The 72,089-nt window shown below is 34.2% G+C and overlaps 1 protein-coding gene across 1 annotated transcript; it reads left to right on the top strand.

The window, feature by feature from the left end:
* Positions 1-15,828: 15,828 nt before the first annotated feature.
* On the top strand, positions 15,829-19,875 carry LOC120092132 (IQ domain-containing protein IQM3-like). The gene is made up of 9 exons (XM_039050345.2): positions 15,829-16,382; positions 16,491-16,605; positions 16,697-16,762; positions 16,840-16,928; positions 18,206-18,293; positions 18,453-18,599; positions 18,730-18,822; positions 18,949-19,050; positions 19,170-19,875. The coding sequence occupies exons 1-9, from the start codon at positions 16,051-16,053 to the stop codon at positions 19,674-19,676; spliced, it is 1,539 nt and encodes a 512-aa protein (XP_038906273.1). The 5' UTR covers positions 15,829-16,050; the 3' UTR covers positions 19,677-19,875.
* The last annotated feature ends 52,214 nt before the right edge of the window (positions 19,876-72,089 follow it).

Raw genomic sequence — 72,089 nt, 5'->3', positions numbered from 1 at the left:
CCTGCTCTGATTTTGACATTCGCGGCGTGATGGTCCTTTTCTGAATCTCGGCTGCTAACAACGTGGTAGGTGAAATGTCAACGTCATCTTTTGATTTTCCCGAGATATGCATTGATGCTTCCATTCCACCAACCTTGCGGTAATCCTGCTATTATGGTTATCATCGTGTAGCCGCAATCTTGAAATGACCACATTCACTTGATTACCGCAACTTCTACACGATGACCGCAATCGCTTGACGATTGCAACTCCTATGCGATGGAGGCATGCAGTCGATTACCGCAACACCCATGCGTTGAACGTATGCGTTCGCATTTGCAATGGAGAATATCTCCGCATGCAGTCGTCTATGCGATAGCCCGGCTTTCGCATATGCGTCTGATTCCTGCGTTAGCTACAAAGATAGACAACTGAATGCATAATAACGCATAATAGTGGGTTAGCTGAGATTCTTGATGCTGAACAACACAAACTCATTTTTTCATGAATTCCTAACATAATTGCTGCATATTATGCTTAACAGCCCTCATAATTCTAAATAAAAGGCCTAAGATGACGTGCATTTCTGCATGTCATCAACAGGCTCAGGAACTAGACCTCTCGGTCCCCTGACCATCCCGTGAGGTTCCACTCTGGCTCAGGAACTAGGTCTATTGACCCCCTGACCATCCTGATCAGATAATCTCATTCTCATGCTTATTACTTATTCATAACATAAGCATATACACTTTACTCTGAAAGATATGCTTTAAGACTTAAAGGAAAGTACCACTCACCTTGTAAGGTAGAAATCTTCCTCTTTAGAAGTTCCTTGATCACCTCGGGCTCCCTTTTGAACCCTAAGATTCAGATTCAAATTTAAACTCAGATTACTTATAGTTATAATCCTTATCTCGAGATACTTTCTTCTACAAACATGCTCTAAAATGTCTCAGGAAGCGTGCCTTAAAATATTAGCTCAGAACATCTCGTGGCTAGAATTATCAAAACATCAAGACTGGCCCAAGCTTACCAGACAGCTCGCTATTCTATCCTTTCCTCACTCTCCAAACTGATTCCTTGAAGCTTCTTCTCCGACAGCCCTACCCTGAAAACTAGACTCTCAGAGCTTTCAATTGGCTTTAGAATCACTCCAATCGCACGAGTATTCTGAGAGAAATCCTGGTTCCAAGTTGATGCTACTTCCAGAATTCACTGTTCGATAACATCTCCTCCTCTTGGAACTTCATGGTCAATGCATGGTCTTACTATCAACGCATAGTCTCCTTAAACTCTATCTTCTGACACTCTTCCTTACGTTCTTTGAAGAGGATTTGGCTTATAAATGGAAGAGATAATCTGTGATGGTATTTATAGGCCAAAAGAAACGATCCTTATCATCGTTACCAAGTCTCAATGCAAGACACCTTCTACTTTGGGGTGTTTGCACCATGTTTTGCCACCACTTACTCCCTTGACATTCACCTACTCTCATGCCACATACCTACTTGTGTTGTCTTCCTCATGCATAAGACTTTCTTTGCATGAAACTTTATTCGTCCAGCTTCTACTAACTCAAGCTTCGGCATAGCCATTTGTCTGAGTGAGCTCATCATCCTTGCGTAACGCAAGCCTCAGCACCGTTCCATCGTTTAATCGATCGTGAAGCTGTTGCACAACATCGCTTAGCTCCATCGTCTAATGAATCTCTCGCTGTCGCTTAACATTTAGCTATCTCGCTGTCTCTCACTATAATCATTTAGTGCATGCGTCCATCGTATAGCACCAACGCCCCATCGTGTAGCTCAATCGTTTGGCAAATGATCTTGCTCTCAGCGATCTCACGCATAGCCTATCGCTTAGCTGCCGTGCTCATCATTTAGCTCTATCATGTAGTGTTGATGCCTATCACCTAACACATCACATCCATCATCTAGCGTCATCGCCCAGCGTCTGTGTCTACGACGTCCATCGTTTAGTATTCTGCCTATCGTGTAGCGCTCATGCTCATTGTGTAGTCCAGCGTCTGTGCATCGTCTAACATCTACGTTCATCGTCTAGTGCCCGCTCATTGCTTAACACTATTTGTCTAGTGCTATCGTCTAGCGCTTACATGATCATTTAGTGCTTAACGCCTATCGTATAGCCTGATCGTCTAGCGTGTCACTTCACATCGCTTAGTGTCCACGCAGTTACACGATTGCCTACCTCATCGCTAAGCTCCGCGCATTTGCTACACGATCGCCTACCTCATCGCGTAGCACCACGCATTTGCTACAGGATCGCCTACCTCATTGTGTAGCGTTACTCATTTGCTACACGATCGTCTACTTAGTGCCTTGCACTCAACATCTTGCTCTCTCCGCTCTCGCTCATGCATTCTCAACGCATGAGCAACTTTTGGCAACACCACTTGCCAATGCTTCGGCCAATCATGCATTCAACCTCACAAATTCACTCATGGTTGCCTTCAGCTTCATACTATACTTTAGCCTCATCTCATGCATTAACACTAAACGCATGGTTCCTTTTGACTTTACACTTAGCAAAATCTTCACTAGTTAAGGCTTATCTTCAAGCTACTCAAGGTAATCTATTCAATACTTAGTAATTTCCTTCTCTCCAACATAAGATTTAACTTTCACTTAGTTAATTCCCTTAATTACCCGCTTAAGTAAGGAAAATGGAAATCCTATATGGTCTGTAGTAGATGGATAAGGCTAGATACCTTATCCTGGTGACACTGCGAGTATGACCCTTTTGTAAGTGTTACAATTGTTGTAAAGTGCTACAAATGATATGATCCTGATCATTCATGTGGAGACATGTGAGCGGGGATATTCTATACAAAGGAGTTTGTATAATACTGGACCACAAAATGTTTAGTATCATTATATAATCGTTCATAATAGAGACTTACATTTAACCAAGATGATCATAGATAACATGACCTTAATCTTGAGTGAGTTATGAACTCCTCCTGCCTATGAGCGCGGTCCTTTAATTTGTATGGGTGAGAGTGGCCAGATCCCAACTCAATAAGCCTACCATTTTGGAGATTCGTCTGATTGAGGTGTTGGGAACACAACTACACAAGAAGGAATTCACTCATTCCCCGAGGTCGAGGTAAGTAGATAAATTGTTCCCTTAAGGGCTGATTCCAAGGCTTGAACAATGTGGCGTCACACTCTCTCATGGTTTGAGAGGGGTTCAATCATAGTTAGACTATAATTTATTGTTTATTAGAGGGACCAATGGTACTTAAGGAATTAGATGTAACTATAAGGGTAAAACGGTAATTTTGGCCTAGCTATACTTACGAGCAATTTGTAAATGGTTATCATACTGTTGATTGGTTATCCAATGGACACATAAGTATATCTGTAGTAGGAAGAATGTAGTTGTCGGTCTTTAGTGGAGTACCCGACAGTTAACGGATGGTGAATAATTTTATTAAAAAATTTAATTAATTATATATGTACGATTGTAGCTTCAAGCTACAAGTCCATGAGGTCCCCTTGGTTGCTCAATAGGATTAAATGAGAATCAGTATCTGGATTAACTTGAATTGATCAAATTAATTGAGAGAATTGATTATAAATGATATAATTAAGTTATTTTAATTATATGTGATATAATTATTATAATGTATTTGATATATTATATTATTTATGAGAGTAAGCAAATATTTGAATATGATTCAAATGCTGATTATATGAATTGGATTCATATTTTTTAAATCTAATATAAATGCGATCTATATTAAATGGGATATGTGAGAGAAAAGAAACTATAGGTTATGTTGTATATAATACAATATTAAAACTATAGGTTATATGTAATATTTGATATAATATATAGTTTAATATATATATATATATATATATATATATATATATATGATAGGTTATATATATATATAATGATAACTTAAATAAATTAATTTTATTTTTTAAATTAATTTAATTTGAATGAGGGCGGGAATTACAACTCCTTCATCCTCTTTTCTCTCTACCTACATAAGTGGGTGGTTTTTGGATTTTGATAATCTTTTACCTATGAGAGAAAAGAGATAGAAGAAGAATGTTGTTTGACAGAGAAAGGTTCTCTGAATTCCTCTCCTCTCTCTTCATCTAAAACTTTTATTCTCCTCCCTTCCCTCAATTCAAATTAGCCAGAGTTCACCACTCCTGGGTTCTCTACCTGAAAATACCAAGTTCTCCAATTGGTGATGTCCCAATTGACCTTTTTGGCTTTGTTCGTGATTTGTAGACCGAGAGATTTCTTGAATTTCTTGGAAAAGGTCTTCAAAGGTAAAGTTTCATGAACCTCTAAACTTTTTGTTGTTGAGCATGCTATCGTTAACTTTATAATTGCGTAATCTATTTTGTTTATTCTGTAAAAATGGGATTTGGGACGTTCCTACTTCCGCTCAAGGGTCATTCAATATGGGACCCTTCACTTTTGATATGTTATTTGGACCTAAATTGTAACACTTAAAAAGTTTTTGGTTGTGCTTGTTATCCTTTGTTAGAACCACAAAATAAACATAAACGGGAACCTAAAACTTCTCCGCATGTTTTCTTAAGATACACTCTTGATTATAAAGGGTACATTTGTCACAATATTCAAACCAAAAAATTCATTGTCTCTCGTCATGTTATTTTTCATGAAACTATTTTTCCTTTTGCTCCTTCTACATCCACATATTCTTTTGTGTCCTCTTCTAAGTCTCCTGTCATTTTTCAAAAACTTCTAAATTTCTCCCACTCTTCTTCTTTCAATCTATCTTCTAACTCTTCTCACACTATTTTTGCTAACACTTTTATACCACATGTCGTTGAGTTTAATATTTAAGGATCATCTACTAGGACTACATCGACATCAATTGTTTCCTCTTTGTTATTTTCCCCTTCCTTAACTACCTGTTCATCTCTCTCTACACCACAACTTCTTTCCCCCCAAATGCTAAATATGGCCATCTCTCTAGTGCTTATGAATCCTTCTCCCAACCCCCTTCCCCTGAATCCATTCCACCTATCCCGATTATTCCTACCAATACTCACACTATGCAAACTCAGTCTAAGTCTAGAATCTTTAAACCTCATATACTCAATTTCACTACTATTGCCACCACACCAACTGATCCAATTTCTTACACTGAAACCTCTAAATTTTCATATTAGCGTTCTACTATGGCTAATGATTTCATTACTCTTCAGGGATAAGGCATGTGGTCCCTTATTCCTCGGTCTTCTGATATGAATGTGGTTGGATGTAAGTGCATTTTCTCCACACAAAATTTAATGCTGATAGTTTTGTTGCTTGTTACAAAGCTCGTCTAGTAGTAAAGGGTATCATTAGATTGAAGGTTTTGATTTCTCTAAGACTTTTAGCCTTGTAGTTAAGAAACCAACTATTAGGGTCATTTTACACTTGTTGCGACCCATAATTGGCCTTTGCATTAGATAGATGTGAAGAGTGCATTTTTGCATGGTTAGTTACAAGAAGATATTTATATGTCTTAGCCTGTGGGTTTTATTGACAAATCTCGCCCAAATCATGTATGTTTACTTTCCAAAAGTCTTTATGATCTCAAATAGGCACTTTGGGCATGGTATGATTTTTTTGCTTCGTATTTACTCACCTTGGGGTTCATCATGTCTGCTTCTGATAATTCTTTGTTTGTTCAATCTATTAGTTCTTCTTTGACATATCTTCAGCTCTGTGTTGACGACATTGTCACTATTGGCTCTGATTCTGATTAGTGAACCGTTTAAAACATTAACTTTATTCAGAATGTTAGATTTCTGATCTTGGCAAGCTTAGTAACTTTCTGAGTCTTGAAGTTCAGTTTGTTCCTGGTGGTATTTTTGTTAATCAAGCAAGATATCTTATTGACTTTCTCTGTCCCTCTGAAATGTCTGCAGCCAAATCCTATCTCTGTTGGAAGTAGCAAGCATCCAATGAAAGAATTCAAGATCATTAAGCACTCTAGTTCATTAATTTTAGCAGCAAATTAAGAGTGTTCATACAGTATGAAGAAGATTTCAGAAATACCTTTGAAGAACACCTTCGATCTTCAAATTTAGCTCCAATCCCCACAAATACTTAGTGTAGACCACTAGAAGATCTTCACTACTATTCTCTAGGGCCTTAGATTGAGTTGTAAGACTCAAAATAAGTTGATATTAGATGAAATTTTGGAGATGAACACACTATTTTTCCAGGAGTTGAAGAACTCTTCTTCAACCAAAGATCTCAACAAAAAAAAAAAAAAAAAAAAAAAAAACACAGTTTGCATGCTCAATTCTCAACTCAATCTTGTGTGTGTGTGTGTGTTTTTTTTTCATATTTAGCATGCTGAGAGTCCTCATCAAATGAAGACACCACCTACTTCACCAATTAGGTGGATTTGAGGGGAATGCAAGGTGTTTTTTAAGTGGGAAAATTCCACTTTTAGTGGGTTTCACTAAAATCCATTTTCCTATTTTAATTTTGAAATTCATTTTAAAATTAAAACCAATTTCAGTTTTAATTCTTTTAAATTAAATTGAAATTCTATTAATTTTACAAAATTAATTTAATAATTATTTTCTAATAAAAGTAGTAATTAATTGAACAATTTAATTAATTATATTAATTTAATATTAAATATTAAATTAATTAAACACTAATTCCACTACCATGAATCCATATTCATGTAATTTGATATTTAAATCAAATTTAAATATCAACCAGTTCTCTAATTTTGTTTAATTTGATAATTAAACGTGTAATTATATCGCATATAATTACTAATTCCCTTCATTCAAATTTGAATGTTTCAAATTCACTCATCATGCTATTATAAGGTTTTTTTTTCCATTTGTGAGCTAGTAGGGGGACCCTATGGACCTACAGATCATGGGTTCCAACGATCCGAGATTAACCGGTCAAAATCGTTAAGCTAATTAACCACCATTCGTTAACTACCGGGTCACTCAACTAAATCCCAGTAGTTGCACTCCCCTCACTATAGATATATTATGTCCACTTGATATAACCATCATCAGTAAGTTAACCCTTCACAGATTGTTCATAATAACGGTTGGGTCAATAGCTGTTTTACCCCCGAGATTATCTTTTGTTCCTTAAGTCTCATTGATCCTCTAATGAACAATTAGTTTGAGATCCAATCATAAAACCGAGTCTCTCTCAAGCCAATGAGAGGGTGTGGCCCCTTGTTCAAGACCCTGAGTCAGCACTTAAGGGAACAACCTCTCTACTATCCCTAAAAGCAGGTAGGAGTGAATTCCATCTTGCACCCTATGTCCCCAGCTATCTACTCGGTCTTACCCCTAAAATGGGAGGCTTATTGAGTCGGTACTGTTGAGCCAACCCTCACCCATGAAAATATAAGAATAATCCCGAATAAATAGGAGTTCATAGTTAACTTAGGATTAAGGTTAAGTTACCTAGGTCATCGCTTTGAAATAGTCAATCTTAAACAGTAAACAGTGTTATAAAGTAAGAGTGACTTATTTCTTGGTTCGATCTTATGCAAACTCTTTACATAGGATGCCCCCACTCCTCATGTTTCCACATGAACTAATCAGGATCATTTTGTTTATAGCTCTTTACAACATTCGTAACATCTACAAAGTGGGTCACATCCGATAGTGTTCCCAGAATAAGATACCCAACCTTATTCGTATACTATAGATAATTTTGGCTATCTACTCGAACTTAATCCACTCTTATGTCTTCACATAAAGTTCAAGTATTCATGTAATAACTATATTAAGTTTATTGGCTTTATTTCTAAAACGAAATGAGCAATTCATATATTCACTAACTACTTTATTGAATCAAACTTCAATAACATCTTTATTGATTAACAAAATAAGTTTATTGTTTACAAATCATGGGTTTTATGACAAAAAACGTAACAGTCTCACACCCACATCCGCCATTGTTGATCTTCATGCACTCCGCCTTTTCTGATGTCACTCTTTATCAGAAGCTTATGGGATCATTATAGTATCTCACATTCACTCATCTAGACATTACTTTTGTTGTTAACCATGTGAATCAATTCATGCAGAAGCTCCCTGTTGTTCATTATTCTGCTGTCAAACGAACTTTTTCGATATCTTTGTGGTACACCAAGCCTTGGTATTTTGTTCAAACCTGGAAAGCTTTCTCTTCAAGCTTTTTGTGATGTTGATTGGGCTGGTGATTCTTCTGATCATCGCTCAACATCAGGTTATGTTATTCTTCTTGGCTCAACTCCTATTTCCTGGTCTGCTAAGAAGAAATCTACTATTTCTTGGTCATCCCCTGAATCTGAGTATCGAGCTCTTACCAATATCGCTTCTGATGTTTATTGGTTTTGACAGTTATTGCGTGATCTTTATGTTTTTCTCTCTGATCCTCCTACATTATGGTGTGATAATGTGTCTGTTATTTTTCTTGCCAACAATCCTATTTTTCATGCTCGTACCAAGCATATTGAACTTGACTATCAATTTGTTTGTGAAAAATTAATTCGCAAAAATCTTACTATTCAATTTGTCTCTCTCAGGACGAGATTGCTAACCTGTTCACTAAGCCTCTTTCATCATGCTCCTTTCAATCTTGTTCTGTCAAACTCATGACTACTTCCTCGTCTTGAGTTTGAAGGGGTGTATCAGATTTATTAGATTCACTTAGTTTGTTTAGATTACTCTCTTTCAATCTTTTATATATTCTCCTAATTTTTAGGTATATTTGTATATTTTATTGTATATCTTTACCTGAGGGAGGTAGGAAAGAATGGATGAATGATTGCAAACTGTTCAACTTTATTTTTATAGCTTTTGTAATGAATGTAGAAGAAGTATGTTTATATTTGTTATTACGTATAACTATTGACTATTTCATATATATATATATATATATATATATATATATTTTGTTGTTGTGAACAAAGTGATTGTGGGAGGAGGAGAGGATAATTGATGTTTGTTGTTTTGGATGAAGGGTGGTAAGGGAGAAAAGAAGAATTTTTGCAAAGTATGTGTAATTTTGTACTTGTTATTTTTGTAATGAATGTGGAAGAGCATGTTTTTATTTGTTATTAAGTATTGCGACTATTGAGTACTATATATTTGATGTTGTGAAATAGATGGGGATGGGGGAGTGAATAATAATCTATGTTTGTTGTGACTTGAGTTTTATGATAATTATGTTTAAAATTGTGTGAGCAAGGGATGTGATAATTATGTTTAAGAGTAACTTGTGATTGATAATAAAAATAGTGATTAATCTTTTACGTACGTCGATGGTGAATATGTTTGAGTTTAATATTCAACCTTCCATATTTTTGATGATATATGACTTCTATTTAAAAATAATTTAATATGTGTATATTTATGTGTGCAAGACTAAAAACTCGTTTGTTGATGGCTATCTAACCCTTTTTAGAAGATTGTATTTTGGTATAATACATTTTAGATTAAGCTAAACTTGTTGATGATAATATTCAAAGCTTATAAACTTATTTTTGTTGTAGTGTAGATATTAAAGATTTTATAAACATACATATTAATCTAGTATATTATTTGGTTCATATTTGTTTAATTTCATAATTTGTATATATAGAGTTGCACCACCATGGTTTCCTATCAGGAGATAATGTATGCAACAAAAAATAATTATCTTTAAAAATCTATAACGAATGTAAAACATCACAAGATATTATTGAATCCAGAAATGTCGCATAATGTAACGAATAATCAAATATTGCAATTTGCAACATTTTGCTAAATGTCACCTGTTGCAATTTTTATTGATTTTTTGCAAAGAAAATGTGACATTTTATAATTTATCGCATATTACGAATTTTTTTTTTGAAATTATTGTATAAAACTTTCACTGAATTGACTTTAGAGATGAATGCTTGTGACGAAATATTTTCGTTGTTAAATATTATTTATTACGAAAAAATAGATTTTGTAACAAAATATATTCCACTAAAAGTCATATTTTTTTTTTTTTGTAGTGAATGACATAGTCCCAAGGTTTAGAGACGTATAACTTCATTTCTTTTTTTTTTTTTTTTTTTTAACCTATGAAATGTGAAATATATTGCATATTCTAAGAGCCACATTAATTTTATGTCATGAGAGCCACGAGAATGCTAGTTTAGTTTCAAATGAGAGCAAATAATTGAGGGCCGCTTGTACTTTTTGTCTAAAAATTTTCATTTGTGGTTTAAAAGATGTGGGACTCATAATAATAATAATAATAATAATAATAATCTTTTTCCGAAAAAACTTAATTATTTGACAAAAAGAAAAAGACAAATTTTCTTTAGTGGTATTAATTTGCACTTGAGACTTATATAAATATTACAATTTTTTCTTTCCTTTTTTAAAATATGTAATTTTTACGCATTAAACTGTAATAAGTGTTAGTAGTTTTAACTCTCTAACAAGTTTTTCTCCAAACATTATTAAAATAATTTGTTGGTTTGCCTTTAATGATTATAAAACATATATACAAAATGAAGTTGAAAAGTTTTTTTTAAGAGAAAAATAACGCTAAAACGAATTTTGACGTGGTATAAGATTCCAACATTTATGTAGGATGAGAAAATCGAACTTCTAATTAGATAGTACAAATTTTATGGTATTGAATTATACTTATTTTAGTGAATGAAAATTTGAATTTATAGTCCTTAAAATCAAATTATTAATATTTTTTTATTTGTTGAAATAGGTTCAAACCAACTCAAATAAATACTATTATTGTACTACTCTCCAATTTTCTTATTCCAATCTCTTGGAAGGTCAATAAATTATATTTTAGAGGTCAACTTTTTCAATTTGATGTTATATTCCTCCAACCTTTTGATTGAACAAATAAGAAACAAATGAAGTGGATAACTATGAAAGGGAAGAAGTTTAGAGCTCGACTGACATAAAATATATGTTAAAGATTGAGAAGTATTTGATTATATTGTACTAAAAAAATGTGGATAGAAAGTAGATAATAAAACAAGAAATTTAGGGGTGTAAGAGGTATTTCTAAGCTTAATTTTCAAAAACCAAAAATAAAAAACCAAATGGTTATCAAATAGAACCTAAATATCTCTTTAAACCATTTTAAAAGAGAAGATATGTAAAGTTGGATAATTAGTTAGGCCCTGTTTGGTAACTATTTGATTTTTAGTTTTTTTTTTAAATTAAACATATTTCATCCATATTTTTTACAATGATTAGCATATTTCTTAAGTACAATAGTTGAATTCTTAGCCAAATTTTTTTTTAAAAAAAAAAAACTTTTTGAAAGCCACTTTTTTTAGTTCTCAACTTTTGGCTTGGTTTTTTAAACCATTGATGAAGGTAGATAACAAAGGAAAAATTTAGATATGAAAGTAATATCTATAGGCTTAATTTTCAAAACAAAAACAAAAAACAAAATAGTTACAATGGGACCTTATTTCTTTGTTTTTGGTTTTTGACATTAAACCTATTAAACTCAATGTCTATTTATTTATTCTTAATTTTATGTTATCCATTCTTTTTAAGAGTTTTCAAAACTTAAGCCAAGTTTTAAAAAAAATTTGTACTTTGTAAGTTATGGTTTTTTAAATTTGTTTAAAAATTAAAATATTTAATTACAAAATATTAAAATCATAGTAAAGAAGTAAAAAACAAACCAACATCATTTTTGAAAACCAAATAAGAATATCAAACGAAGTCTTAATCTTTATATTTTTTAAATATTTAGATTTAGTTTATATATTTTCGATAAATATTAAAAATAGTCATTTAAGAAAAAATCGAAATTTATAAAATAAAATTAATAATATTCATCCATGTAAGAACATAACTCAATGTCTAAAATAAAACAAATTTTGAAATACCCATATCAAAATAGAATTTAAACATTTTTGTTTTTCCTTTTTTTTCCTTCTTTGGGCTCGCGGGAAAGTCATAAAGGGACGTTTAATGGCTACATAACTTTTTTACTTTTAATAACAGAAAAGAATTGCAATTCTATTCTGCAACTTCTTATTAATTTTGGCATGTGATTTGTCCATGAATACTTATATCGTGTTAGAAAATTCTAGCTTGAATTATACCTTTTTGGATAGAGCATGGAAATATATGTTCATCATTCTTGAGACCACTAAGGAGACTAACTTTATTTTAGCTTCAATCTACTTTCTAAAATCAATGTTGTCTCTTAATAAAATATTTGACTGGATTTTTCTAATCTTTAACTTTGTTTAAGTTTTTCTCCTGTTCAAATATTAATATTGACTTATATTTTTTAAAAAAAAAATTGGAAGTTTAAATTTCCATACTCCATGTTTATTGTACTTAAAAGAAAATGAAAATAAATCACGATCAACTTAGGAATGATAAAAGTGTGAATATAATGTTATTTTAAAAAATGGACTACAAACTTAATTAGAAAAAAACAAATTACCAGATTTTTTCAAAAAAGAGAAAATGGCTAGTGGTTTAATTTTAGTTCATATACTTCTAATAAATTTTAAATTTAGTTTCTCAAATTTATTTTTTTTAAAATTAAATAAATAATAATAATAAATTTCAGGACAGAAATTACAATATGTGAATATCTTTTCAAAATTGATATTGAAAATGTTAATATACAACCACAAATTTTTAAATAGAATGAATTTTTAATATAGTTTGTACTTAAGGAAATTGAAATTAAAGAGAGAGAGAGAAAAAAAAAAAAAGAAAAGAAAAGAAAAAGGAATTTAACGTTTTCAATACTATTTCAACTTTGTTGAACAAAAGGAAAAGAGGAAGACTTTCCCAATGCAAAATTTGGTCAACAGTCCACCCCCACGTGATCCTTCCACCTCATTTCCTAAATCCAAGTCCTACCTAATCCTAATCAAATACAATATAAAAATATTATCAATAAAAATTATTTTAAAAGATAAAATTACTGAAAATATTTATAAATAATAGTAAAATATGAATATATACCTATAATAGATCGTTATAGACTACTATATGTATCTATCATGACATAGATAGACATAAATAGTAACCTATCGTGATTTATTCTAGATAGACAGTGAAATTTTACTATATTTATGAATATTTTAATTCATTTTTCTATATTTGAAAACAATCCAATAAAGTGATCGAGGAAAAACGATTAGGGTCATATTCTATTCTTTCTACAATGTTCATAGACGAAGTGTTTCATTTCAGATCAATTCTTCGTTGTAATCGCTTCGATTTATCCCTAAATATTTTGATTGTCGTATTTGTGAGAATAATAGACAAACTCGAGTTTTGTATAACCCAACGAGTAGTAATGTGCTCCTTAAATAATACGTCAGGTCACATAACACCGACAATTCAAAACTCTTGGTCATAAAAAGTTGGTGTCCACATATTTGTTTCTCATGGTCGATCTTCAACTTACCAAAACCAACAACACGACATAAATCAGTTCCTTGTGTACTCTCATCTTTAACTCATGAATGAAGACTAAATGTTTCATTTTTAATGTCAAATTATTTAGACAGATATATAATATTTAAATCTTTGTATTAATTTGAAATTTGAAATTGACCACTGTTTTATTTTTATCACATAAAGATTGTTTCCAAATATAAGAAAATGAGAAAAAAAATGTACAAAAATAATAAAATTTTATTAATAGACCACGATAGACTATGATAAACTACTATCTGTATGTATCTTTGTCATGATAGACACTAGGGGTGTTCAAAAATTCCGATGACCTGAAAAAATTAATCAAATCATCTCAATCCAACTCAACCCATATAGTTTGGGTTGAATTATCAATTCATTTAAGTTGAATAAGAACGAAAAAGTTTGGACAACTGGAAATGTACATCATATTTAAAACAAATAGCAAATAGAGCCAAAGATTGATCCAACAAAAAGCCAACCCAACCAACCATCTTAAAATTGCATGCTCAGAATTTTCAAATTATGAGAGAGAGATTGATGTTTGGTTTAGAAAATAAAATAATAATAATAATAATAATAGTAATATTCATTAAAAAAAAAAACCCCTCAAAATTTGTTAATTATTTTGTGACCTAACATGACCTTTCATATGGCATTTTATATTATACTTAAATTTAATTGATTTAGATTATGCTGTTCTTTTCTAAATTATGATATATTTATAATACCTGTTAAAAATTTCAACTAATTATATTAATATTATTATTTACAATTAGTCAACATGAGTATAGTTCAATAGACATGAACTTATAATATTGACTTCGAGATGAGAAGTATGATTTCACACCCTACTTATTATCAAACATATATATAGAGGATTCGAGAATAAAAAAAGTGAATTGTCTAATAATCCTTTTAAAATATAAAAATCTATAAAAATAAAAAACCAGGTTTAATAGCTTAGAAAGTTTTTAATTAATGACAATCTCTAATAAGAAGATGATAGACTAAACTACTTTTATTTTAAACCTAATTTAATTAACGCATATAAGTAGGAAAATAGCAGTAGTAATTATAATATAAAAAGTATAATGTCAGTTTCAGAAAATCTCAATAAACAATTCATCAAAGGATAATATTCTTGGTTTTAATTTTGATTTCTGAGTAAGTTATTGGGACTTAAAATAAACATTATTCATTATACTAATTAGAACTTAACATGTGGGAACTAAAAAACTTAAGGCATATAACCATATATTTATAATGGGTGATCCTCGATCCAAATGATTAACATTATTTTTAAAATTCAACTCGATAATTCTTTTTTATCCATCTTTAAAGAGAAGCTCTCAAAAGGAAAAAGAAAAAAAAAAAAAATTAGAGTGACTTTACTTTTTAACTATTTTTGAAATCTTTTAGTATATTTGGATTGGAGTCTTTATTATTTATTACTCATCATCGTGATGTTTCCTATTTATTATCGAGACTAAAATATTCCACACTTTAAACAAAGGCTATTATAACCTACAAAACTATTATAAGTCACAAACTATAATAACCAACTCACAGCGTCCGAGTTATGTTGATTGTGGCTTGATTCTAATTGAACTATGCTTGTTTTTTTTGAAACATGAACTACGCTTCTTTTAGTTACAATTATATTTATTTACTTGTAATATCTATAACATATTAAAAGGGGGAAGTAGGAGAATTTTTACATTTCTTTTTTGTCCCTACATTTTTAGTAAATGACTGTTTTATCCTTCCATTTTTAGGGCACCATTTATCATTTGGTGTCTGTTGAGTGATGTTAGACAATAAAGGTGAAACATATTGAATCAGTGTATCCATTCCTGTATGAATATGATCCATGTATAAAAATGTGACAGTTTGAATTTAAATGCATGTTGATACCCTTCAATTTTTATGATACGACTCATCGCGTTTAGTTGTTTGTTCATTGCTTTTGTGTAGGTGGATACACACAGAATGAATGTATGTGATCCATATAAAAAGCAACTTATTGAGTTTAAGTGTTCGCTAAGAGATGTAGAACAATAAAAGTTGTCCTTCATATTTCCACTTTACAAAATAGATTTATTAGATGTGAAAGTTAACTTTAAAGTCGAATAAGTACATTTTATGTCAACAGAACACCACTATTTAAATGTAGTTGGTGTTACATTTCGAATTTAGATGACTAATTTTACATTTTTTTTTATAATTTTTAGAAAGAGATTTCATTGTATCATATATATTTATAAAATATAGAGTACTAGAAGATATTTCAAATACACTTCATCGATATGATTAATTTACAGTTAATAAATATAAATGAATTTTAAATATTCACACTAAACCTTTTAAAACATAAAAAGTAAAATAATAAACTATAGAATTCATAAACACCTTCATCCTAAGGGAATTAACGAGTCTAATATAATGTTTGTACTATCTAACCAATTATTAAAAAAAAAAATTGTAACTATATATTTCGACGTTCATAAATAACCTTCATCATTTTCTTCTTTACCCCCGTCGTCTTCTTCCTCTCTCTCTCTCTCTCAGAAAAGAAAATTTCAGAGTCCTCTGTTTTCACACATTCACTACGTTAATGGAGGTTCACTCTCAGCCCCTTTCAACATCCTTAAACCACACTTCATTTCCATACCCTCTCAACTCCCACTCCATTTACGACCCTCCTGAGAATCACCAACCCTCTTCCTCCGGCGACTGCCCGGTCATCGGTATTTCCGAACATGAAGACTTTAAAATGCCCTTCTCCTCCGACAGCGACCACTTACCGACCCAGATGATCAACGGAGACGGCGGCGATGACGCGAACTCGGCACTGCGGCGCTCGGCAGTGAAGCTGCAGAAAGTGTACAGGAGTTACCGGACCCGCCGGCTGTTGGCGGATTCCGCCGTCGTCGCGGAAGAGCTCTGGTAAAAGAGATTGATTTGAATATTACTTTCTATTTATGATTCTGTTTTTAACTGAAAATGGGTACAGAGGAATTTCAATTTGCTGATGGCCATGAAAATTTTTTGAAGGTGGTTTGCGTTAGACTATGCTAGATTGAATCACAGTACGATTTCCTTCTTCAATTACTTGAAACCTGAAACGGCTGCTTCTCGCTGGAACCGAGTCACTTCGAATGCTTCGAAGGTGCGATTTCTTAGCTTTCTCTTTGCTTTTGCTTCACATTTATGGACTTGAAAGTGGGTTTTGATGGAATAATTTGAAGTTCTTTTGGTAGGTGGGAAAAGGGCTATCAAAGGATGCTAAAGCTCAGAAACTTGCTTTTCAGCATTGGATCGAAGCTGTAAGTGGAAGCTTTGTTGGAAAATCTCAAGAACAGTATAGGGTTTATATGTTATTTGTTTTCCTTTTCCTTTTCAGATTGATCCCAGACATAGATATGGGCATAGTTTACATTTCTATTATGAAGAATGGTGTAAAGCTACAGCTGGTCAGCCATTTTTCTATTGGTAATTGCTTTTGTTTTAAGGCTTTATTCTGTCGCCTCTTTTGTCTTTATTTTGATTTTAAGACATCTCTGCTTTATTGTCTTGTTGGAAGTTGGTTCTCTACTCTTCTGTAATATGTCTGGGTTTTGTGGTTTATATTCTATTTTAATCCTTAAACTTCTACTAATCATCAATTTTTTAATCTTTTTGTCTTCAGATGTTAAGGGTCGTTACACTTTGTGTATGAATAGTTTTCTTTCAAAACTCGCAAGTCACATGTATCTTGATCTATGGTCATTATCACTATGTTTGACACTAAGAAGCATGGACACTTTGGTTTGGCTAGTATGTTTGTTTCTTACACACTCTGATACTAGGTGGACACGAATAAAACACTTGATAGTGCAATAGATATATTAGACACTAATTGTGCAAAGTCCAAGTTCAACATTTATTAGACATGAATTGAACACTTGTTGAAGTATGCTAAATAATATTAGAGATATATCAAACTTATTGACTTTGAATTTCCTTCTTGTATCAAAATGATATATATTTTTTAAAATCTGTATTTTAATAAATGTACTCGCCTTGTTCGTCTTCTACATTTTGGAAAAATAACATGCCCCCATGTTTGATTCATGTTTTTATCCTTGTCTTGTATCCGTATCCGTGCTCCTTAAGTTTTGGCACATAGATGTTCTGATTATATAAAGGAGTCTTTGAGTTTATGTAACTTGTGCTTGGTTTGTGGGTTTTGTAAAGGTTTTAATGATGCAATATAAAGGATGGATTTCATAAGCCCAAGTTTATATTACATAGTTTTATGCAGCACAGGAAATAATAAATCAAACTGACCTGCGCTAGTAAACTCATATACCAAACATAGGTGCACTGGACTATACTAGGCTAACTCATGAGCCAAACACCTCTTAAGATTCTTGTTAAAAGAAATTCAATGGAAAAAAAGTCTTAAGAGGAGTTTTTATACAAGATTTAGGGCTAAATCAACACGTTTGATTTGAAGTATTGGATCTTTCTGTCTTGTTGGCTTTCATCTCCCTGAAGTTGCAACTTTACTAACAGAACTATTTGAAGATCTTATCTTAATTGCTGAAACGTGCATGAAAAGTCACCGTGAGTGAGTGAATAATATCTGTTTTCCATTTAGTGATTTACTTTTTGAGTGCATATCAATTACCGTTGAGCTAGAATCACTTTCGCATTACAAGGTCTTTCTTCGTATCCTATTCCTCGCAACTTGCTCCCTGATTCTTTTTGCTATTCAAACATTGTAGGCTTGATGTTGGAGATGGAAAAGATGTTGACCTTAAAGAATGCCCGAGATCGAAACTCCGACAGCAAATCATCAAGTATCTTGGACCTGTATGTCGTCTCTTGATTCATATTTGAAGCAGTTTCAAGTTAAAGCTCATTTTGACTGTGAATGCTTTTTGATGCATAATCTATAAAGTTTCCAACCCAGCTTACATTTTATCCTTACATGGTCTCTTTCATGGTGCCGGTTTCACTTACTGATATCAGCAAGAGCGAGAAAACTACGAATACATCGTTGTTGATGGGAAAATCGTCCATAAACAAAGTGGAACTTTCCTTGATACAAAGAGAGGACCAAAAGGAACGAAGTGGATATTTGTAATGAGCACTTTTAAGAGGCTTTATGCTGGTGAGGTGAGGATGCACCCGTGAAACGTAGTCCTCATTAGTTAATTCTTCTTCTCATTCAATTACCTGAGGTGAAATTCCATTTCAACGATATACCGATGACCGACATAACCGTTTCATTGTCATCATGTTTCAGAAAAAGAAAGGAGCTTTCCACCACTCAAGTTTCTTGGCAGGAGGAGCCACATTGGCTGCTGGGAGGCTGGAGGTAGATGATGGAGTTCTTAAGGTGAGTGTGACAGTGAACATTTTATTAAAAGAATTTCGAAGAACACGATTAAAGCAAGGCAGTTCGGGGTTCATGGTGTTTGCTTAACTAGAATATTTCGTTCTCTGATGGCTTTGATCTTTTCAGGCAATCTCAGCATATAGTGGACATTACAAGCCTACCGATGACCATCTCGACATCTTCTTGAAATTCCTTGAGGATAACGGTGTGGTTCTTCAGGATGTCGAGGTGCTTACAAACCACCTACTCTAACTTCTATGAAACAAGAAAACAAGCTGACAAACTATTCCTAGTCCTACCTGATAAATGATGTCCTTTAAGTTCTGTTATGTTCTTGTGTGCTTTAGGTACATCGGGCAAATGAAGATTCCGAAAGCTACGACGATTTAAAGTCGGTCGGAGGAGGTCGAACAAAGGCTGATTTTGTCTGCAAACTAGAAGCACTTGACATCAAAACAATTGAGGAAGGGGAAGTTGAGATTTCCTCAAAATCAGCTCAGGTCTCCCAAGTTGGAGGCAAAATAGAATACAAGAGGACATTATCTGGTGGCCTAAAGAGCCCGAGAGCTGATGTGCCAAAGAAGGCGATATTTCAAAGAATTAACTCAAAGAAGATAGCAAACTCCTATCAGTTGGGCCATCAACTTTCACTCAAATGGACAACAGGAGCAGGTCCGAGAATTGGGTGTGTTGCCGACTACCCGGTCGAGCTACGAGTACAGGCATTGGAGCTTGTTAACCTATCTCCGAGGACTCCTCCTACTCCATTGGACTCGAAGAGGATGGCGGGTTTCCTGACCCCAAGGACACCAACAAAGGATACCCTCAATGCTGATGATAGTTCCAACTTTTGAAACCAGTTGTTGTATCCTTAAGTCATCATTCCAACTTATGGTGCTATGTAACTATGCAAACGATCTGGAATGTAATGCTTATCTTCATTATTTTCTGTCAACTGATCAATGTTAGTGAACTTATTGGAGCATCATCTTAGTATGTAAAATTAGAGCTTCTTCTCCTTGACAAATAAATTCTCATTTAGGATTTGTTTGAGATTGTTTTTTAAAGTCTTGATGATCTAGAATATATATTTTAACGGTTGAATTATGCTTAAATTAACATGATTAAATGTTTTGTTTTATTTATGTTAAGGTTAACGAGTTCATTTGAGATCATTGTTAAAAATATGCTATGGTATTTTAAAAACCAATAATTAACTTTAAGAAGGTTGGAAATGATCTTTACTTTTTCTCATATTTTGGTGACTGTCATGTACTCAATAATATGTACTCAATCTCTAATACATGTTATGTGCTCAATAATATGTATAAACTAATTAGAGGGTAGTCTCGGTGAAGACCGAGGTCGAACATGGGGATCTCAATTAAAGTACGAACAAGTTCAGTTAATGATTCTCTATTGTTGAACGTAGGGGTGTGTTTGTCAATTAATGGTGATGTAGTAATTTGTGTTAACACATAAACTAAATAAACGCAAGTAAAGATGTTAAGAGAGTATGAGTGAGAATGTGATTGTGAATGCATAGCACATAAGTTGATTGAAAAAAGAAATAGATGAGAGTCCGGAGTTGGAACAAGCAATCCTCATACTTTTGAACCTAATGATAAGCTCATGTTCATGTTCATAACCTTTAGGATTCCACCTCTTGGTGAGTTAGTCGCATAAAACATGTCTCCATGATATATGCTTGGGTTACTTGGAACGTACAGAAGTGTTTATCTCTAAACAATTCACTTGGGTCAATAAAATCCACTATCACTTGCTCTGTCGAGTAGTTAATTGTTATCTCATGATTCTAATGGTTAAAAAGAATCACAAGTTGGATTTAAAGTTTTATTACCCAAATGAACATTTGCTTAATCACTAAGCTCACCGAAATGAGGATTAACTCATCCCAACTAACTAAGGATTTAGCTACCCATGGCAAGAAAAATAAAAGTGGAAGAGATAGAGAATGAAATCATGATGTAGATATTAAAATGAAATAAGTTTGTTACAAGATCAAATAGAAGTGTGTAGAGATGTAAATACAAGTGATGAGATAAGAGAAAATAAAAGATGAATGGCTAGAGATGATGATCATTGGTAGCCTTCTCTTGCTTCTGTTGATCTGAAATGGATGTGAATTTGTGCTTTGTGGTGGCTAAGGAGAATATTCCTCTCTCAAGCATCCTTCTCTGGTGATGGAGGTTTTCCCAAGAAGATCACCTTGGGAATGGTGGAGGAAGAAGTTTCACTGGAAATTCTCTCGAATTCTAGAGAATATTCTTCTTTCTCGAAAATGGTGTGTGACTCTCTTTCTGATTGTTCATCTTGGTCCCTTCAATCCTTCATTTGGGCTGGGTATAAAGCTGGACGTGGGGATCACTTCTGCCACACAGGACAGTGGCATGCACGTTAGGTAACTTTTGCATGTTCATTTATGTAATTGTCGGTGATCCCCCAAGATGCACTTGGCTCTCAGATTTGTTGCTCAAGGAGCTTTGCTGCATGACTTGCCTCCAGATTTCTCATTCTTCTTTCGTTTTGAACTTCTTGGCCGCATGGGTCATCTTTGGGTTTGGCGCATGACTCTTTTTCTTTGTTTGTGCTTGTATTCCGGCATATAAAATGCATTAGTTGCATGATTTTTACCTAAGCTATCTTTTGAACTTAATGAATGCATGGAAAGTAATTTTGCTCTCTCTTCCTATGAATCTGGTGCTTTTCTCAACAAATAGTGCTAAATATTCTAACTTTAAAAAACAATAACTTGTATAAATATACGTTCTTAGTAACTATAACTAAAATTTAGATCACCATATTGTTTTAAGTATTTTTTTTTAATGAAATTCTGATTTTCGATGGTAATTTTGAAACGTTTTATGAAAGTTCAAGGAAAACTTTTAAAACTAGAAAATACTTTTTAAACAAATGACAAAGTTCAAATATATATTTTAGGTTCAATTATTATTTTGGTCTCTATACTTTGGAATTGTCTAATTTTAGTTATTGTAATTTTAATAAATCTTAAATTTAGTCTTTGAAATTAATTTTTATCGAAATTGGTTTAATAACGTAATTTGCATACAGAAAATTACATTATGTGAAGATGTTTCCAAAATTTATAATAAAAATCCTAATTGATAATGAAAAGTTTGGAAGACAATCAACAATAAACTAATAGGATAGACTAGATTTAAGATTTATTAAAACTACAAACACTAAAATTGGACATCTTAATATACAAGTACTAAAAGTGGTGGACTCTAGAGTGCCAAGTTGTGAACTCTTGGACTTACAAGGTAAGAATTTCATAAAGCATAAAGTTATGTTGGGCTTTCTACACTAATAGTCTAATTAAATAAGCCAAATTACAAGAATAACTTAAATACACTATTTTTCCATGAATAGCCTAATATGTTATAATATTACATAAAAATCAAGCCCAAAAATTCATAACACCCCTATTAATTTCTAGCCATTTTATTGAAAAAATAAAAAAGACATAAATATGGAAAAAAAATGGAAATCTTGTGCCTAAGTAGATTTTTTCAAAAATTTTCAAAATACATCATAAAAGGAAATTTCTATTTCCATTAAATTTAAGAGATTTTATTTCATCCCTAATGTGTCTTACAATTTTTTCATTTTACAAATTTTGAATTTTGATTTAAAATTCAGAATCTCCAACTTTAGTGGATTGCATTAAATACAATTTTTTCTTTTTACAATTTCTTTTGCTCCCGACCGGGGGCCCTGGATGCCAATTTTCATGCCCGAACATTTTGTTCTGGAATTGGCCCGAAATGAAAACTGTGGGTCATAATCCTAACAAAACACCTGACATAGAGGATTTTGGGAAGGGAGCTCAATTCGAGCACGAAACCTTCATGTTTGCTCTAAAAAAGAGCTAAGTTTATGACCTTAACTTTCCTATATTTGGATAATTCTTGTGTTATATTTGTCTTATTTTGTAGGAGAATTGATCCCATGGAGCAAACACATTGCAAGGATAAAGAATCAAGCAAAAAGGAAGGAAAAATCGGGAGTGAAACGCACCTAATCGAGCTGAGATGACAAAGGACGATTCTACCCTGTTTTAGCGTTACAATGCTCTTCAAAAGCCTAAGTCCAACGGTCGCTCGACGCTTGAAGACAATAGCATCGAGTACAGGACAACGTTGCAACGCTGCCTCAAGCATCACAACGCTCTGAAGTTAGAACATCATCACCGTTGCAATGCCAGTTGATGCTTGATTCCAATGCTGAGAGATAGAATGCTCAGCGTTGCAACACTTTTCCAGAGCATTGCGACGCTACGAAGATTGACAGAAATTCAATGCCCCACGTGCAATCAAACGTCGGGAGGGGGGGTGCTGTGACGCTTCCTTGACGCTCACCAATTTGCACTGTAGTGTTGTAATGCTCTTCCAGAGTGTTGCGATGCTGCGGCAAGCCTACAAATATGACGTTCGGGTCAAGCATTCGAAGACCTTAGAAAAAATGGAGAATAGAATAAAATTAAAGAGTTAGTCCAGTTTTGGGAGCCCTTGAAGTCGAATTGATGTGCAATTATCGCCATAGTCAACCTCAATTCTCTTCCAATCATTGTAGTTCTGATATGCCTTTTAGATGCTAGGTAATTTTCTTGTGATAGTTTGTATGTCTTAATTCTTGACGGATTGCTAGTTAAGTTTAATCAATTGTTGTGAACTCTTTAGGTGGATTTGTTTAATTTTAATAGAGTTTCTTTGAATTGATCTGACAAATTAATTTATTGAAGTTCTTGTATGTAAAATCGTCATAGCCTTCAATATTGATTGATTAAGTTGCACATATTAGGATTGCATGTTTAGGGTCTAGACTTTTTCTGGCCAAACTCTCATGTATGCCCTAGTATAATCCTTCCCAATAAATCATGTTATAAGATATGGCTTTTTCAGCTTGTAGTATGTCTCTGCAATTGAACCCTTTCGTAATGTTTTTCAGTTTTAACTTGTATGTCGCTAAGAAGGAAAAGTTTTAAACTGAAACAGTGCTAGTTTGGATTTTTATCAAAATTGGCTAATTGGGCTATTAGATTTTCTAATAGGTTCAGGGTTCACAAGTAAAATTAATAGTGCCTAATGATAGAAGATAAAAAGCATGCAAACTAATCCTAAGATTTTTCCATCAATTTGATTCAACCCTTTTTTTGTGTTAATTCTTGTTTTCTCTTGATTGTCAAATTATTTCACAACCAACCCTCCCGCATGGAATTCTTAAATTATCCTAGCTGATCAATAATCTCTCTGTGGATTCGACCCCGATCTTACCGCTTTGCTGCATTTGTGGTACAAGTCTTGGATCTGTGAGTATATTATCTTTGCCCAGGTCGGGGGCATGTGCGATGACACCTTCCCAGTTCCCAAACACTTCATCTCGAAACCGTCACACAAAAATCATAACCCTAAACCAACGAAATATGTGCCACATTTTCTTTGCCGCTGAAATGGGTCGATATGATCAAGGACATCTAGTTTTATGCTCTAAAACTCGTAGATAGTGAATGTAATTAAATGACCATCATTTTAATGTTTTTCTCAATACGTGTTATTGATATTTTATTTAATTTTGTCTTATTAACCCTAAAATCCAATAAACTAACACCCTAGGCTATCTTATGAGTCTTGAACTGTATGTAGAGACATATAGGGATTAATGTTCAAGATACAACCTAAACGATCTATAGTATAGAGGTAAGGTTGGGTACCTTATCCTGGTAACATTATGGATACGACCCACTTTGTATTTGATACAAACATAGTGATCCAATACATTTGTGTAGAAGACACGTGAGTGAGGGTATCCTGGGCAATGAGTTTGCATAAGACTAGATCGTGAAATAGCAACCACTAGATGTAACTCTGTTGGCTAGTTAGGTTTCTATTTCAATAGGATGACCTAGGTAACTTAATCTTACTCTTGAGTATATTATGAACTCCTATTCATGAGGGATTGTCTTTTGATTTGTATAGGTGAGAGTGTCCAGTTTTCCGACTCAATATGCCTACCATTTTAGGGATAATACCGAGTGGGTAACTGGGAACATAATCACACAAGATGGATTTCACTCCTTCCCAACTTCATGGTAAGCAGATCAGTGTTCCTTTAAGTGGTGTCTCTGGGACTTGAACAAAGAGCCATACCTCTTGTTGACTCAAGAGGGTTTCTATTTAATGGTTGGAACATAAACATGTTGTTCATTAGAGGAGCACTGGTACTTAAGAATGTAGAGGTAATCTAGGGGTAAAATTATAATTTGACCAAGCTGGTGTTATGAACACTCGTGAAGGACTAACTTGTTGTTATTGGTCTATATCCGTGGACATAGAAACATATCTATAATGAGAAGAGTGCAGCTGTGGGTCTTTAAGGGAGTGTACCCATAGTGAACGAATATTCATTAATATGGTTACTGAGTTTAGTCAATTAATCTCACATCGTTGAAGCTACTGATCTATAGGTTCATTAGGTCCCCTTCCTAGCTTATAAAGGGTATTGAAGTAATTTGTCATTAAATTGAATTTGAAATGTTCAAATTCAGAATTGGGAATTTTTTAATGTATGTTGATACATTTTAATATAAATTTTAATTTTAGACTTTATTATTAATTTTGGATATGATTCAATATAAATGAGAGAATGAAATATTTGAAAGGAGTTCAAATATTAATTTAATCTGAATAAGATTCATATTGAATACTATAGATTAAAAAAAATGTGCATTGGATGCACATTAAAACTATAGGTTAAATGAGAGAAATATATTTGAATATGATTCAAATGAGAAACTTAAATTAAATATGTGATATTTAATTAGATGATTAATTAATTAATTATTTAATTTAATTGAATTTTGAATTTAATTAAATTGATTAAACCAAAACTATAGGTTAAAATGAATGCACATTAGATACGCATTAAAAGTATAGGTTATGTGAGAGGGAACCATTTATGATTTAAATGGTTATTGTTTTTATTTATTTAATTAAATTAAATAAATAGTTTTATTAAATTAAATTAAATTAAATAATTTTATTTTATCTTAATTAAATAAATTGCAACTCCCCTAGAGACGTGGGATGAATCCCACGTCTCCTCACTTTCACCATCTCTCACAGTCTCTCTGTATCAAAAACAAAAGAAAAAAAAAAGCAAAGAAGATCAATTGATCGATATTCAAAACTCTCAAACTCTCTGCATTTTTTTGTCTTCTCTCTTCCTCCCAATTGCAAAAGAAAAAAAAAGGAAGAATCCAATGCAATGGCTGTATAATTATGTTTTTGAATTGCACGCTTCATCTATTTTTCTACTTTATTCCAATGTAAAATTGTTCTGTTTTAAATATTATTTTAAAATATGTATGGGTTCTGTGTTTTGGCTTCTGCTATGTCTTAGGGTTTTCATCCCTTCATTAATAGCTTCTGCTTTTTATTGGGGTTCTCTTAAACATCAATTTTCGTGCGCAAACTTTTCATCCTTGAATTGGCCAAAACAAACAAAGTAGGTCAAAACCTTAACAAAACACCTGGTACCAAAGGGTTTTGGGAATGGAGATCATTTCGAGAATGAAACGTTCATCCCAAAACTGTAACCTAGAAACTATAACACCTAAACCCACGAAAACCATGTAACTTTTTCCTTGCCATTGAATGGGCCCAGATGATCGAAGATATCTAGTTGAGTGGCATTGGAGAGAGATTTTCTTTTCAGGGCACTACGACTTCTGCTCAAGACTGGGGTGTCCCTGGACGTCAATTTTCATTAACGAACTTTTCATCCTAAAATTGGTCAGAAACGAACAAAGTGAGTCAGAACCTTAACCAAATACCTGACGCCGGAGGGTTTTGGGAATGGAACTCATTTCGACCATGAAACCCTCATCCTGAAACCGTCACTAGAAAACGTAACCTTAAATCAACGAAATCCGTGCCACTTTTTATTGGCCTCCGAAGTGGGTCTAGATGATCGAGGGCATCTAGTTGAGTAGTGTTGAAGAGGGATTTCTCGCTTCAAGCGCTTTTCATGCCCTAACGACTTTTGATCCTGAACGGGGTGCCCTTAGACGTTAAGTTTCATTCGCAAACTTTTTGTCTAAAAATTGGCCCGAAACAAATACAATAGGTCAAAAACTTAACAAAACACTTAACGTAGGAGGGTTCTGGGAATGGAGCTCATTTCAAGAACGAAATCGTCACTCAGAGATTGTAACCCTAAACTCACGAAATTCGTGCCACTTTTTATTTGCCACCGAAATGGGCCTAGATGATCAAGGGCATCTAAAGTGTTGTTGGATAGTGATTTCCCACTCTAAATACTTTTTGTGCCCTAACGACTTCTACTATCGACCGCCATGCCCAGACATCAATTTTCGTGCGTGAACTTTTCATCCTGGTATTGTCCCTAAACAAACATAGTGGATCAAGACCTGAACAAAATACCTAATATCAGAGGGTTTGGGAACAGAGCTCATTTCGAGCATAAAACCCTCGTCCCGAAACTGTCATCCAAAAACTGTAACCCTAAACCTAAATTTGTAACTTTTTCTTTGCTAATGAAATAGACCCAGATGATTGAGGGCATCTAGTTGAGTGATTTTGGAGAGAAATTTCTCATTCCAAGCGCTTTTTGTGCCCAAACGGCTACTGCTCCCAACTGAGGTGCCTCTAGACGTCAATTTTCTATGCGAACTTTCTGTCCCAAAATTGGCCCAAAACTAACACAGTAGGTCAAAACCTTAACAAAACACCTGGTGCTGGAGGGTTTTGGGTTTCAATCTTATTTCAAGCATAAAACCTTCATCCCAAAACCGTTAACTAGAAATCGTAACCCTAAGCCCACGAAATCCATGCCACTTTTTCTTTACCTCCAAAATGGACCTAAATGATCGAGGGCATCTAGTTGGGTGGTATTGTAGAGGGATTCACATTCTGGGTGCTTTTTATGCCCTAATGGCTTCTACTCCTGACCGTAGTGCCCTTAGACGTCAATTTTCATACGCAAACTGTTCATCCCATAATTGGCACTAAACATACACAACGAGTCAGAACGTAACAAAATACATGGCATTGGAGGGTTTTGGGAATGAAGCTCATTTCGAGCATGAAACCCTCATCCCTAAATCGTCACCTCGAGTTCATAACTCTAAACTCACGAAATCAGCGTCACTTTCTCTTGGCCACCGAAATGGGTCCAGAAGATCGAGGACATCTAGTTGAGTGGCATTAGAGAGGAATTTCCTGTTTTGGATGCTTTCCGTGCCCTAACGACTTCTGCTCCCAATTTTCGTGTGCGAACTTTTCATCCTAGAATTGAACCGAAATGAAAACAATGGGCCAGAACCTTAACAAAACACCTGGTGTCGAAGGGTTTTGGGAACGGAGCTCATTTCGATCACGAAATCCTCATCCCAAAATCGTTTCTAAAAAACCATACGCCTAAACCCAGAAATCCGTGCCACATTTTCTTTGCCACCAAAATGGGTCAAGATAATCAAGGGTATCTAGTTGAGTGATGTTGGAGAAAGATTTTCCGTTTTGGGTACTTTTTGTGCCCTGATGGCTTCTGCTTCTGATCGGGATGCCCCTAGAGATCAATTTTCGTATGCAATCTTTTTTGTCTTGGAATTGGTCTGAAACGAACATAGTGGGTGAGAACCTTAACAAAACACCTGACGTTAAAGGGTTTTGGGAATGGAGATCATTTTGAGCATGAAACCCTCATCCCGAAATAGTCACCTAGAAACCGTAACCCTAAACCCACGAAATTCGTGTCACTTTTTCTTTGCCATTGAAATGGGTCCAGATGATCGAAGGCATCTAGTTAAGTGGCGTTGGAGAGGAATTTTTTGTCTTGGGCACTTTTCATGTCGTAACAGCTTCTGCTCAATACTGGGGTGCCACTGGATGTCAATTTTTGTGTGCAAGCTTTCCATCCCGGAATTGTCCCGAAACAAACCAAGTGGATCGAAACCTTAACAAAAAGCTTGATGCTAGAGGGTTTTGGGAACTAAACCCATTTCGAGCACGAAACCCTCATCTCGAAACCCTCACTAGAAATCGTGACCCTAAACCCATAAAATCCGTGCCACTTTTTCTTTCCCACCGAAATGGGCCAGATGATCGAAGGCATCTAGTAGAGTGGTATTGGAGAGGGATTTCCCGTTCTAGATGCTTTTCATGCCCTAATGGTTTGTTGTCCTAACTGCGGTGCCCTTGGATGTCAATTTTCAAGCACGAATTTTCCGTCTAGTAATTACCTAGAAACAAACAAAACATGTCAGAACCTTAACAAAACACCTAGCACTTGAGGGTTTCGGAAATGGTGCTCATTTTGAGTACGAAACACTCATCCCGAAACTGTGACCCAGAAACTGTAACCCAACCAACAAAATTTGTGCCACTTTTTTTGTGCCACCGAAATGAGCCCAAATGATTGAGGACATTTAGTTGAGTTGTGTTGGAGAAGGATTTCTAGTTCTAAGCATTTTTTGTGCCCTAACAACTTCAGCTTCCGACTGTGGTGCCCCTGGACGTCAATTTTCTTGCATAAACTTTGTAAGAGTAAAAAACATGCAAGCAGAATCACTTTGGATCTAAAGCACTCTAATTACATCAATTTTAAGGATTAAACATGCTTGTTCAAAACTAAAAAAATATAGTTTTGAAGAACAAAACATGATGTAACTCAACATTGAAATAATCCACTGGTTGTTTTTTAGCACGAACACTTCGTGGACCACTGGTAGAGTATGAGAGCTTTTGGTGTTATAGTTTTTTTTAGAGAAAAAGACATAAATTACACATGAATCTCTCCCTCCAAACTTTAGTTTTTCTTCTCCATTTAAAGAAGAAGGATTATGCAACCTCTTCATCAAATGAAGACAACAAATTATGGTGGGATTAGGTGTGAATTAAGGTGGCATTCTTTGAGATTATGCATGAACCAAGTCATAAATCCACCACCTCCAAAAATTGAATTGATTTTTCAATTTTTTTTAATTAATTTTAAAATAAAAAAATTCAAATAATTTATTTTAAATAAAATCAATTAAGAAATGTAATTAATTATATTTGTGTAATTTAATATCACATTTCAAATTAAATAATTGCACCAATCCCGATCTCTTTCAAAACCGATCGCTTGAATATAAATCCCTATTCATGTATAAAATTCAAACTAAAGTATGTATCATATACATATTTGCAGTATTTAAATCATATTTAAATACTTCAAACTCTTATTATAATATAGTTCAGTTCACAATTAAACTATATATGATTATATCAATTATATTGCATATGATGAACGCTTACTCCCTAAACTGAATTTGAACAATTCAAATTCTCTTATCACATTGTTCTAAGATTGAGTCCGATGTGAGCTAGAAAGGAAACCTAATGAACTTACAGATCATGAACTCTAACGATTTGAGATTAACCGGGTAAACTCCTTAACCTAGCTAACCAACATTCGTTAATTACCGATACAGTCCACTATAGCCAGTAGCTGCACTTTCCTAATTATAGATAAATTTTTGTCCATTCAATATAACCATAATCAGTAAGTCGATTCTTCATGGGTTGTTCATAATTACAGCTGGGTCAAAATTATCGTTTTACCCCTGTAATTACATATTGTTCCATAAGTCCCACTGATTCTCTAATGAACAATTGGTTTGTAGTTCAACCATCAAACCGAGTCCCTATCGAGCCAATAAGATGGTGGGACCTCTTGTTCAAGACCTAGAGTCAGCACTCAATAAAACAATCTATCTACTATCCCTAAATCGGGTAGGAGTGAGTTCCATCTTGCAGAATTATGTCCCAGCTATCTACTCGATTTTATCCTTAAAATGGTACGCTTATTGAGTTCGCGAACTCGAGCCACTCTCACCCATGAAAATTAAAGGATAATCCTGAATAAATAGGATTTCATATTTAGTTTAGATTAAGTTCGAGTTACCTAAGCCATCGTATTGAAATAGTCAGTCTTAATAGTAAACAATGTTATAAAGTAAAGTGACTATTTCTCGGTTCGGTCTTATGCAAACTCATTGCGTAGGACGCGTCCACTCACATGCCTTCACATGAAAAATTTAGTATCACATTGTTTGTATCAAATACAGAGTGGGCCGCATCCATAGTGTCTTCAGGATAAGATGCCCAATCTTATCCCTATACTATAAACCGTTTTAGCTATTACTTGAACTTGATCCACTTTTATGTCTCCACATATAGTTCAAGTATTCATGTTATAGCCAAGGGTTTTTAGTTTATTGGATTTAAGGTTCTTAAATGAAATTCACATATTCAATAACATCTTTACTAAATAACCTGGATAACAACTTTGTTGTAAAATAGAATCCGTTAATTGTTTATGAACCACGAGTTTGAGGACATAAAACTCAACAAACTCCCACTTGGACTAAAACTCCAGTGGGCCATATACATATCATGTTGAGTGTGAGAAAATATAAATAAAATAAACTAGGGCATCGCATACCCATGGCTTCTCTCGCTTGCCCTAGATTTACATAACTCGTAGTCCTAGATTCACTAGATGACCTTCATACACTTTAGCCGTTAGGATCTTAGTAAACGAATCAACAATGTTGTGCTTTGAGTCTATCTATTTGACAATCACGTCTCCTCGTTGCATAATCTCCTTGGTCAGATGACATTTATGCTCAATGTGCTTCTCGTGCTTATGGCTTTTTGGTTCTTGAGGATTTGCAACTGCGCCACTGTTATCACAATACAGGGTGATAGGCATACGCATATTTGGAACCATTTCAAAATTTGTTAAGAACTTCTCGAGCCATACAACTTCCCTTGCCGCTTCACATGAAACTACGGACTTAGCTTCCATGGTGGAGTCAACAATACAACCTTTCTTTATACTTCTTCAAACTACTGTTCCTCTGTTTAGAGTGAATATCGATCCCAATGTAGATTTTCTTGAATCTTTATCGGTCTGAAAATTAGAGTTAGTATAGCCTATAAGGATCAAATCCTCAGCACCATATATGAGTATATAGTCCTTCGTTCTCCTGAGATACTTGAGGATATTTTTAACAGCAGTCCAATGATCGTATCCTAGACTCGATTGATACCTACTGACTATTCCCACTGCATAGCATCTGTTAGGTCATGTACGTAACATGGCATACACCAGACTACCAACTGCTGATGCATATGGAATACGTCTCATATACTCAACTTTTTGAGGTGTCTTAGGACACTGTTCCTTCGATAGATGAACTTCATGTCTAAAAGGTAACAAACCTCTCTTGGAATTCTTCATCTTATATCTGGACAACATCTTGTCTATATACAATGCTTGAGATAAGACTAATGTTCAGTTCTTGTGATTTCGAATGATTTGGATTTCATTTGAAATTGGGTTGCTAGCCATTGCTTAACATCAGTCAGGAATCCTATATCATTCCCAATAAGTAGGATGTCATCGACATACAATTCTAGGAAGGCTACAATGGTTTTGACAATTTTCTTGTAGACACAAGATTCGTCAATATTCTGTTCAAAGCCATAAGTTTTGATCGTAGTGTCAAATCTTATATTTTAGGATCTAGATTCTTGTTTTAATCCATAAATGGATTATTCAAGCTTGCAGACCTTTTGCTCTTGAGCCATATAGATACTTTTTTTAAGATTGCCATTCAGAAAGTCTATCTTGACATCCATTTGCCAAATTTCATAATCATAAAATGTGGCAATGGATAAGAGTATTCTAATTGACTTTAGCATGGCAACAGGGTAGAAGGTTTCTTCATAGTCTACCCTCTCTCTGGGTATAATCCTTTCCCATTAGTCGAGCCACAAAGGTCTATACCTTACCAACTTAGTCTCGTTTCCTTTCCATTTACAACCAATAGGTTTTACCTCATCCGGCTGATCTACAAGTTCTTAGACCGAATTGAAGTACATAGACTTCATTTCGAGGTCCATGACTTTGATTCACTGGTTTTAGTCTGCATCATTCATTGCTTGTTCATTGGTCAATGGATCCTCAATGCCATCATCGCGTATGATGACTCGAGTTTCGTTTAAATCCATGTAACGGTCGGGCTGATGGACAACCCTTCCACTATGCTGAGGAAATCTCAACTCTTGAGAAGGATGAGACTTACCAAAATTACTAGCTCCATTAGCAACTCTTGTTGAAGGACTTTTTTCCTTTTATTTTGAGTTTCAATTTTTTTTAACATCTAAATATTTAAAATAGCTTTTGCCTTAGTTGGTCTTAACACTTCATTAACTTCAAAAGATACTTTGTACATTTTTTCTAACAAACAAGAGATAAATATTAGATTCCTTCTCATATTAGGAACTAAAAGTACATTTTCTAGTAAAATAATCTATCTCTAAAAAACAACTTTAAGTCTCCCACTGGTTTAGGTAAGATGACCTCTTCTATTCCAACTTTGAGAGTTTTCTATAAGCTGCCGCTAGGATCTAGTTTCCTGAAAAGAAATACAAACATGGTTAACGACCTTGAATCTAGTATCCAACTGGAGTTATCATTTTCCACTAAATATGTTTTAACAATGAGTAAATCATATTTACCTTGTTTTTCTTTCTTAGCTTTCTTCTCGGCAAGGTATTTTGACAGTTACTTTCCAGTGCCCATCTTCATTGCAGTGGAAACATTTTCCTTTGTCTGCAACATTTTCCTTGCCTTTGCGGGTTGTAGGAGCCTTACCTTTCCCTTGTTCCTTCTTTTTCATTTGAACACTTTTATTCTTTAAAGTGAAAGGTCCAGACTTAGTTTCTGAGGATGACCCCTTTTGGAATTTCTTTGAGGTAACAATATTTGCTTCCCCTTCTTGTCCTTTTGTCTTCATTAAAGACTGGTATGTCCGGAGCTCATTTAAGAGAATAGTTAGATTGTACTCAATCTTGTTCATTATTGCATTTGTTCAAAACTGCAAGAAAATCTTTTGAAAAGACTCTATGATGAAACTAACCTAACTTTTCTCATCAATGGCAATACCGTTTACCTCGCTATGTTAAAGTGTACCATCATATCCAGAATATGTTCTCTAATAGAGGTTTCTTCCTTCATGTGGGAGTTGTAAACATATTTGAGAGCATCGTGTCTAACAGATGAAGAGGGTTGTCCAAACATTGCCTGCAACAAATCCATGATCTCCTTAGTGGTGATCATACTCTCATGTTTCTTAGTCAGAACATCAGATATGCCAGCTAAGATATAGACTTGAGCCTTATTGTTGGCTCTTATCCATCTATCATAGGTATCCCAAACATTTCAATTTGTTGACGAGCTAGGATTCAAAGGATATTCCTCTGTTAAAACAAACCTAAGATCATTGATTACTTGTATCGTGTTTAGGTTTGATTTCCAAGTTGTTTCGTTTAATTTTTCAGAAGGGAATAGTTGAACTAATGAGCTAGACATGTTAAAAAAAATATAAATAAGTCTATTAGTGAATTGCTATTAAAACCAATAAGGTTTTAGCAAAATTAATAATGTATCCATATAATTCATTAAGTTTGCAACGATACTTCAGTGAGTCAGAATAACCGCTATAGAGGGCAGTCAATTACTCCTTCACTAAATCAAGACGTTCTTGACTAAATAATAATACCATTATAACTCTGATTCCTATAGTATTTATTTATCACTCCTTTGGTTAAGAATTTACTAACACTTAGTAAATTCTTGTAAGTGTAACCCTCCATTTTTATATCCTAGAGATCAGTCCCAACAAGCTACCGAATGGAAAGACAATGTTGAGAACAAACTTAAGAGACCCTACCCATTTTTTAAGTTTGCATTGTTTCGATCTTCATGTTACGACCCTTCGAATGGGTGTTCGCTCTAGAATGACATACAGGCGGAACATGGGAATCTCACGGTGCAACCTAATGGAGGAGACCGTAGGATTTGTTGACACACTTCCTTCTCCCATTTACTATGAACAACTTCCCCTATTCACCTTGCTATTGATCCATGTAAATACTTTCTGAATGGTGGCCATGTCATACCCCCTTCCGAATCATATCCCCCAAATCGAAAGAGGATGTGAAGACAACCAACACCACCCTTTTGTGGTATCAATTGTCTGCCCCCGTCAGCTTGACAGCTAGATTTCTATAACTTAATAATTAAAATAAATAACTAGACATGTTGTTTTATATGTTTTTAACTAATGACTTCCAATTAACATGATCTAAGTCCCGCACCGTGAGATAAAATTAATCAAGACCTCTGGTGGTTCTCCCAACCGACCCGCTTTCGCAACCTGGGGAGGGGAAAGAAAACAAAACATGGAAAACCTGAGCTATAAGACCAGTGAGTGATGCCTTTGTAAAAGTTTAACTTTATAAATTCAGTATTGGGAAATAAAATTCTAGAAACAAATACAGATCATATGATAATAAATGTAACCTCCACAACCTACCAGCTGGATATTCTTGGCAAGATCATGTAATCCCAACCCCCTCAGGTATTCTCTACAAATAACCCGCAATGACCTATGTGGAAGCAATCTTAACACCTGATAACCCGCCGAATGTGCACATGTCGAAATTTCTTCCTAGACATGTTTGGGTACGTTGACAATCCCATCCAAGTGACCACAAAGTATGCTAACAATATCCCGGGTATAAATCCAATTCCCAATACAACTACTCATGCATTATGCCAATATAACAACAAATCCAGATAAAATACCTTTCCTAATCATGCCAACATTTTAAATATAACCTGTATATATATATATATATATCATTCATATATATGTATATATAGAAATCAATCATATAAACAATGGAGTAACCACTCACAGTTTCTCCTGTAAGATTTCCTTCAAGCTGCTCCTTATCTAGCTCCTTGGATTTCTCTTTTTTCCAAGAATTCCAAATTAATCCATTATTTCTTCAATAATCTCAATTTATTCACAAATAATCTTAAAAATCATAATAACCAGCTTACCCACTTAAAATAACCCAAGGATAGGCTGAGTTATTTCAAAATAGGCTTTTAGAGGTTATTTTCACACTTTGGGAGGCGTTAGGCAACATGGGGATGCGTCGACGCGCACAGATGGGCACAGGGACACACCGGGCGGTCGTTCCTGCACAGACAGTAGTGGACACCTGGTTTATCATGTAGGTGATGTGGCGTGCGTCCGCCTAGTGATACGTCCCGTAGAACGCGCATGCTAGGTTGGCAGGAATGCGTGACAAGGCTGCTGGCGACAACCTATGCCGGCCACTAGACCACTTTACCTCCAACGCAGGTTTTCCTCTTCTTCAGTGCCCCAAACGCAGTAGCAGCCCGACATCCCTCACTACACTCCTCTCTGAATATTCTTGCTATGATTTCACTCAAATGGCCCGAGTGAGTTGTGAGAGTTTTCTATCCCAAGCCCTTGAATGTTTTCCTCTTCTTCAGCGCCTCAAATGCAGTAGCAGCCCGATATCCCTCACTCAAATGTTTTTTATCCCAAGCCCTTGAATGTTTTTTGTCAAATTCCTTTTCATAGAAGGAATGTAATAACCCTTTTTAAGTAAAATGTATCTATCTCCTATAAATAACTTCATATCTCCCACTGCTTTAGCTGAAACAACCTCCTCAGTCTCTACCTTAAAGATTGTTTCGCCTTCTGTCAACTATCTCCAAGAAATTGTTACCTGTGTGGAAGTACAAACATAATTAGCGGCACCTAAATCAATTATCCAGGTTTTATCGTTTTCCACTAAACATGCTTCGATAACAAGTAAATCATATTTATCTTGTTGTTCGAATTTTGCATTCTCATCTATATTGTTCAAAACTTTAGATGAGATGGGAGATAGAGGACAATCCTTTGTTAAAACTCTTTTAGGACCATTAGCCGTCAGTAATTTGTACGTTGATTCGATTTTACCGTTAACGAATTCGGAAGCGAGTATTTTAGAAGAATTTGACATGCTGAAAATTTTAAACAAATTCTTATTAGCAAATTACAACAAGTTTTAACAAAACAAGTAATAATGTACCCGTAACAATTATTTATTTGCAACAATACTATAATGAGTCAGAATACGTGCTACGAGGGGCAGTCAAATACACCTTCACTGAAGTAAAATAATTTTGACCAAACACTATCTCCAGAATAACTCTTATTCCTATAGTCATTTAATTACCGTTTTTGATCAGAATTACTAACACTTTAGTAATTCAATAAGTGTTAACTTCCGTTTTCAGACATCAGAAGTCAGCCCCAACTATGCTACCAAAATGGAGAGTCAAGGTTGGGAATGGACCTAAGAAATTCTATCCATTTATGGAGTTTGAGTTGTTCCGAATCCTATGTTACAACCCTCTGAGGGGATAATCGTCGTTAAACGACTAGCAAGGGCCACCTAAAGCAAACTGATGGCAGGCAAAAATGCACGTCATTTTAGGCCATTTATTTAGAATTATGAGGGCTATTAAGTAGAATATACGACAATTATGTTAGAAATTCATGAGAAAATGAGTTTGCGTCGTTCAGCATTAAGAATCTCAGCTAACCCACTATTATGCGTTATTATGCATTCAATTGTTTATCTTTGTAGCTAACGCAGGAAGCGGACGCATACGCAGAAGTCGGGCTATCGCAAAGACAACCACATGCGGAGAATTTTTCCATCTCAAAGGCGAACGCATACGTTCAACGCATGGGTGTTGCGGTAATCAACCGCATGCGTCCATCGCATAGGAGTTGTGATCGTCAAGTGATTGCGATCATCATGTAAAAGTTGCGGTAATCAAGCAAATGCAGTCATTGCAAGATTGCGGCTACACGATGATAACCATAATAGCGAGATGAATGCAAGGTTGGTGGAATGGAAACATTAATGCATATCTCGGAAAAATCAAAAGATGATGTTGACATTTTACCTACCACGCCATTAGCAGCAGAGATTCAGAAAAGGACTATTGTGCCACGAATGTGAGAATCAGAGCAGGTCCATTAATGTTGTCGACGATCAAGCTCTATAAATAAAAGCCGATGAGCAGAATTTCAAAGCATCCAAGGTTTTCTGCCTGAGGGCGGATCCTTGTGATCCAGACGAATGCGTGAGAAGAAAGCTTGAGAGTTCTTCATCTTCTTTATCTATTCCGAGTGACGACCGGAGTCTTCGACGGAGTTAGATCTCGAGAGAGTCAGCTCCATCGCCCATCCATTGCACCACCACTGGTAGCTTTGACACATATATGCTGGAAGCAAGACATTGCTTCCAGCTAGCCTTTCCATTGCTCTTCTTTTATTATATTCTATTGTATTACATTTTGGTTAAGAAATTAATACATTTTGTGATCAATGCATTTCTATATTTCCTTCAATTTCATCTTCATCTTTCTTTACTTAGCATCTTTAACATTCATTGCATCACTTAGTGAGATTGCTAGAGTATCACATACTTAATCATGCAGCATAGGAATATGAAGCATGTAGCAAACCACCGGGAGGTGCGCGTTGCGTGAGTGTTGTGAGAAAACCTTATTTGCTTAGTGTAAAGTTGTAGCAATGCCTGTCTATAGGCGGATGCAATGCTTGTCTATGAGTAAAGTCAGCAACAACTAAGTGCCCGGGGGGGGGGGGGGGGGGTAAATGGTTGGTCGCATTAAGCAATGTAAGCAAGTGTTCACTAGAGATAGGAATAATCTTACGTCAGCCAAGTTTATGCGGTTACCTTATCTTATGAGTGCATCATTCATCATTTAAGAATACTTGGGAGAGTAGTCTAAAAACAAAATCTAAGACGTGAGAGAGCGGATTGGAACGCATAACCAAGAATGGGGAACTTAGAGATAAACTCTGTTTGCTATTACACAGTGTATATACCCTGCAGAGAGGATATTGCATGCGTCCAAGAAGTAAGATACGGTAGTATGCGGTCATCTTGTTTATGGTGGAAGCACATGAGTAGGAATAGAGACTTAGACATAAGGTCTCTCAACACGTCGCATATACATCGCATGCATCCTAGAAATAGGCTCAAGTTTGTGTAGCATGATCACATAGCTTGCATTAGCTGAGGTTGCCCTTGTGGTCAAGCTTAGGGTTGCGATGAAGACATCTTCACGTCTTATCTATTTTTTCCACGCATTTACTACGCGTTAACAGTTGTCGTGTCCCTACCTCTCATTCATATTCTTACTGCTTTGTCTGTTAGGAGTAGGAGTAGTTATTAGCTTATACCCTCTATCATTTTTTTATTCATCCACCACAAACACATCACTGCATACGTTTAGCTACAAGTCCCTGAGTTCGACCTTGGATCACCTGAGAAACTTGCGTTCGTATTATACTTGGTGTGAGCGCAAGAAAACTTGTGACAGGAACGCATGGTCATCACATATAAGAATAACACATATTTTCATTCCAATGCATGACCACCGATGCATGAGAACTAACGCATAGCTTAAGACATGCATCACATATTGCATCCCGCATCATTTTAGTCATCAAGTCTTTGACGGCTAATTTTACATCATCACAAACCAGCAGGTGCAATATAGGAATCTCACGATCCAAACTAACAGAAGTGACTGCAGGACACGTTGACACATATCCTTCACTGACTTACTATGAACTACTTCTCCCATTCACCTTGCTCTTGACCCATACAAATACTTTTTGAATGTAGCAATCGAGGTATAATCGACACGAAGCGTTGTATGGATCTCATAGTGTGAATTTTGTAGGGACGTGAAAGTTGAAATCAATATATCATATATTTGATTTTATATTTGAACAACATCCCCTTATTCACCTAAATCTTGATTTATGCAAATACTTTCTGAGAGCAGTTGAGGTATAATAAAAACGAAGTATCGCATGAATCTTGATTGTGAACTCTTAGGAACATGGAAGATAACAATAAACCTTCCACTGAAGTGTTATAATAGCTTTATCATATAAGTTATTAAACTCCCACTGAAGTGTTCTATCATTAAATTGGGTATATTTATACTTAGGTTTATTTCAGCTAATTTAAACAACCCTAAGTCTATGTGGTTTATCCAAGTATAACACTTATAAATGGATTTAAACCTACGATATCTATGTGATAAACCATTTTATTGCCTCATAACGCTCACTATGCTTATAAAACTGGTTAACAATGTTCAATTATTCGGCTAGAATCCCCAGGTAGGAGGTGTTCCATAGACCATCAACTTAAGTACCTCCAGCCTTGATAAGATTATATACCGGTTGAGTTTGTAACCATGTTTTACAAGATGTCGATCTATTTTAACTTATTAAAATGGGTAATCAACTTACGTGAGCGTGTAGCTTATCTTCGTTATGGATTTTAATGTCTAATTCAATTTTATAACAATATATAAAAATTAGACATGCTCTTTACATCCACAACATGCATCAAAGGCATTCCAATTTAATATAATAGTTATATTAAATAATAAAAACCTTAAACATGCATTCTATACATTATAACAAATTATGACATATTCATAATGTATGTAACATGCTTCCTATGGTGGGTTTTTAAATCTAAATGGCACACTATATACATAGACATGTTTAAATTTAAATACAACAAACATCACATGCATAATTATTTAAAAATATTGATATGGTTCAACTTTAGCATCCTAAGCAAAGCATAATAACTAAATTATTACAAAACTGGTCCAGAACCAGCTTCAAAATGGTGTAGAATAGCTCGAACCGACCCAAACCGAACCCGAACCACTTGAATCAGATCTTTAAGGCATCAAAATGGTTAAATTGAACCAAATTGGGGATGAACCATACCAGGACTGAAGAAAATCGGTCGAACCGGCCCTCCTCGATCATCCTCACTCAGTCAAACTGGTTTAGAATGCTACTCGACCAAAAACTCGCTCCTCGCTCAAAATCTTGTTGGAAAGCTTAAAAACTTGATCAAAATCTCATTGGAAGCTTGAAATCTCACTGGCTAGGAGACAACTCGATCCTCAATGGCTGGTTGAAGGAGAACTTGATCCTCGCTTCCTCGATGATACTCGATCCTTGCTCAACTATGAGCTGCGCCACGATGCTTAAGGGCAGTTTTCTGCAACTTGGCCTTCTTCACTTCTTTCTTTAATTACAACTTAATTTCGACTCTAATGACTTCAAATAAATTACAGAATCTTAAGCACACATATCAGCTCATCATAGAAGAGCCAATTACAAATTTAACTTGGAAATCAAAGAGTAATCTAATGCCAAAACTGGAAAACCATCTATATCAGTCCAAAACATGCAATATTAGAAATTCACCCACCAAAACTAGAATTAATGTTAATTGAGTGCTTAAATCATGCTCTGATATCAATTGATAGAATACACAAGCATGAAACGAAAGCAAATAGAATCAATAAGCACTCTAATTATATTTAATTTGAGTTCTAAAAGCATGCTTCAATAGGAAAAATGAAGAGGGTTTCAAGTTTAACATACCTTTGATGATATCTCTCAAATCTAAGCTGCTCTTCACTCCAAATTAGGTCCAAATTGACAGTGAACCACCAAGAGATATTCTATACTATTCTTAGCCTTGAATTTGAGTATGAAACTCGAATTTGAGTGAGTTTGGTGAAGGATATTGAGGGTTCTTGTGAGGAAGAAGATGAAGTAGTAGAAACTCTTTTAAGCTCAAGAACTACTTTTTAGCTAAATTATTTATTCAACATGAAAGCACCTTCAAACTCATTGATGGCCAGCAACTACTTCTCAATTCAAGTGGGATTTATGTTTTTGTGCATGAAAAGCACCTCATGCTTGAGAAAAGTGGGAAAGGTCCACTTTCTCAAAATTTTCAATTAATTTCTTAATTTTCAATTTGTTTTAATTAATTCTATAATTAATTAATATTTTATTTAATTAATTTTCAATTAATCAAATCTAAAAATAAAAAATTCAATTTCTGAAATTGAATTTAAAATTAGAAATTAATTTGATTTTTAATTAATTAAACATATTTATTTAATTAATTAATTTAATAATTTAATATCAAATATTAAATTAATCACACGATTAATTTTAAACATGAGTCCTATTCATGCAATTAATATTTAAATCAATATTTAAATATTATAAACACTCCAGTTTTGTTTAATTTCAATAAATTAAACGTTAATCATACCAAATATAATTAAACAAATCCTAATTTGATTTTGAACTTATTCAAATTCAATTTGAACATTCTAAATTCACTCAATTTAATAATTCAAGGTGTTCATGTTTTACGAGTGAGTAGAGGAACCTTATGAACCTATAGATCATGAGCTCCAACGATTAAGATTAATTGGCTAAAACTCTTTAGATCAAATTAATTAGTATTCGTTAACTATCAAGTCACACCACTATAGCTCGATAGTTGTGCTCTCCTCACTATAGATATAATTGTGTCCATATGATTTAACCATAACTAATAAGTCGACCCTTCACAGGTTGTTCGTAATAACGGTTGGGTCAATATGTTGTTTTACCTCTGATATTGCATCATGTTCCTTAAGTTTCTACTGATCCTCTAATGAACAATTGGTTTATGATCTAATCACTAAGCCAGATCCCTCTCAGACCAGTGAGAGGGTGGATTCAGTACTTAAGAGAACAACCTTTCTCCTATCCCTAAATTGGGTAGGCGTGAATTCTATCTTGCACCCTATGTCCGGAGCTATCTACCCGGTGTTACCCCTGAAATGGGAGGCTTATTGAGCCGGTGCTATTTAGCCAACCCTCACCCATGAAAATCTAAGGATAATCCTAAATAGACAAAAGTTCATAGTTTGCTCAGGATTAAGATCGAGTTACCTAGGTCATCTAAGCGAAATGGTCAGTCTTAAATAATAAACAACGTTATAAAGTAAGAGTGGCTTATTTCTTGGCCCGATTTTATACAAACTCTTTGCATAGAACGCCCCCACTCCTCATGTCAATACATGAACAAATCTGGATCACTTCGTTTGTAGTATCTTTACAATAACTTGTAATAGCTACAGAGTAGGTCGCATCCAATAGTGTTACCAGAATAAGGTACCCAACCTTAATCATATACTATAGACCGTTTTGGCTATTTTTTGAAACTTGATCCATCTCTATGTCTCTACATAAAGTTCAAGTATTCATATAATAGCCATGGATCTTTATTTATTGGATTTAGACTTTTTTTAATGCAATTAATAGATTAATACCTTTATTGAAGAAATGTTGAATAACATCTTTATTGATAATAGAATATGTGTTAATTTTTATAAAATGTGAGTTTTAGGACATAAAACCCAATGATATCCATACCCTCCTCTTACTTTAATATTCATCGGACCACAAGGTCTGAATGTACTAACTCTAAAGGTTCTTTGGCTCTAAGACCTTTTCGCAAGACAAGATTCACAAGGTGGTACAGAGTTATCTTCTAATTGGTTTAGGAGTCCACTCTTGACCAATCTCCCAATCCTATTGAGATTAATGTGACATAGTCTTAAGTGCTAAATATAGACATTAGGAGAAATTTTTCGTTTCTTGTTTAGAGTTTTAGCTATTTTAAACATCTCTATGTTTAGAATAGCTTTTATCTCAGTTGGTTTAACACATATAAGTTATTTTCTAATTTTGCAGAACATAATTTAATACCTTTTGAAATAATGAATACTTCATTATATTCAAAAGAGACTTTATATTTTCGTTCTAGCAAACATGAGATAGATATTAAATTCCTCCCTGAAATAAATAGTTTCAAGTAAAATGTATCTATCTTCAATAAATAACCTTATATCTCCTACTGCTTTAGCTGTGACAACCTCCCCAGTTCCTATCTTAAAGGTTGTTTCGCCTTCTGTAAGTTGCCTCTAGGAACTAGTTTCCTAAGTGAAAGCACATATATGATTAGTGACACCTGAATCTAATATCCAGGTTAATTTATCATTTTCCACTAAACATGTCTCAATGACAAGTAAATCATATTTACTTTGTTTTGTTTTCTTATTTTCCTCATCTATGAAATTCTTGTTTATTACCTTTAACATATCTAGAACTTGTTCATTAATAGAGGTTCTATCCTTTATGTTATGGTTATAAACATCTTAAAATCGTTCCTGACAAATTATCTTAACAATGTCTATAACGAATCCATGATTTCTTTAACAGAAACCATGTTCTCGAATTTCTTAGCTAGTGTATCAGATATATTTGCTAAGATATGGATTCAGACCTTTTTATTTGCCTTAATCCATCTATCATATGCATCCCAAACTCTTTGGTTTGCAAATAAGCTGGGATAAGGACATTCCTCTGTTAAAACAAATTTTAAATCATTATCTACTAGTATTATATTTATATTTGATGTCGAAAGTTTAAGACCGTTAAAAAAGTCAGAAGCGAGTAATTTAGAAGAATTTGACATGCTGAAAACATAAACAAATTCTAATAAATAAATTGCTTTTCAAATCCAAACAAATTTTAGCAAAAGTAATAATGTACCCAAATTTCATTATTTATTTGCAACAATACTTTAGTGAGTCAGAATAGATGCTACTGAGGGACAGTCAAATACTCCTTCACTAAAGTAAGACATTCTTGACTAATACTAATTCCAGAATAACTCTTATTCCTATAGTTATTTAGTTACTGTTTTTGGTCAAAAATTTACTAACACTTAGTAACTCTTGTAAATGTAACCCTCTATTTTCAAACTTCAGAGGTCGGCCCCAACAATGCTACCGAATTGGAAAGTTAAGGTTGGGAATAGACCTAAGAAATTCTTTCCATTTATGGAGTTTGAATTTTTCTATATCCCATGAAGGTTGGGAATAGACCTAAGAAATTCTTTCCATTTATGGAGTTTGAATTTTTCTATATCCCATGTTACAACCCTTTTAGGGGATAACCACTGAAAAACTACTAGCTTATGTTACCTAAAAACAACAAGCAGGTGCAACATAGGAATCTCATGATCCAAACTAATGGAAGAAACCGTAGGACACCTTGACACACATCCTTCACCCACTTACTATGAGCTACTTCCCCTATTCACCTTGCTATTGACCCATGCAAACACTTTCCGAATGGAGGTCACTCCCAAGGTGACAAGAAGCCGAGCATGAATCTCACGGTTTAAACTCTTAGGGATGTGAGAGCTAAGAACAACATATCATATATGTTATTAATCTCCCATTGAAGTGTTCTATTTGTTTTGGGTAAATATTTACTTAGGTATATTCCAGCTAATAAATAACCTAAGTATAGGTGATTTTTCCAAGTATAACTTTTATGTTTGGATTTAACCTACGATGTCTAGGTGATACACCAAATTTAAAACCTCAAATCACTCATGTATGCTCATAATACCGGGTTAACAACGCTCAATTATTTGACTATAATCCCCAGGTGGCAGGTGTTCTGTAAACCGTCAACTTAAGTACATCGAACCTTAGACAGGATTATAGACCAGTTGAATTTGTAATCAAAATTTTACAAGATAACGACCTATTTTAACTATTAAAACAAGTTATTATTTGTTAACCCTAAGTGAACATGTATTTTATCTTTGTTATAGATTTTAAATGTCTAATCCATTTTTATAACAACTTAAAACTGTAGACGTGCTTTTCATCCATAACATACATCAAGCATTTCAGGATTTAACATAACACTTTATATTAAACACTTGAAACCCTAAACATGAATATTATATATTATAACTTTTTATAACATATTTTCAATGCATGCCACATGCTTCCTATGATGAGATTTTAAATCTACATAGCATACTATATGCACATACAAGATTTATTTAATTATAACATACATTCCTAATGCATAAATAATTAAACACACACTAATTGGACCAGTTTTGGCATTCTAAGCAAGAAATCAGACTAAATTATTACAATAATAATTGAAACTAACATCAAATAACTTTTGAACTACACGAACCGACCTGAACCAGACCCGAATGGGACCTCCAAGGCTCCAAAATGGGTTGAACTGACCAAAACTGAGCTAAACCGAACTCCAAGAGCCAAATCGGTCGAACTGGTTCACTTGAACCACCGTCTGGGTCGCACACGTAAATTCTGGGCTGGATGAACAGCGGTACAATGCTTCATCCCAACGTTATAACACCACAGGCTGTTTGAAGAACAGCGTTGCAATGCTGCATTGCAGTAGCTTCAATTTCAGGTTTCTGCTGCTGACCTTCCTTGTTTCTTTCTTCAATTACAACCTAATTGTAGCTCTATTGGCTCTAACAAATTTACAGACACTTAATCACACATTAAGGCCCATAAACAAAGAGCCAATTACAACAATTAACACTTAGTTGAAGAGAAATTAAATATCAAAACTGAAATTATCCATATCAGCTCCCATTTTCATATAATTTATGAAAATCATCCACCAAGCTAAAATTAACACGAATTGAGTGCTTAAATCATGCTCTGATACTAAATTAATGGAGCAATTAGCGGAAGCAAACAAAATCATTAAGCACTCTAATTCAATCAATTTTAGTAACTAAGCAAGCATGTTCATATCTATAAGTAGGGTTTCTGAAATTTACCTTTGTTGAACCCTTCAAATCTTCAAATTTCAGCTTGAATCTCGTCTCCAAACGCTTTTAGACCACCACTCGATCTTCCTTATTATTCTCTAGGACCTTAGATTGGATTATGGGATCCAAAATGAGTAGGAATTCTTAGGGAAAAGATGAAAACATGTCCAATAGTTGAAAAACAACTTCCTCATTCAAAATCTCATTTTTTTCTTCAGCTTGCATACCCATTTTCAGTTGAATAACATCATATATGTTGAAAACAAGATCATGCAATCAGATTACATAGTTTATTCACACCACAATCCACAATTAATGAAGTAGGAGTTGAAATTTAAGTGTTAAATGTGGGAAAAACCCACTAAAATTGATATTTTATTTTAAATTGATTTTAAAATCAATTTAAAGTTCACCAGTTTTAAAACTTAAAATTTTATTTAAAACTTAAAATTTAAGTGTTAAGTGTTAAGTGTTAAATAAATTTTCAAAACCTAAATTAAAACAAAATTTTGATTTTATTATTTTATTATTTGAATTTTCATAAAATTCAAATTTCAAAATAAAATTAATTCAAACAATTAATTTTTAAATAAAATTTATTTAATTAATTAAAATAATTCAATATCCAATATTAAATTATTAATATACCAGTTCCATAAATATGAATCCTTGTTCATGTAATTAATTTTTAAATCAAATTTAAATATTATCCAATTCTTCAATTCCGTTTAATTCGATAATTAAATGTGTAGTTATATCGTATATAATTACTGATTCTCTTAATTTGAATTTGAACGTTTCATATTCTCTCACCATGTTGCTCTAAGATTTAGTCCTTCATGAGCTAGTATGGGGACCTAATGGACCTACAGATCATGGGCTCCAATGATCCGAGATTAATCGGCTAAACTGTTTAACCTAATTAACCAACATTCGTTAACTACCAGGTCACTCCACTAAAGCCCAGTAGTTACATTCCCTTCACTGTAGATATATTTTTTTCCACTCGATATAATCATAATCAGTAAGTCAACCTTTCACAAGTTGTTTGTAATAACGGTTGGGTAAAAAATTGTTTTACCCCCGAGATTATATCTTGTTCCTTAAGTCCTACTGATCCTCTAATGAACAATTGGTTTGTGATCCAATCATCAAACCGAGTCCCTATCGAGCCAATGAGAGGGTGAGGCCTCTTGTTCAAGACCTGAAGTCAACACTTAAAGGAATAACCTCTCTACTATCCCTAAAAGTGCTAGGAGTGAATTCCATCTTGCACCCTATGTGCTCAACTATCTACTCGATCTTATCCCTGAAATGGGAGGCTTATTGAGCCGGTGCGTTGAACCAACCTTCACCCATGCAAATCTAAGGATAATTCTGAATAAACAGAAGTTCATAGTTAACTCAAGATTAAGGTCAAGTTATCAGGTCATTGCTTTGTAATAGTCAGTCTTAAATAGTAAACAACATTATAAAGTAAGAGTGAATTATTTTTTTGTCCGGTCTTATGCAAAGTCCTTGCACAGGACGCCTTCACTCACATGTCTTCACATGAATGATTCAGGATCACATCGTTTGTACAAAGTACAAAGTGGGTCGCATCTAATGGTGTTACCAGAATAAAGTACCCAACCTTATCCCTATACTATAAACCATTTTGGTTGTCTACTCGAACTTGATCCACTCTTATGTCTCCACATAAAGTTCATGTACTCATGTAATAGCCATGGATCTCAGTTTATTTGATTTAGTGCAATTTACATATTCAATAACAATTTTATTGAACAAAACCTCAATAACATCTTTATTGCAAATAGAATATGTTTGATTTTACAGACTGCGAGTTTTAGGATATACAACCCAACATGGCATGAATTTTTTGGGTTTAAGGTTATGGTTTCTAGGTAACAGTTTTGGGATGAGGATCCCGTGCACAAAATGAGCTCCGTTCTGAAAATTGTTTAGTGCCAGGTATTTTGCTAAGGTTCTAGCCCACTATATTTGTTTTGGGCCAAGTACAGGATAGAAAGTTCGCACACAAAAATTGACGTCTAGGGCACCCCAGCTGAGAGAAATAATCGTTAGGACAAGAAAAGCACTCGAAATGGGAATCCCGCTCCAACACCACTCAACTAGATGTCCTCGATCATTGAGGCCCATTTCGGTGGCAAAGAAAACGTGGAACATATTTTGTGGGTTTAGGATTATGGTTTTTGGGTGACGGTTTTAGGATGAGGTTTTGTGCTCGAAATGAGCTCTGTTATCAAAATCCTTAGTGCCATATGTTTTCTTAAGATTCTAACCCACTGTGTTCATTTCATACCAATTATGGGATGGAAAGTTTGTGCACGAAAATTGACGTCTAAGGGCACCTCAGCGAAAGTAGAAGTCATAAGGGCACGAAAAGTGCCCAGAACGGGAAGTCCCTCTGTAACATCACTCAACTTGATGCCCTTGATTTGGTTCCATCTCGATGGAAAAGAAAAAGTGGCACGAATTTCGTGGTTCAGTATTACGATTTCTACTTGACGGTTTCGAGATGAGGGTTTCGTGCTCGAAATGAGCTCTGTTTCAAAGATCTTTCGGTGCAATGCGTTTTGTTAAGGTTCTAACCCACTATGCTTGTTTCAGGCCAATTTCGAAACGGAAAGTTTGCGCACGAAAATTGACATCCAAGGGCACCCCAACTGGGAGCAGAAGTCGTTAGTGAACAAAAAGTACCCGAAATGGAAAATCCCTCTCCAACGCCATTCAACTAGATGCCCTCAATCATTTGGGCCCATTTTGGTGGCAAAGGAAAAGTGGTACATATTTCGTAGGTTTAGGGCTTACAGTTCATTGGTGATGTATTCGAGATGAGGATTTCATGCTTGAAATGTGCTCCGTTCCCAAAGTGCTTCAGCGCTAGGTGTTTTGTTAAGGTCTTAACCCACTATGTTCGTTTTGGGCCAATTAAAGGATGAAAGTTCGTGCATGAAAATTGACGTTCATGTAGAGATGAAAGCCCTAATGCTACAGAAATCACATGACCAAAAACATTGTTAATTTAGGATTTTTGAAATAACTATACACTAGAAAATTTAGAAAATACATAGACCAAAGACCAAAATTTAACCAACTGTAAAATTAGATATCCTAGGTTAAGCATGCATAAATTAATTTTACAAAGAAAGGGAGAGGAAACCTTACCTTTGTAAAACTGAATTGTAAAACTTCTTTGGATCGAAATTAACACTACGAAGAAGCTACCTCCCTATACTCTGAGAAACTTGAGGTGTGGCTTTATGGGAACCAAAATTAATTAAAGAGAAGGAGAAGTCTTAGAGTATAAAATTATAGAACCCTTTTGTGTTTTCAATTGCTACAAAAAAAATTCACCTACAAAACGAGTTTTTCAAGTCTCTTAACTAACATGAGAGAGAGATGCAAGGAACGTTGGATAACCCACATCTTAGATAACTTCCCTACATGGGAGTTATCTGTTTAATTAATTAAATTAATAATTAAATATTAATTAATTAATAAATCTAATTTAAGTAATGGTTTCATTTAAATCATATTAAATAGAATATTTCTCATATAACCTATAGTTTTAATTCAATTAATTTAATTAAATCAAATCAAATTAAATAATTATTCAATTCTCCAATTAAATAATTACCAAATTAAATATCAAATATTTAATTTAGCTTACATTTGTTCTACAAACTTAGAGAGTAATTTATATGTGCTAAGGTTGTTAGCATCTAAAGTGCTTCTAAATACTTTAATGTTCAGAACTGCAACAACTCAACATAAAAGACAGAAGATTTCTCCTAAGCAAAATGCCTAGCTTTGGCATCTAAGATTATGTCACATAAATCTCAATATAATTGAGAGTGTGGTTAAGAGTGAACTTCTAAGCAAGTTAGAAAATAACTCTTTACCTATATGTGAGTAACGTCTTGAAGGCAAAATGACAAAAAAGACCTTTTTTTTTTGTAAAAGTTTATAGAGCTAAAGAACCCTTACAACTTATATATTAAGACCTACGTGATCCTATGAATGTTAAGGCAAGAGGATGGTATGAATATTTCATCTTTTTCATAGAAGATTATTCAAGGTATGGGTATCCTTTTCACAAGGTAACACAAGTCTAAAGCTCTTGAAAAGTTCAAGGAATACAAGATTGAAGTTGAGAATTCATTAGGTAAAACAATTTAAACACTTCAATCAAATCGAGGTGGAGAGTATATGGATTTAAGTTTCCAAAATTATTTGATAGAACATGGAATCACATCCCCACTCTTAGCACCTGGTACACCTCAGCAAAATGGTGTATCAGAGAGGAGAAATAGAACCTTGTTGGACATGGTTCAATCTATGATGAGTTACGCTTATTTACCTGATTCGTTTTTGTGATATGCAGTAATGAATGCAATTTATATGTTAAACTGTGTTTTTTCCAAAAGTGTTTCTGAAACGCCTTTGGAACTATGGAACAGTCGTAAAAGTAGTTTACAACATTTTAGAATTTGGGTTGTCCAATACATGTGCTTGAGGCAAATCAAAAGAAATTGGAACTATGTTCAAAATTGAGTCTATTTGTAGGCTATCCAAGGAAACGAAGAGTGGTTATTTCTATGATCCTAAAGAAAATAAAGTATTTTTCGAGACAAATGTTATATTTTTAGAACCACATTAGGGAGCATAAACCACGCAATAAACTCGTGTTGAATGAGCTTTTCAGTGAAACTACTGAAACTTCAATAAGATTTGTTGAAGAGGCTAATACATCAATAAGAGTTGTTCATGTTGGTTTTGTTGGGGTAGGTGCCTTAAATCTCGTAGGATCCTGTAGTTTGTAATTGTATTGTACAATATTAAAATATGAGATGTTTTATTTGATATTTAGTAGCATTAAACCAACGAACCAATAAACTAACATCCAAGGTTATCTTTTGTAGCTTAAACATGTATGTAGAGACATACAGGTGGATCATATTTAAGTGATAACCTAAATGGTCTGTAGTATATGGATAAGGTTGGGTACCTTATCCTGGTGACACTACGAGTATGGCCCGCTTTATAGATGTTACAATTATTGTAAAATGCTACAGATGATTTGATCCTGATCATTCATGTGGAGACATGTAAGTGGAAATATTCTATACAAAGGAGTTTGTATAAGATCGAACCACGAAATGACTAGTCTCATTATATAACTCTGTTCATAGTATAGACTTACATTTCACCAAGATGACCATAAGTGACATGACCTAAATCTTGAGTGAGTTGTGAACTCTGACCTATAAAGGATATTCTATACAAAGAAGTTTGTATAAGACCGGATCACAAAATGTTTAGTATCATTATATAACTGTTCATAATAGAGACTTACATTTAACCAGGATGATCATAGGTAACATGACCTTAATCTTGAGTGAGTTATGAACTCTTGCCTATGAGCGCGGTCCTTTAATTTGTATGGGTGAGAGTGGCCAGATTGCAGACTCAACAAGTCTACCATTTTGGAGATTTGTTTGATTGGAGAGCTGGAAACACAACTACACAAGACGAAATTTACTCCTTCCCCACATCAGGGAAAGTAGATAAATTGCTCTCTTAAGGGCTGATTTTGGGACTTGAACAATGTGGCTCCACACCCTCTCCTGGCCTGAGAGGGGTTTGGTCATAGTTGGACTATATTTTATTGTTCATTAGAGGGATCAGTGGTATTTAAGAAGTTAGCTATAACTACAGGGAAAAAAGGTAACTTTGGCTAGTTGTACTTATGAGCAATTTATGAAGGGTCATCGCACTGTTGATTGGTTATATCCAATGAAAACAGAAATATATTTGTAATGCGAAGAGTTCAACTATCAGTATTTAGTGGAATGCACAACAGTTAATAGATGTTGAATAATTTAATTAAAATATTTAATTAATTATTCAAGTACCATTGGAGCTTCAATCTACAGGTCCATGATGTCTCCTCTATAGCTCAACAGAGATTAAATGAGAATCAATTTTGAATTAATTTAAAATTTTCAAATTAACAGGGAGAATTAATTATATGTGATATAATTAATTCTACTTAATTATATATGATATAATTACTATAGTGTATTTGATATTATTTGAGAGGAAATAAATATTTGAATTTGATTCAAATATTAATTATGTGAATTGGATTCATATAATTAAGTTTAATATAAATAGGATTTATATGAAATATCATGCATTGTTGAGAGAATGAAAACTATAGGTTATATTGTATTTGATACAATATTAAAATATAGGTTATGTATTATATTAGATATAACATATAGTTTAATATATAATATATATGATAAGGTAGTTATCATATATTTATATATTAAATTTTTTTAATATATTTTGAAAATGGTTTTGGGAGGGAGTTGTAATTCCCTTCCCCTTATTTCTCTCTATTTTAGTGCATGTGTGGATGTACTGCTCTATAGACTTACAAAATTCCAAAAAGAGATAGAAGTTTTTCTTTGGAAAATAATTTTTCCTCTCATTCACTTCCTCTCTTCCAAAAACCTAAGAACCCACTACTCCTTAGTGATTCTCATCCCATTCGAGAATATATGAGGCTCTTTTCGTGGTGGTGACCATTTGGATCGAGTTTGTTCGTGACAGATCCGAAGAAAGGAAATATGTGAAGAAGAGTTCTTCAAGGTTAGGTTTCCTCTCACCCTAATTCTCTCATTTCCTTTTTGTTTACATGTTGTAAATTTATGATTATGCATAACATTTGTACTCTGTAATTTTGATTATGTGAAAATAAATTTTGGATTGATCTCCACGCTTCCGCTCAAGGACCTTCAAAGATTCCTTTAGGTTCATCTACTCAAGTACATTCTCCTCAAGAGTTGAGGATGCTTCGACGTAATGAGAGAATTCCCAACCCACTTGCTTGTTATATGGGTTTAACAAGAACCCTAACCGTCATACACTACAACAAATATAGCTTTTAATAGCATTCGATCATAGCATTTCTTAAAAATTGCTATAAAAAAAAGAAAAGGAAAAAGCGGGAACGCTAAAAATTGGAAGCACCCAAAGTCCTCCCAAAAAAATAGTCATTTTCGTTCTCTCTCCATCTATTCATACTCTCTCACTCTTCTGCTTCATCATCTCCATCTATCGCCCTAGCTCCATCATCTCCTTTTTAAGGTTACAAGGCAAAAATGCTTACCATGGAATTAGTTGAAAGGAATCTGATGGGATTCAATTTGGGCGTTTTTAATGAGAAATCGATTTTGGTGTTAAATTTAGGTTTCGATTTGAACATTCGATTGATTGTATAATCACTATCTGACACAATCGTCGATCTACCTGTGTCCATCTACAATGTTATGTGAGTTATTTTCTTGAGAATGTTTGAACATATCTCTGCATAGTGTTTTCTTTGAAATTTCAGCGCTCTCCTTGTTCTTTGTCTCCATTATTTAGGGTTTACACAATGGCTATTTTCTTCATCAATCGTGGTATATAAAGGGCCTCCACTTCTCAACTTCATCTAATCACCTCATTTCTTGTGCCTGCGTGGAATTTCTTCTATAAATCTCTTCCTATCACCATGGATTTCCATACCTTGTCAAGAAGAACCTCCAATCGCTTTCCAAGAAGAATAAGATTCTAATCAATATCTCTAATGTCACCATAGTCGATGCTCGTGTCGCATTCTTTCATTTGTGAGACATATTTTCTACTGTTTTATGTTTCTGTACTTAATCCTTTGATTTGGACTGTTTATTCAAGATTTGAGATTTTTAAAACTGTGTTTTGTAGCAAATCTAAATATTTTTCCTATTTATTTGTAATGTAGTTCAATCATGTTATTTTGATATAGTTATTGAATGATTTGATATTTTGAAACATTTGATTCTAATCTGATTTCTTTCTTGGAAGTAAATAAGGGTTTTTATAGGGAGTTTTTAAGTTAATATAGACATTTCTTCACATGCTTTTTGTTTAGGCTGAAGGACTCTAGAAATATTTCTAGCACTTCAAGCAATTTGTGACCTAGATAATTAGGTTTCTACTTTTTTTCATCATTTACTTTCTGGTTGCAACTTTCCTTTTTCTTCTCCTTTTCTTTTACAATTTTATAGCACTAAAGTTCTAGGTTTTATTTTTAATTTCTTCATGGTAGAGCTATTTTGATTTTTTTTTTTTAAAAAAAAAAGCCCTAAATTTTCCTTGATCTGAGATCATTTCTGTAGATTTTTTGCTGAAGTTTTTGTAATAGAAGTTTGCTGATGTGAGGCAATTCTTTTTTGCTTTTTTTTTTTTTCTTCATAAATTTTGATCCTTTTGTATGTCTCAAAATGACTACATGAAGAAAAAACTTGTTTCATAATATTAAATATTAATTACGGATCCTTGGGATGAGTTGAATCATTATATTCTAATAATTGCTTAAATGGCTGATTTTTTTTTTCCAGGTTTGCTGCTAATTTGGATATTAATCTGGCTTCTCATTTCACTAATGACAGTACAATGGTTTACCAAATTTTTCATATCATTATTTATCAACATTTTGGCATATTAGTCAATGCATTTGCATTGTTTGTTTACATTTGGTCGTTCAATAGTGCTCTTACCAAACATTCAGTGTGTATATTGTTTCACTTTATATTATTGTTTGAAAATGTAGTTACTTAACTATTTCATGTTTGATATAATGAAAATAGAACAAAGGAACTTTATATTTTCTATTATTGATGGTCTACGTTTGTTGAGCTTACTCGTGCAAATTCTATTGCACCCTTTTATTAACTACATTGGAAGAGGAGGACACTAGAAGCCTCAGTTTGATCTACAGCAAGATGGAGGATTCAACCAAGACTTGCTAGCTCAAGGTCATGAGAATTTCTTATTTTCTTCTTTAGTATGATTATTTAATTAGTATCGTAGGTGTATATCAACATGGAGCGGAAGCAATAAAGATCAATAAGTATTCTAATTCATCAATTTTGACTATAAATGAAACAAGCCCATACAATAATAAGAGGGTTTCATGTAATACCTTTGTAGAACCTCTTGAATCTCAAATTCAGCTGTAAATCTTCTCCAAATCTCGTTGTGAACCATCTCAAAGTCTTCCCTACTATTCTCTTAGAGTCTTAGATTGAGTTGTGGGACTCAAAATAAGCTTGAATGAAGGAAATTTGGAGAAGAAGCTCACTGATGCAACTAGAAGAACACTTCTTCAACCTTACAAGTTATCAACAAAACTTCAGCAAGTTCATCAGCTATTGCATCCCTGATTTCCACTTCCGTCTTCTCTATTTATTGCAGGACAATCATGCATAGAAGAAGGTTGCATGAGGTGTAGCTCATGCTTGGAAGATTGAAGCAAAATCAAGTGGACTTTGAGTGAACTACTTGGTTAGGTGAGTGGAGAAATCCCATATTTTCTTTTGTGTTTTTCCAATCTTTTCCAATTACAATTTGATTTTAAAAATTGAAAAAACTTTATTAATTTTATAAAATTAATTTCATAAAATAATAAATAATTAATTAAACAATTTAATTAATTCTAATTAATTTAAAATCTAATATTAAATTAATTTTACACAAATTTCACATTTATAAATTTAATATTTAAATGATATTTAAATATTAATTAATTCTCCGATTCCGTTTAATTCCAAAATTAAACACGTAATTAAATCTCATATAATTACTAATTCCCTTAATTCTAATTTGATGCTACTTTAAAGATAATCCATTTACGAGCTAGTAGGGGGACCTCACGGACCTATAGATCATGGGCTCCAACGATCCGAGATTAATTGGCTAAACTCTTTACACCAAATTAACCCTTATTCGCTAACGAATGGGTCACTCCACTAAAGCCATAGTTGCACTCCCCTCACTATAGATATATTATGTCCACTCGATATAACCATGATTAGTAAGCTAACCCTTCACAGATTGATAGTAATAACAGTTGGGTCATCTATTTTACCCCGAAATTACCTCTTGTTCCTTAAGTCCCATGATCCTCTAATGAACAATTGATTTGTGATTCGATCAATAAACCGAGTTCTTCTCGGGTCAATGAGAGAGTGGTGCCCTTTGTTCAAGATCCGGAGTCGGCACTTAAGGGAACAACCTCTTTACTATCCCTGAAAGTGGGTATGAGTGAATTTCATCTTGCACCATATGTCCCCAGCTATCTACCTGGTCTTACCCCTGAAATGGAGGTTTATTGAGCCGGCGCTGTTGAGCCACCCCTCACCTATGCAAATCTGAGTATAATCCCAAATAAACAGAAGTTCATAGTTAGCTCAGGATTAAGGTCAAGTTACCTAGGTCATCGCATTGAAATAATCAGTCTTAAATAGTAAACAACGTTATAAAGTAAGAATGACTGATTTCGTGGTCCGATCGTGTACAAACTCATTGCACATGACGCCTCCACTTCTCATGTCATAACATGTACGAATTAGGTTCACATCGTCTGTAGCACTTTACAACTCCTTGTAACAACTGTAAAGTAGGCCACATCTAATAGTGTTACCACAATAAAGCACCTAACCTCATTCATATACTATAGATCATTTTGACTATTTAATCGAACCTGATCCACTTTTATATCTCCATATAAATTTCAAGTACTCATGTAATAGTCATGGATTTTTTAGTTTTTTAGATTTATTTCTAAAACGAAATAAGCAATACGTACTTTCAGTAAAAACTTATTGAATTTTCATAATAAGTTTTTATTGTTTACAAACTACGAGTTTTAGGACATAAAACCTAACAAATATTTGATAAAGTATTCCATAAGTAGCTACTGAAAGTCTGTGATTACTTTGCTAAAGATAATGGGAGTGGGGTGCCCATTCTCTAATATATTATGCATGAACAATATTCACCCTAGGAGTTGATGAAACTATCTTATTTGTGAGATTGAAATTGTTTGTTTTTTCATTATGACAACACTTCCATCCAATTTTTCAAGTTCAATTGACCACATACTAACAAAAATATAGAAAAATCTAATGAGAAAAGTTGATTGAAATGTTGGTTGAAATAAAGTAATTGGAGCTAATAACTTTCATGTGGAGTCAAGTGATTGAAATATAAGCACATCTTGATGACAAATGTTGATTGTTAGATCCCTTCTTAATTTTCACTTTCATTATATCCTTTTTTAATCATTGTTTACTCTTTGTTGAAATCTTTGTCTTGCCAATAGATGGACATGTTGAGGAAATGGATATATGAAACTTTGTTTCCACTAGAAGAAATTCGGGCTTTAATGTCGGTTGGCAACCGACATTAAAGATAGTGTTATTAAAGCCCTTTAATGTCGGTTTTAAACTGACATTAAAGGGCTCCAATAACACCAATAACACAGCCTTCAATGTCCGTTGCAATCGACATTAAAGGTCTTTAGTGATTAAAGTTTGTCGGTTGCAACCGACATTAAAGGTCTTTAGTGATTAAAGTTTGTCGGTTGCAACCGACATTAAAGGTCTTTAGTGATTAAAGCTTGTTGGTTGCAACCGACATTAAAGCCTTTTTTTTTTTTTTTGGATTCTTAACCAACACTGAAGTCCAAATCTGTCCATTTTATCAATTATTGTTCGTTTTTTAAAGTTCCCTTGCCAAATCCATTTTTTCGGTAAAAAAGTATAACATGAAACATCATCATCGAACACTATGGCTATGACATTATTCATGTATGGATTGTAAATCTATTACATTTAATCCATAAATTTTGCTATATAAATAATTTAAAAGGCATACAATAATTCAAGCCTTGAAAACATAAATTACAAGTAATACAAAGATTATGATTTTACAAGGGCAACAGAATCTTCCGTGTAAGGGCAACACAATTTTATTTGTCTACAAATTTGGGAGGGTTTGAGAGATTAAGAGATGTAATATACGTTGTTGAGATGAACTTCATTATCAGGATTCTTCTTCTTCAGCTCATCCAGCAACTACAGAAGAATTGGAAAGATTTAGAATTTCACTTCAACTTAACAAGTAATGTGCTTGAGATTAAGAATTTAACCTCAGGCAGACTCTGATCCAAGGAGAAAAATTAATATTATAACCATAACCACATTTATATAATCATATGAAAGGCCAAATGTTAATGAAACTTCAATCTGTCACGCACATTGAAACGTGCTATAATGTGATCATAATACAGAAAACAGAAGTGCCAACTCATATGTAACAGTAACACAATCAAGATAACCAGCTTTTGTCAGATTGTAAACGTAATCTCCATTCAACAGAATGAATGCATAATCTGATTATATGAAACAAGTTTAGCCAAGTAAATATACCTTATCCGGTGTCATGCCAAGCTCTCTCTTGAACACTTTACACACTTGATTGTATGGGGATACTAGGCATAAAACTAACCTACAAGAACATAAGGACTAGTTTTCAGTATGAAGTCCAAAGCAACAGAAGTTTCTGGATCAATAGTAAACTACATACCTTGAAACAGGAGGACAATAATGGTGTCGAAGACTATCAATTTCCCAAAGTGAACTTCCTGTACCAATAATTCTTGTTAACAAGGATCAATCACCAAATATTAAACCACCACACAATAAACATAAAGCGAGAGGGGGACTTTATGAGCGAGAGTGGCGAGAGTGGAGGTATGAGCGAGAGCGAGAGGGCTGCGCTGCAGAGACTATTAGCGAAAGCAAGAGCGGATGGACTTTATGAGCGAGAGCGAGGGATTTGGGCGAGAGGGGAGGGATTTGGGCGGAGATATATATCTAAATATATAAATAATATTTATGAAAACAAGAGAAGTTGATGCACAGGTTGTAGAATCTATCTATAACAATTAGATTAAAAACAGTGCTACCTTCAATCATAATCAATATATTATGATTTCTTTCTTCCGAGGGAGTATTAACTCGACATCATATTTCATTCTCAGAAGTAGAAATGGTCTCAGTATTCCATGCAGCTTTGCTACCATCTGTAGGATTGGAATATCTGAATATGCACACTTATGTAACAAATGGTGCTGGAAAAAAATGTCAAAAGGATTACCAACCTGGGCCTTTCTGTTCTCTTGTGTTTCTTCTTTTTCTTCAGCTTGACACTTTCCAGAGAGACATGAACTAACAACGAATCAAACATCAATAAAGTCTTTCTCCAAATCTCTAATGCTCTAGTATTCCTCTCTCCCCTAAGAAGTACAAATGAATGACGAAACAAAAAATGTATCGCATTACCAAAACTCTTAGAACTTTGTGGTTTTTTTAGCTGATTTATATTCAGAAATACTAAAATGTAGCCAAATAGCATTATCTCATAAACATATTCAAATCCTTCATATTACCTCAGAAACATATTTAAATCCTTCATTACGGCTGGTGACAATCTGCAAGGAAAAAGCTCAAACCTGGATTAAAAATGACGCGAAAAAGATCTAAAAAATGGGGAATGAAATTGCAGATTGAATTACCTCAGAAACAGATTCAAATTCTTCATATCTCTAGCGATCTCCCTGTTCTTTCTTCAATTTATTTTTTCAATCATCGTTGGAATCTTCTCAAAGCATCGACTATGACTCTTGCTGCTTGTTTATCAATGGCATCGGGAGTATGAAAAGATGCAAAATGGATTTCAAATCGATAATACATGGACCGACATTGCCGACCTATCTACGGTTCTGCCATTTCTCGTTGGTTCCACATATCTCTTACTTCTCTACCTCAGAAACAGATTCATCGAGTAGGTGTTTGAGGGAGTGATGATCCAAGAGATTGACTTTTTTGGCATTTTTGGTCGCCATTTTTGATAGCTTTCGGTTTCAGTTCTCTTCGCCGTCTACAAAGGTTTGTCTGAAATTTGAGAGAGGAAGGAGAGAAACAAAATATAACCTAATATCATTTTCGTAAGAAACAAAAATGGGGGGGTTTAGGGAGGAGATGGCTGATGGGGAAAATAGGGTTTAGAAAAGGGATAGATAGGATAGATAGGATAGAAGCGGGAAATGAAAAAAAATGGGGGGGAATGGGTTTTGTTTTTTTTTTTTAAAGAAAAAAAAATAAAACCAGATCTTTAATGTCGGTTTTAAACCGACATTAAATGTATACCTACAATGTCGGTTTAAAACCGACATTAAAGATTCGCTTTTTTTAAAAAAAATAATAAAACCGACATTATACATCTGGTTTCATTTTTTCCAACCGACATTAAAGCCCAAAATTCTTGTAGTGTTCATCTAATCTACAAACAGATAAACCTACTTAGTTTTTGAGATTTTTGTTCACTGACCACCAAAAATCAAAATGTGTCCAATTAACACTAAGTCACATTTTTCATTAGTTTTGAGAGTCAAAGTGTTACTCATACATTTCTTAGAACTTTTTACTTGCTTTTCATAGTCACTATGACACCTAGTCATTTTTTAAGAACCTTTTTTACGTGATTTTAAGAGGTTAGGTTCTATAGATTTGTGTGATTTAAATACCTTTTGGGAATTGTCTTATGAAGAATGGTTGTACATTTGAAAAGATCATTGTTTGATTTGGCATAAATACAAAGTATAATTCATTTTTACTCTTTCTTTTAGTTTGTATGATTCCTATTTTTCGGTTTGGTAATGTCGTTATCAAAGAGAGATATCGATGAAGATTTTACGGAAATGGTGGGACACAGACCGCCAAGATGGCCAAAAAAAGGACCAAAATCATATAAAAGCAATTAGATACACTTTTTTGTGGGTTATGGCTGTCGGAGATCACAACTTATTTGTATAAGGTCCCTAAATTATCTCAAAACGATAAGGCAATAAAGGCTTAAAATTCTACTTCTTTGTGAAAATTCAAAGACTTTTCCTCATTCATGTGGTTGATAGGTGATCATGCTCTGTGGCTTGGGAGTTTGGTGTCAACTATTGTGGAATCTCACCCAATAAATTGTAGTATCTTTGCTCTGCTTTCAAATGCTAATTTTTGTTCACAAATTAATTTGACTTTACTTTTGCTGGGTGTTGGGATATTTTAGGAACACGTTTTGTTTTATTTTAATTATTAAGGATGGATAGGTTTGAACATAAAATCATGCGTTAGATATAACTTATGCGTTTGCTCCCATGTGTCTAAGGTCATGTGTCAGAATGATGATGCATTAATCTTAGCATGCAATGACCATGCGTTCCTATCATAAGTTTTCTTACGCTTGCGCCAAGTATAACACAAATGCAAGTTTCTCGGGTAATCCGAGGTCGAACATGGGGACTTGTCACTCAATAATATTTGTGAAGATGTGTTTGAGGCGAGAAATAAGAATAAAAATAAAGCGAAGAAAGTTTAAATGACTTAAACACTACTCCCACTCCTAGCTAAACAGATTGAGCAATAGAAGGCTTACAATGAGAATAGGTAGAAACACAACAACCAATAACGCATAGTAATGTTTACTATCTTAAATCGCCCGAGTAATCCCAGCTCGTTGCACTAACGCGTCACACCTCTAGGTGGTCAGCCGCTTAACTATATCTCTATAGTGCATGGTTGCGTTGAGCATAAGATTGTGCCTATCTCTAGGAACAATGCAAACCTTGCTTAGTGCGTTCCATCTCTTACCTTCTCAGGCAGTTAGACGCGGCTATTTAACTTATAGACAAGCAATGCAACATCCTATAGACAAGCGTTTCTACAGCCTTTCACCAAGCAAAGAGGATTAACTCATTATACTCGCACAACGCACACCTTTTAGTGGGTTGCTTCATGCGTCCTAACTCTAGGTTACACGATTAAGCATGTGATTGACTTTGATAAATAAACGCTGAAGATACAATATGACAGAGATGAAGATGATGAAAAAGATGGTAATGAAGGAATTAAGACTTGCATTGATCTCAAAATATCTTAGTATCTCAAGCTAAAATTAATACAATACAAAGATTAGAAGGGAGATGAAGGAATCTGTGTCAAGGCTACCGGTGGTGCCATGGTTGAATGGTGGAGATGTCTCTCTTGAGCTCTATCTCCGACGAATGCTCCGATCGTCACTTGGTCTGGGTTGTGGAGATGAAGAATTCTCACTGGAAATCTCTTTCAGGCTCTCATCTGTGATCATAAACTTCTGCCTTGAGGCAGAAGCTCGAATGTCTTAAAATGAAGGTCTCAAGGGCTATTTATAAAGTTTGGACGCCGACAGCTGTAATGATGAAGGTATGGCTCACTGCTGCTTTTGTTGCGGTATGGGCATTGTCATATCGCCTTATCTTGTTGATACTCCCAAGATATGCGTCCGAGATTAATTTAGTTGAAGTTATCAACGCGTTCTACCCATCTTGCGATCTTTTATTATGGCTATCACACCATAGATGCAATCTCCATTTGGTCACCACAATTCCCATGCGTTGGATGCATGCGATTACCACAACTTCCATGCGTTGGACGCATATGATTACCGTCTGCGATCGCTTAGCTCATGCATTTGTCTTTGCAATCGCTTGGCTTCAGTATATGCGTTTGTCTTTATGATCGCCTGGCTTCAGCGCATGCGTTTGTCTGCGATAGCTTATTTCAAATGCATGCATTTGATTCTTGCGATAGCTACAAAAATAGACACTTTGGCATGGAGTAACGCATAATATTGGGATCAGTGAGGATTTAGGTGCTAATTGATGCAAAACTCAATTTTTCGCAAATTCTAAGTATTATCACCGCGTTTTCTACTTACTAACCCTCATGATTCTAAATAAAAGGATTATAATAACTGGCATTTCTGCCAGTTATCACTGGACATGGAAATTCACAAAGAATAGGACTGGTAGATGTCTGAATTCGTCTCCTAGAGCTCAGTATCAAGTATTATGATAAGGAGGCTTTCGAGAAAATTGTAGACCTCTTTTGGAGTTCTGCATCGAAAATTTGATAAGCATCTTGTCAATGTACGATGCCCATAGTAAACCTCTCTTGGAGTTCTGCATCGAAAATTTGATAACCATCTTGTCAATGTATGATACCTGAGACAGAGCTAGTGATTTGTTCTTTCAATTTCTAAAGATCTGAATTCCCAGAACAAACTGGGTCTCTTCCAAATCTTTCATTTGGAATTGAGTCATCAACATCAGTATCAAATCTTATATTCCAAGTTCGAGAAGCTTACTTCAATCCATAGATGGACCGATTAAGCCTACAAACCTTTTGCTCTTGACCTTGGGTTATGAATCCCTCAGGTTGCTGCATATAAATGGTCTCCTCAAGATAGCCATTCAGAAAGGCAGTCTTGACGTCTATTTGTCAAATCTCATAGCCATAATATGAGGCAATGGATAGGAGGATTCAGATAGACTTTAGCATGGTAATAGGTGAGAAAGTCTCTTTATAGTCGACTCCCTCAACTTGGGTATAACCCTTTGCCACTAATTTAGCCTTGAAGGTTTGCACCTTTCCATCAGCACCCCATTTTCTCTTGTAGATCCATTTGCAACCTATAGGTTTAACCCTATCAGGTTGATCTACAAGATCTCAAACCGAATTGAAGCACATCAACTCCACTTTGAGATCTATAGTTTTGATCCATTCATCTTTGTCAACATCCTCCATTACCTTTTTATAAGATAATGGATCCTCAACCTCTCCATTAGCTACCATAGCTAAAATTTATCTTAAACCTATATAATGGACATGCGATTCGTAACCCTCCCACTACATCGAGGCTCCCTCAATACTTGGGGTGGATTTGACCTACTAGATGATCCAACTTCAACAACTCTTGTTGAGATGTTGGGTTCTTCAACAACTCTTGTTGAAGGTTCAGTAGTTTCCTTAAAAAATTCATTCAACACTATTTTACTGTGGGGCTTATGTTTCCTTATGTGATATTCTTCTAGAAAAGTAGTATTTTTCAACACAAACACTTTATTTTTCTTAGGGTCGAAGAAGTAACCATCTCTTATTCCTTTGGGGTAACTTACAAATAGGCACAGTTTTGAACGAGGTTCCAGTTTTTTAGGATTTGTCTCAAGCCCATGTGTTGAGCAACCCCAGATTTTGAAATGACGTAAACTAGCTTTATAACCATTTCATAACTACAAAGGTGCTCTCGTAACACTCTTGGATGGTACACAGTTCAAAATATAAACAACAGTCTATACTACAAAACCCCAAAATGAATCAGGTAAGGAAGCATAATTCATCATAGACCGAACCATGTCTAACAGAGTTCGATTTCTCTTATCTGATATACCATTTTTCTGAGGTGTACCAGGTGCTAAGAGTTGGGATACAATTCCATGCTCTATCAAATAATTCTGGAATGTAAGATCCAAAAACTCTCCACCTCGATCTGATCAAAGTGTCTTAATTGTTCTATTCAATGCATTTTCAACTTCGGCCTTAAACTCTTTGAACTTTTGAAAGAATTCAGACTTATGTTGCATTAAATAAACATACTCACACCTTGAATAATTATCAATAAATGTGATGAAATATTTAAACCTTTGTCTTGCTTTTATATTCATCGAACCACAAAGGTCTGAATGTACAAGCTCTAAGGGTTCTTTGGCTCTACGACCTTTTCTAGTAAAAGATCTTTTAGTCATTTTTTCTTCAAGACATGACTCACACACAGGTAAAGAGTTTTCTTCTAACTCTCTTAGAAGCTCATTCTTTACCAATCTCTCAATCCTATTGAAATTGATGTGTCCTAATCTTAGGTGCCAAAGTTAAGCATTTTCTTTAGGAGAAATTTTATGTCTTTTATTTTAAGTTACTGCAGTTCTAAACATTTTAGTGTTAAGGAGAGCTTTAGTCGCCAACGACCTTAGCACATAAAGATTATTTTCCAGCTTAGCAGAAAAAATATTAATACCATTCTTTGAAATAAACACTTTATTTACAAAGAATTGAATACAATAATTTTGTTATAACAAATATTTTACAGGAAATAAGTTCCTCTTCAGACCAGGAACAACATATACATTAAGTAAAATATATTTATTCTGTGAAGTCAGTTGGAGCCCTCCCACTACCACAACTGAGATGACGTGCCCAGTTCCAACATGCATCGTCATCTCCCCAGCTTCCAGTTGCCACTAGGAACTAATTCCCTGAAATGAAGAACAAACATGGTTTGTGATGTCTGAATCAGTTATCCATGCAGAATCATCATTCTCCACTAAATAGGTCTTCAATACAAGTAAATCATATTTACCTTGCTTGACTTTCTTCTTTTCTGCCGATTATTTGGGTCAGTTCCTCTTCTAATGTCCCACATGGTTGCAATGGAAATAGATTCCTTTTGCAGCCTTGGCCCTCTTGCCCTTCTAGGCAGTAGCTTGTGGGTTAGCTTTCCCCTTTCCACCTTTCTTCTTCTTCTATTGATGTCGGAAGAAGAAGACACAGACTTAGTTCCAGAGGACGATCCTCTATAGAACTTCTTTAAGAATGAGGCAACATTTGCCTCTCCCTTTTGTTCTTTGTTTTTCATTAAAGACTAAGAAGTCTGAAGCTCATTGAGCAAGGTGGCCAGATTGTAGTCAATCCTGTTCATAACAGCATTACTACGGAACTGAAGGAAAATTTCATGTAAATATTTCAAAATGAAGCTAACCTGACTGGCTTCATCAATGATAGAGCCATTCATCTCTGCCACATTGAAGTGGACCATCATGATAAAAACATGTTCTCTAATAGATGCCTCTTCTTAGATACAGGCATTGAAGATGTGTTTAAGAGCGTTGTGCCTGAATTGTGTGAACAGTTGTCCAAACATCCCCCACAAAGACTCTGTGATCTCACGGGCAGTGATCATGGGCTCATGTTTCTTGGCGAAGACTTCTGAAAGGCTTGCCAAGATATGCACTTAGGCTTTCTCGTTTGCCTGTGTCCAATGCTCATATGCCTCTCGAACATTTCGAGTGACATTTGGAGCAGGAATAGGAGAACACTCTTCCATTAGGATAAAACGGAGGTTATCAATGATCAGTATAATGTTTATTGTGTTTTTTGAGGATGTATAATTATCGCCCGTTAGTTTGTCGCAGCGAGCAGATTTAAATTCGTAGAAGTCATAATTAAATTGCCAAAATCATACAAAATTATTTATATTAGTATATCTTGTATTAACCCAAAACCAATCAATTTTAATAAAATAACTAATGCACCACAAGTGACATCTATTTTGCAATGATATTTCAGTTAAATAGAACAAAAGTCATCGTAAGGTGATTAGGTGTCCCTTCACTGAAATGAGACTATCTCAACCAATAGACAGAACAATTCCTTGTTACTGTAACTATCAGTCACTATTGTTCGGTCCAGAAATAGTTAAACTCGCTTAACATTTCTTGTAAGTGTAACCCTTCATTTTAGATTATAGAGTTCTGCCCTAATGAGCTAATTGTAGAGAAAATTTGGGGCAAAAACTAAAGTAATCCTTATCCATTTCTGGAGTTTAAATAAAGTGTCATGCAAAAAGCCATCCGTAGTGGGACGCTCAAGGTGACTTGAAGCCAAGTATGAAACTTGACTTCAAAACTAATGAGAGAGATCGAGGGATCAGTTGACACTTGTCCCTCTTCTACTTACTATAAACGCTTTCTCCATTCACCTTGATATTGATCTATACAAACACCATTCGTAGGGGGACGCTCAAGGTACCTCGAGGCCGAGTATATATCTCTCACGATGTGAACATTTAGGGAGAAACGTGAAGAGAAAAAATGAAGTACTCCCGCTGAGTGTTTTACCTAGGGTTAATTAACTTAGGAAAATCCGACTACTATTAACTAAGTGCTTGTTTAATTTGTCCAAAAGTAGCACTTACTTTGGATAGTTAAACAATTTTTATTAATATTTATTAAACTTTTTAATAAACTTTAATCAAACATTGCATGTTTGTAGCAAATCTATCTAATTCACCTTTTCAAGTAAGTTTCTAGGTAGGGGTATTACATTTCCGTCAACTTAAATGCCTCAGCCTAGACAGAACTAGCCTTAGACAAAAGATCTCTTATAGATACATTTGTTACAATGTTAATCTTTTGATTAAAATAAATTCAATTAAATCGATTAAAAGAATAAACTAAATTTCTAATCTCATTAGAAATGTGATCTTAGGTCTATATGATTCAAATTTTAAAACTATTTTAAAAATGAATTTAACCTAAGGTTTGCATGCAATTCTGATTTATCGATTTTAATTTCTAATGAAAAATCATACATTGCATCCATTGACATACTTAGTAAATTATAACAATTATAAATTACCTAAGATAATGTCATGCTTCATGCAATTCCATTTCATTACTAACTATATATAACAATTATATAATAATGTAAAGAAATAATTAATAACATTCACCCATACATACTCAAAACTATATATTATAACATTTATAATATAAATTATATATGGCAATGTTATTAATGCATGCAAACATATAGTATAACACTCATATTATATGATACATGAGCATGCTATATTAATTAAATCATGCAACTATATATATTATAACACTTATAATATAAATGATGCATGAAATTAAATGCATAACCTATGGTGGGAGTTTTACTATATGACATACATTTATAACATATAATAATAAAAATAAACCATACATCAAATGCATAATTTCTTTAAAAAAATAATTATTGGACTGGATTGGATGCCTTAACAATTAATTAAATTAATATAACACTTATATTAATTTAATTAATTAAAAAATCTAACTATTACAAAATAATAGTCAATCGGTTTGAAACAAGTGAATCGAGCCTTGAATCGCTTGAACCGAACCACCTACCAATGATATCTCAACATATCTCTTAGAAGCGATCTCTTAGCAACAATCTCTTAGCAATGCTACACGATCTCTTAGCAAACGTTGAACGATCTCTTAGCAAACGCTACGCGATCTCTTCCTCATCCTAGCATTGCTTTGTTTTTCCTCCGAAACACACCGAGAACAGCCCGAGCAATTCAAAACTTTAAATTACAAACTCGATCGCAAACAATAATGCTTAAAACATGGGCCCCTACAAACCAATATGTAAATTGAAAGTGATAAATCTAAACATTCCAATCCCAAAAACATCGAATAATCGTAAACCATTCACATTAACAAACATTCATCACATAAACATATACAGAATGCTACCCACCAATTCTGTAAAATTAAAATCTGGAACAATAAAAATTGGGGATCAAAACCGTGCTTTGATACCAATTGAAAGAACCTTTGAAGGTCCTTGAGTAGAAGCGTGGAGATCGATCCAAAATTTATTTTCACAGAATCAAAAGTACAGAGTGCAAATGTTATGCATAATCATAAATTTATAGCATGCAAACAAAAAGGAAATGAGAGAATTAAAGTGAGAGAATTAACCTTTGAAGAATGATTTCTCTATGTATCCTCTTCTCCATAAAAACTCGAACTTGAAATTCTTAATTTTCCCAAATGGCTACTACCAAAATGGTTTCCTCTATATTCTCCGAGATAAGAATCCAAGAGCGTGTGGGCTTTGGTTTTTTGGTGAAGGAAAGAATTAAGAGATTTTTTTAGAGATTTTTAGAGATTGGGTGAGATGAAACCATACAGAAGGGTTTTGTAACAAAACTCAAGGAAGAAGAAGATGAATGAATTAACTAAATTATTTTTTCCCACTCATGCACATTGTAGAGAGAAAAAAGGGGAGTGAATTACAACTCCCTCCCTAAAATTATTTTTAAAAAATAAAATTAATTTCTATAACTTCTTTAATATATATTTATATGATAACCACTTTATCATATAATATATATTAAACTATATGTTATATCAAATATAACATATAACCTATAGTTTAATATTGCATCCAATGCAATATAAGCTATAGTTTAATTCTCTCAACAACGATATTTAATATAAATCTCATTTATATCAAATTTAATTATATGAATCCAATTCACATAATTAATATTTGAGTCATATTCAAATATTTATTTCCTCTCAAATAAACTTTGTATTATAATGTATCAAATACATTATAGTAACTATATCATATATAATTAAATTAAAATAATTATATCATATATAATTATTTTCCTCAATTAATTTGAACAATTCAAATTAATCCAAAATCGATTCTCATAAAAACCCCGTTGAGCTACAAAGGGGACCTCATGGACCTGTAGCTTGAAGCTCCAACGGTACTTGAATAATTTATTAAATTCTTTAATTAATTTACTCAACATCCATTAACTATCAGGAACTCCACTAAAGATCGGCAGTTGCACTATTCGCACTACAAATATATTTTTGTGTCTATTGGATATAATCAATCAATAGTGCGATGACCCTTCACAAATTGCTCGTAAGTACAGCTAGGCCAAAATTATCGTTTTGCCCTATAGTTACATCTAACTCCTTAAGTACCATTGATCTCTTTAATGAACATAAACCATAGTCCAACTATGACTAGACTTCTTTCGAGCCAAGAGAGGGTGTTGCACCACATTTTTCAACCCTCGAAATCAGTCCTTATGAGTGCAATTTATCTTCTTTCCCCTACCTCGGGGAATGAGTGAATTCCGTCTTGTGTAATTATGTTTCCAACTCCTCAATCAGACAAATCCCTAGAATGGTAGGCTTGTTGAGTCGGCGATTTGTCCACTCTCACCCATACAAATCAAAGAACTGCCTTTATAGGTATAGTTCACAACTCACTCAGGATTTAGGTTATGTCACCTATGGTCATCCTGGTGAAATGTAAGTCTCTATTATGAACAACGTTATATAATGAGACTTGTCATTTCGTGGTCCGGTCTTATACAAACTCCTTTGTATAGAATATCTCCACTCACATGTCTCCACATGAATGATCAGGATCAGATCATTTGTAGCATTTTACAACAATTGTAACATCTACAAAGTGGGTCATACTCGTAGTATCACCAGGATAAAGTATCTAGCCTTATCCATCTATTACAGACCATTTAGGTTATCACTTAAACATGATCCACCTGTCTGTCTCTACATACATGTTTAAGCTACAAAAGATAACCTTTGATGTTAGTTTATTAGTTTGTGGGTTTAATGCTATTAAATGTCAAATAAAACATCTCATATTTTATTAAATAAATAAAATTTTTGTACAATAAAATTACAAACTACATGACCCTACGAGATTTAGGGCACCAACCCCAACACTTAAGGAGTTAGATGTAACTATAGGGGTAAAACGATAATTTGGTCTAGTTGTAGTTACAAGCAATTTGTGAAGGGTCAACTTACTGTTGATTGGTTATATCCATGGACACGGAAATATATTTTCAATGCGAATAGTGCATTTGTCATTCTCTAGTGAAATGGTGGCCATTAATGAATAATTGATCTTGTATCATTGGAGCTTCTAATTTGTAGGTCCATAAGGTCCCCTTGCTAATTCACTAAGGATAAAACAAGGGATAACTGCTTTTGGAATAATTTGAATCATTCAAATTACTTAAGAGAATTAAAGGTATTAATTATATTAATATTATTAATATAAAGTATAATATATGTTGATACATTATAGTATTTAGTTAATTAAGAATATGATTTATAATTAAAACTATATAATATATGTGAGATAAATATTTGAATAAGATTCAAATATTATTTATATAAATAAGATTCATATAAATACTATAGATCAAAATCAACGTGAATATTCAAATCAAAATCATAGGTTATAAGGGAAAGTTGCATTTTAATATGATTAAGATGCATAATATATAGTTCATCAATTAATGGTTAATTAATCAACCATATATTATTTAATTAATATTAATATTATAATAAAATAACTCCCCTAGGGAGTTAAGTTTGTAACTAGATGGGAAGGAGTTATCGTAACTTCTCTCCCCTCTCCTCTATGTATGTGATGGAAAATGTCTGGAATGAGAGATCACTCTTCAAAGCCACTTAACTAGATGCCCAGGATCATTTGGGTCCATTTCAGTGGGAAAGAAAAAGTGGCACGGATTTCGTGGGTATATGGTTACAGTTTCTGGGTGATGGTTTTAGAATAAGGGTTTCGTGCTTGAAATAAGCTCCGTTCCTAAAATCTTCTGGCACCAGGTAGTTTATTAAGGTTATGATCCACTGTGTTCATTTTGGACCAATTCCAGAAAGAAAAGTTCATGCATGAAAATTAACGTCTAGAGGTACCCCAATAGGGAGTAGAAGCCGTTAGGGCACAAAAAGCGCCTGAGATGGAAAATCTTTCTCTAAAGCCACTCAACTAGATACCCTCGCATCTGGACTCATTTTAGTGGCAAAGAAAAAGTGGTATAGATTTCATGGATTTAGGATTACAGTTTCTAGGTGATAGTTTCAGAATGAGGGTTTCGTGCTTGAAATGAGCTTTGTTCCCAAAATCTTCTAGTGCCATGTGTTTTGTCAAGGTTCTAACCCACTGTGTTCATTTTAGGTTAATTCTGGGATGGAAAGTTCGCACACGAAAATTGACATCCAAGGGGCACCATAGTCGAGAACAGAAGCCGTTAGAGCACGAAAAGCCCCTGGAATGTGAAATCCCTCTGCAATGCAACTCAAATAATGTTCTCGATCATCTAGGCCTATTTCGGTGGCAAAGAAAAAGTGGCACGGATTTCGTGGGTTTAGGGTTACGGTTTCTGGGTGCCGATTTTGAGAGGGTT

This window comes from Benincasa hispida, chromosome 11 (assembly GCF_027475165.1).
Source record: "Benincasa hispida cultivar pf3 chromosome 11, pf3_genome.v1.1, whole genome shotgun sequence".
NCBI classification, from domain to species: domain Eukaryota; kingdom Viridiplantae; phylum Streptophyta; class Magnoliopsida; order Cucurbitales; family Cucurbitaceae; genus Benincasa; species Benincasa hispida.
This window is presented reverse-complemented; position numbering and strand designations above follow the sequence as displayed.

Coding starts and splice junctions, on each gene's coding strand:
- LOC120092132 (XM_039050345.2), top strand. CDS start 16,051: ATGGAGGTTCACTCTCAGCCCCTTTCAACATCCTTAAACCACACTTCA. Junction 18,294..18,452: donor TCATCAAGTATCTTGGACCT/GTATGTCGTCTC, acceptor TACTGATATCAG/CAAGAGCGAGAAAACTACGA. Junction 19,051..19,169: donor TGGTTCTTCAGGATGTCGAG/GTGCTTACAAAC, acceptor TGTGTGCTTTAG/GTACATCGGGCAAATGAAGA.